General features: G+C 41.4%; 1 protein-coding gene and 1 pseudogene across 2 annotated transcripts; both read left to right on the forward strand.

The window, feature by feature from the left end:
- The first annotated feature begins 17,809 nt into the window (after nt 1-17,809).
- Nucleotides 17,810-23,898, forward strand: LOC148335891 (uncharacterized; annotated as a pseudogene).
- A 4,879-nt stretch (nt 23,899-28,777) lies between these two features.
- LOC148335892 (major histocompatibility complex class I-related protein 1-like) lies at nt 28,778-51,954 on the forward strand. 2 transcript variants are annotated; one of them, XM_088297957.1, is made up of 7 exons: nt 28,778-28,945; nt 34,754-35,020; nt 41,946-42,224; nt 44,925-45,227; nt 47,605-47,796; nt 47,861-47,935; nt 49,428-51,954. In XM_088297957.1, the coding sequence occupies exons 1-6, from the start codon at nt 28,894-28,896 to the stop codon at nt 47,893-47,895; spliced, it is 1,128 nt and encodes a 375-aa protein (XP_088154083.1). In that variant the 5' UTR covers nt 28,778-28,893; the 3' UTR covers nt 47,896-47,935; nt 49,428-51,954. The 2 variants fall into 2 exon arrangements, with proteins under 2 accessions (XP_088154083.1, XP_088154084.1); XM_088297958.1 differs by lacking the exon at nt 28,778-28,945 and adding an exon at nt 31,885-32,066.
- The last annotated feature ends 20,135 nt before the right edge of the window (nt 51,955-72,089 follow it).

Raw genomic sequence — 72,089 nt, forward strand, 5'->3', positions numbered from 1 at the left:
CACTTCAAATTTCCCCATTGTGGGACTAATAAAGGACATCTTTATCTTTATCTTTATTTATACATACACATATATATATATATATATATATATATAGACATATATATATATATATATATATATATATATATATATATATATATATATACACATATATATATATATATACACATCCATCCATTTTCAGCAGCTCATCCGGGGTCGGGTCGCGGGGGCAGCAGCTTCAGCAGGGGAATCCAGACTTCCCTCTCCCCAGGCGTTTCCAGTCCAGACATAGTCTCTTCAGCGTGTCCTGGGTCGTCCTCAGGGCCTCCTGCCGGTGGGATATGCCCGGAACACCTCACCAGGGAGGCGTCCAGGAGCCATCGTAATCAGATGCCCGAGCCACCTGAGCTGGCTCCTCTCAACGTGGAGGAGAAACGGCTCGACACTGAGTCCCTCCCGGATGGCTTCTCACCCTATCTCTAAGGGAGAGCCCGGACACCCTGCGGAGGAAACTCATTTCGGCCGCTTGTATCCGAGATCTTGTTATTTCGGTCACGACCCACAGCTCGCGACCATAGATGAGGGTAGGAACGTAGATCGACCGGTAAATCGAGAGCTTCACCTTTTGGCTCAGCTCCCTCTTCACCACGACAGACTGATACAGCGTCCGCATCACAGCGGACGCTGCACCGATCCGCCTGTCGATCTCTCGCTCCATCCTCCCCACACTCGTGAACAAGACCCTAAGATACTTAAACACTTCCACTTGGGGCAGGATATCTTCCCCGACCTGGAGAGGGCACTCCACTCTTTTCCAACTGAGAACCATGGTATCAGATTTGGAGGTGCTGATTTTCATCCCAACTGCTTCACACTCGGCTGCGAACCGCTCCAGTGAGAGTTGGAGATCACGGCTTGTAGAAGCCATCAGTACCACATCATCTGCAAAAAGCAGAGATGCGATATTGAGGCCACAGAGCCGGATGCCCTCACTGCCTCGACTGTGCCTCGAAATTCTGTCCATAAAAGTTATGAACAGAATTGGTGACAAAGGGCAGCCCTAGTGGAGTCCAACCCTCACTGAAAACGAATCCGACTTACCGCCGGCAAAGCGGACCAAACACTGACATCTGTGGTACAGAGACCGAATGGCCCGTATTAGTGGGCTTGGTACCCTGTAATCCCAAAGCACACTGCACAGAATTCCCAGAGGGACACGAACGCCTTCTCCAAGTCCACAAAACACATGTCGACTGGTTGGGCAAACTCTCATGCACCCTCAAGGACCCTGTAGAGAGTGTAGAGCTGGTCCACTGTTCCGCGGCCAGGACGAAAACCATACTGCTCCTTCTGGATCTGAGATTCGACCTCCCGACGGACCCTCCTCTCCAGTACCCCTGAGTAGACCTTACCAGGGAGGCTGAGGAGTATAATTCCTCTGTAGTTGGAATACACCCTCCGGTCCCCCTTCTTAAAGAGGGGGACCACCACCCCGGTCTGCCAATCCAGAGGCACTGTCCCCAATGTCCATGCGATGTTGTAGAAGCATGTCAACCATGACAGCCCCACAACATCCAGAGCCTTTAGGAACTCTGGGCGGATCTCATCCATCCCCGTGGCCTTGTTAACCACCTCGGCTACTTCAGCCCCAGAGATAGGTGAGTCCACCTCTGAGTCCCCAGGCTCTGCATCCTCAAAGGAAGGCGTGTCAGTGGAATTGAGGAGGTCTTCACAACGTCCCGAGTCGAGGTCAGCAGCACCCCATCACTACTATAAACAGTGTCAATGGTGCACTGCTTCCCCCTCCTGAGACGCCGGATGGTGGACCAGAATTTCTTCGAAGCCATTTTCCGCGTGGCCAGTCGGTACCTGTCAGCTGCCTCCGGAGTCCCACAGGCCAGAAAAGTTCGATAGGACTCCTTCTTCAGCCTGACAGCATCCCTTACCGCCAGTGTCCACCAGCGGGTTCGGGGGTTGCCGCCACGACAGGCACCGACCACCTTACGTCCACAGCTTCGATCGGCTGCTTCAACAATGGAGGCACGAAACATGGTCCACTCAGACTCAATGTCCCCCGCCTTCCCCGGTACGTAGGCAAAGTTCTGCCAAGCGTTCCCAGCAGATCCTCACAATACGTTTGGACCTGCCGGGTCGGATCAGCATCTTCCCCCACCATCGGAGCCAACTCACCACCAGGTGGTGATCAGTTGACAGCTTCGCCCCTCTCTTCACCCGAGTGTCCAAAACATGCAGCTGCAAATCCAATGACAGGACTACAAATTCGATCATCGAACTGCGGCCTAGGGTGTCCTGGTGCCAAGTGCACATATGGACACCCTTATGTTTGAACATGTGTTCGTTATGGACAATACATGACGAGCACAGAAGTCAAGTAACAGAACACCGCTCGGGTTCAGATTGTGTTTATTTTTTTTAATTTTGTGTTCTACACCATATGGAAAGCGCTTTGTTACTGCTCCATCTGTTGCAAAATGCACAGTAAAAATAAAATTGTATTGTTTTGTATTGTATTGAATAATACTCTTTAATTAATGCAAACTTACTTTTGTATTATTTTATTTTATATTTTATTTTAAATTATAATATGAATTGTATTTTAAATCAAAGACTGTTTTAATAGCTTTCTTTGATCCTTGAATACCATCTAAATCAGGGGTGATCACACTTTTTCAGCATGCGAGCTACTTATAAAATAACCAAGGCAAAATGATCTACCGACTATAAAAATGCAAATGTACGTATATATATATATATATATATATATATATTGTTGGAATTTATCTTTAAATCAATGTTAGAATTTAATTTTAAACCAATGTAAACTCAAATTAATAATCTGACTCCAATTTGTGACTTTACCCAACTCTCACTCATCCAACAATATGCGCGCTCGTTCTGCAATAGAAAGGTATCAGGAAGCCGGCATTTTCACACACGAGTGGATTTATTCCTAACACACAAATCTACAACTTGAGTTTGGGTCCCTCTCAATACAGCTCTCTTTGTCTTCGCTGTTCAGCATTAATTTATAGACACAATATGCAAATGACACAGAGACAAAGGCATCCTGGCATGATTCTATTGGCTATGTGTATGCTGCAGTTAACTTTAGCTTGCTTCTCTTGGTCTTTCTTCAAGTGGTGGCCCCTCCTGCTTGTGGCTGAAGGGTCCAGTTTCTTGTGCATCCCTTCCCCCTCGAGGTATCTGTCTGCGCCAGGCACCGACCTAAAACCTCCCAAACCTCACATTCTTTCACTTTCTTTTTCCAACTTCACCAGCCACCCACACAGCATTCCACAGAATAACAGTGACACAAGATGCAGGACATCGAATAAAACTAGCCAGGTTTAAACTCTTCCACTCCTTTAATATATATATATAGAGAGAGAGAGAGAGAGAGGATTTTTTTGTACAATGTATGTAGATGTAGCCAATCTCGGTGGCGGCTTTCGCTTTTCAAGTAAGTTGTCTGAAAAATGACTGCTGTCCCGACAACAGGCTAATTAATTCCTTCACCTTTCTCTTCCTCAGCTTGCTTTTTGGCGGAAAGTCTGTATCATATTTTCCATGAACAGTCCGAAAATCCCGCTCCACATTTCCCTTCTTTGGTATTGCGATGGTAGACTGGCAGATGAGGCAAACGCACTTCAAAAATGTCATCGTGAAAAACAACTCCTCCTCCCATTCTGTATTAAAGTGATACATTTTGAACCTCATCAGTTGTATGCCTCAACGTCATTGAGTGTTTCGGCCATTTTCTCACAAGACACCCTGTGCCGAGGTTGGCCTACCACAGGCTGATCAGACCTGGGTCTGTGTCACACAGTGGCACCACCTAGTCCGTTGGCAGCCCATGTTGCGTCCCTGTGTGCCCACTTCCTTAAGGAGATTTGTGGTGGACCTGGCTATTCTCCACTGGCCACACCTAGGTCTGGGCAAAGGTTTGTCACCGCAATTTCAGGTGGAATAGTGAGCCTCCGGCTGAGGTCCACCTGCATTTCTCTATCCTGGGCTACGGTCAGTGGGCCTGACTCTGGGGGGACCGGCTTGGTCCGCGGTTTCTCCCCTTCCCGAAGGAAGGGTGTTTTCTTTGGGAAGATAGTCTGGGGATTTAAAGGACTAGCATTGGTGGTTACCCTCTTGTTCTCAATTTTGGCAGCCAAACACTTTAGCACCTGCTTCTACTAGCACAGGCTGGTTCTTCTACATACCAGAGATATAAATTGGTTGGAGGGAGAAGAATACGTGGCCCGAATGATGAAGTTTAGCCTATTAGGCTCCATGCTCCACATCTCGTTCCACGTTATCTTCCTGCTTTACACGCTCTCACACCTCATCCAGCTGCCTTGCTGTGATTGGGAGACAGCTTTGGCACACCTGGCTGCTTCTTCAATGATGTCGCACCTCTTCCACCACCCTATGCTGCCGTTCGGTTGGAGTAGCCTTTTGCCATGTAGGTGTTGCTGCTTCCAAGACAAGGCCACCTCTGCCCAGTTGGACATGTCCCACTTCATGAATGAGCTTCCATTAAATGTTAGGCAAGCCCTTCTGTCCATTTTTAAAACCTGTTTGAAGACACATTTTTAATCTTTAGCTTTCGACACAACATGAGACTGTCACTGTTCTGCTATTATCCTGGTATCTATTGTAAATGTGTTTATGTGTTTTAATTTATGTTCTAATTACCAGCTAATTTATATGACGGCATATGGTAAGCACTTTGTTATAGCTCCATCTGATGTGAAATGCGCTATATAAATAAAATTGTATGGTATTGTATTGTATATCCTGCATAGAAACTTTGTCCGTGAACAAGACCATTCGCTCTTTCCCAAACACGAAACCCTGTATGTCCAGCCTGGGCCGTTGACTCCTCAGGGCCCGAGACACAGCCTTCAGGTCAGGTGACAGAGCTCTGGACAGTGTGGCATGTGCTGACCTGAAACAAGGCATTAATCAAGCTAAAGTAGATCACAAGAAAAAGTTAGAGTCCCACCTTGCCAGCAACAGAATACGGTAGGGGTGGCAGGCTCTACAGAGCATCACCAACTACCGAGGCGGTAGCATAACACCAGTAGACCTGAGTGTGTTGCTGGCGGAGAAGCTAAACTGCTTCTTTGGTTGTTTTGACTCAACCAACCTCCACACCCCGCACTCCATGCCTTCTATCCTTCTATCACTCGTCCATTGAGAGCCTGCTGACTTACTGTGTCTCCACCTGGTACAGAAGCTGTACTGAGGCAGACAGAGTGAAGCCTTTCTGAAGGCGCTGCAGGTACATCAATACAAAAACAAACAGGCGTAAAACAGTTTCTTTACGAGACACATTTCCATGCTGAACTCTCACACACAACTACATTTGCCTTGTAGAACTGCAACATATGGCACCCAGTGCACTTTTTCAACACCCTTTTTTTACTTTTTATTTATCTTGTTTTCATTATTTATATTTGCACTGGAGAGGGGAGCTCTCCAATCTTGTTAATGTAATATATAATGTATAATGACAATAAAGTGCATTCTGATTCTAGTCTAAAGCTGCTTGAGATTTTCTGTTGAGCATTGTATATATAATAATATCAGAAAATAGTATTTTTTAAGTGCTTTAGGGCAACCGCAGATATCATTAATATATTGTATAAACAATTTGGGACCAAGCACAGACCCTTGGGAACCCCGTGAGTTATCTTCAGCAGGTTTGATTTTACATTCTTTAACTGCACATGTGATTTCTTTCATCTAGGTAACTTTTTATCCATGTATATGCCACTACCCCTATACCATTTTCTCTAATTTTTCCATTAATATATTATGATCTATGGTGTCAAAAGCTTTTTTTAAGACAATGAAAATCCCAACAGTAAATTATTTTTCATCTAGTAGCAATGTCTTCCGCAAGTTCCATTACTGCCATAGAGGTGGATCTTTTTTCTCTGAAACCACATTGATTGTCGTTTAAAAGATTATGCTTCTTGATTAAGTTGTCGAGTCTGCTTGAAAATGTTTTTTCTAGAATTTTTGTACACTGTGGCAGCAGTGATATTGGTCTGTAGTCTGTGAGTAGATGTTTATCTCCAGTTTTCAGAATATTTTTTGCCGTTTTCAATTTTAATGGTAAGATCCCAGTTTTGAAGGGAGAGGTCACAAATGCATGTGAATGGTTACACTATGTGTTCTATAATATTTTTTTTAATTAAAATCATATCAGTGTTAAAACAGTCGATTTTTTTGTTTTAATTGTTTTTACAACATATAATATTTCTATATAATTTACAGCACTAAAAATGGGAATTATTATTAACACATTTATTTAGTTCATATTTATTTATTGGATCAGGAATATCTTTTGCAAGCTCACTACTGATTTGAATAAATAAAAAATGAATTTTTTTAGTTCTGTTTTTTTTTTATCAATCACAATATTTTTATCTGCAATCAACTATTCAATATAGTTTATTTTTTGGAAGTTGGAATTTATTATATAATTTAATATTCTCCATGTTTCCTGTGTGTATTTCCTATTTTGTTCTAATAGTACGTGGTAATATTCCTGCTAGGCGGCACGGTGGACGACTGGTTAGCAACTGGTTAGCACAATGGCCTCACAGTGCAGAAGTCGTGGGCTCGATTCAGGCTAAGGCCTTCCTGTGTGGAGTTTGCATCTTCTCCTTGTGCCTGTGTGGGTTTTCTCTGGGTACTCCGGTTTCCTCCCACATACCAAAAACATGCATGGTAGGTTGATTGAACACTTAAAATTGTCCCTAGGTGTGATTGTGAATGCAAATGGTTGTTTGTTTTTGTGTGCCCTGCGATTGGCTGGCAACCAGTCCAGAGGGTACCCCACCTACTGCCGGAAGACAAAAGAGAGAGGCTCCAGCACCCCAGCCACTCTTGTGAGGAGAAGCGTAAATGATAAAGGATGGATAGGTGAATATTCCCTGTTGTTTGTTCTTATAATATTTGCAAGTTTATTTTTGGATATGTTGTAATTTAGTTCAGCTTCACTAGGTCTTAATTTAAAAAATAAAAAAAATTATACAACAGATTTTTCTTTTTACATGCATTTTCTATCCCAGGTGTCTTCCATGGTTTATTTGGGCCTTGACTCTTCCTAGTCCTACTTCTTAATGTGCAATGTTTATCATCCAGTGAAATTATAGTTGACAAAAATGATTAATGTGCAAGAGTAGGATCTTCATCTGAGTAAATCACTGACCATTTTTTTTCTAGATCCTTCTGAGGACTGGCAATGATGGTATCAGGCTCGCTTGTAGCGAGGTGAAGGAGGAGGACCCAAAACGCAGGGAAGCCAGGCAAGGGTAACTTAAAAGGAATTTAATGAGTGAACTTAAGAGGGCAAACTAGGTGCTGGGAGAAACAAACAGACGTGACAAAGTGCAAAATAACGAAAAAGGAACTAAACGCGACTAGGCTGAACAAAACTGACAAGGAAACAGGGACAGTGACAAATCTCTATGAGCGAGAGCGTGACCGAGAACGCTATCAGGAAGCGACCGTGACATTCAGGCAAAGGAAGCAATGTCCCGACAACAAGCCGTCGGTCCTGAGCGCTTAAGTAGTGCGGGTGATTATCAATCAATGTAAGACAGCTGCGTGGCTGAATGAGGAACCGGTGTGTGGCTGGTGGGCGCGTCTCTCCAGCCATGATGACACGAGAAGGGGACAAGCGCTGGAGGAAACGCCCCCACTCAGCTGGGACAACAAAACAAAGACATGACATGACCGAAACGGGACAAACAAAAACCTGACATGACCAAATGGGTCATGACAGATGGAGTGTAGAGTTCTTGTTCTTATATATAGGTTTGTTTTTCTTTTTTTATCAATTTGATCACTAATACCATTTATTAGAAGTCCACTTACTATTTATTTGTAAATATATTGTTTTTTCATGTGGCTGTATCTGTTGTTATTCTACTAGGCTTTGTAATCACAGGTAAAAGACAATTACTGTGTATTATATTAATAAAGTCTTTTCTTTTTTTGTTAGGTTTATGGGTTTCATAAATCAACATTAAAATCCCCACAACATATTCTTATTTTTGTATTACTTGAATGACTGCGTACATCCGCTACTTTCTCATTGAAAATGTCAAGAGAAGATTTGCGTTCTGTTCTGTAATATTTTTTTGACGCGTATTTCAACTGTTAAACATTCCATGAGACTATCCACTAAGTATGTTAGTCCTTCAATCTTCGTGCATATCAAAGTTCTGTCCACATAGGTTGCGACCACACCTCCTTTCCTGTTTGTCCAATATGATTTTGTGAAAATTGATAATTTTGCCCACAAAGCACAATTAACTAATTTGTCACAGTACTTTCTGATTTCGAGGAGACTAACCAGTTTGTTCTCTTTGCAAAGCCACAATAATATCGTTCCTTGTGGCCAGGCAGAATAAAAAAAAAAAAAATTTTAAATGAAACTTTTTGTTTGAAGCTGTTTGAAAACATGTTAGGACTCCAACTGCATAAGATTCCTGCGGAGGTGACATTTAGTGTGTTCTATTCACTTCAGAATGGCTCAATTACCTAATTAATTACAGCCTGGCAACATAAGAAGGAATACTGCTCAGCAAAAACCACCTAAGAGAAACCACCAATTGTAATTCTGTAAAACCAAAAGAAAACTCAATTAAATGCCCCACCTCAACAAAGACCCCACCTAAACGGTTGCCGGACAAGTGATTTAAACTCTCCATTAACGACTGTGAGGCAACAGAGGAGAGACGGACGGGAGCAGGACTGACACCAACGCAAGACCTGAGAGAGCGCTAACTTGAGTGTGCGTGTAGTGGTGAGTACTTTCTCCATCTTTTCAGGAATCAGAACATTCATGTTACACATATTTCCACAGTGGCAGATCCACAGTTCTCAAAATTTTTAGAAAAACTATTTTCAAATAGACTTGATAACTTTATCCAAAAACATATGCTTTTAAATGGACATTAATATGGCTTCAGAGAAAAATGTACCACTTCAATGGCAGTAATGGAACTTGTGGGAGTAATAGCCACAAGCACAGACAGCAAAGAGTTTACTGGGGGTCATTTTCATCTATCTTAAAAAAGCTTTTGATACTATATATCATAGTATATTACTAATTAATTTAATGAGATATGGCATAAGAGGTGTAGCATATGAATGGATGAAAAGTGTTTTACAAAACACATAAGTATGTGCAGTTTAAAAATACAAAATCCAATCAACTACAGATTACTCATGGGGTTCCTCAGGGGTCTGTGCTAGGCCCCAAAATCTTCATATTGTATATAAATTATATTTGTTGTATCTCAAAAACACTAAAAAGTCACTTATTTGCAGACGACACAACTTTCTATTGTTCTGGAAAAAAAAATAAAACAGCTTCTGACTATTGTGGAAAATGATCATATTAAAAAATGGTTTGACAAACAAATTCTCCCTCAATTTAAACAAAACAAATTGTTTTTGGCACTAGACAAATCAAGGTAAATTCAACAGAAATAGAAAGAGTGTATGAGAATAAATTCCTTGGAGTAGTAATTGATCCCAAATTATCCTGGAAGTCACATATAGATAATGTAAAAAATAAAATGTCAATAGTTATAGGGATCTTATATAAAACCAAGGATGTACTACATAAAACGTCTCTATTCACATTATATTGTTCATTATTATTACCATACCTGACTTATTGTGTGGAAATCTGGGGAAATGCCCCATAAAACCAACACTCTATCTCTTTTCAAGCTGCAAAAAAATCAATCAGAATTATTAATCAATCAAAATGTAATGAACCTACAAATCCATTATTTATCAAATTAAACACCATGAAATTGTATTATCTTGTTGAATTTAAAATAGCGCAAATAATGTACAAAGTACATCACATGATCTGCCGCAATACTCAGAAACTGTTTGTGATAAGAGATAGTTGCTTCTACTTAAGAGGCACAAGTTTGTATAAAAAAATCCAAACCAAGAACAAACATTAAGCAAAGGTGTGATTCTGTAAACGGTGTTTTTCTGTGGAATGATTTTGAAACGGACCTGAAAAGGTGTGAATCACTTGTTGTGTTCAAAAACATGTTCAAAAGTAAAGTACAAAATAACTATCTAAATAAAATATAAGTAAGTAAATTGCCTAAATCGTGAAATGTGTGTTATGCATAACACTGAGTGTAATGTAAATATTATATATTATTAGATTTTATATGGACGATATATTGTATTCATTTAAATTACGTAAAATGCACTGAGAACAGGGGGTAGGACTAGATAAGTTTTCTACTTCTTCCTTCTCCCTAATGAACATGTAGACTGTGCTTATGATGGCATTCCTTTTTCTTTTTTCCGTTTAAATCTTTTATTTACGACTGTATTAATTTCTGTTGTTTGTATGCGTTATGGTTGGCCTTACGGCCAGAGAAGGGATCACCACGCAGAGGCAAGTGTTTGAGAGCAGTGACACTGGCTTTATTCAAATAACAACACAAGACATCGTCGCAAGAGTAAAAACTAGTTTGCACTAACAAGGACGAGTGGACGAGAACCAATGGAACAAAAGGGCTATTTACAAAAACTAAACAGAAAGTGTCCAACAGCACTGAAACAAAACACTAGTGATGGGTCCAACGACACCGAGGCGTCGATGCGCGCGCCGAGTTTCCAGGGCAAACCCCGTGTCGGTGCGCGTACTGCTTTGAGAAAGTCACGTGACCACTCCCAGAATCGTGTCGACACAGCGGTCGCGCGCCAAACTGTGTTCATAAGGAAGCGCATCTGTCAACAGGATGGACGCTCAAAACAAGCATTATTGGCGCGTTACTTTGCGTTAAAGATCCGCAAGATGGAAGACGTCACTGTTGATGCGCACTCAGAGGTGCAGCGCTACATGTCAGCAGGTCACGTTGCACGTACGGAAGACCCGCTCTTATACTCGAAGTCCATGGAGGCAACGTTCTATTTATATTAGCCACACAGGCGTTGTGCTCACCGGCCTCTTCAGTGCCTTGTGAGAGGATCTTCTCAAAGGCGGGGGAAATTGCCTCAAAAAAAGAAATAGACTGAATAACAAAACGCTGGAGAAACTAATTTTTTGGAATAAAAATCTTTAATTACAATGAGTCCATTGTCATTCACAACACTTTTACTTGGGCATTCAGACAGATGTTCTCTTAATTTATCAACTGCGTCTCGAATATCAAAGATTTTTTTTATGATGTATGTATGTAAAAATAATGTGAAATGTGAAAATAATGTGAAAGCAAATGCCTAATCAGAATCAGAAATCCCTTTGTCATTGTACTCAAGTGTGCAACGAGATTAGAGAGCTCCCCTCTCCAGTGCAATACAACAATAATTCAGTTAAATATATAAATTAGATAAGGGAATAATTAGTGCGATGGAAAGTAATACGAAATAGGATATATAAAAACACATCACGTCGCTAATCAATGGAATTGGATAAAATTAGTTTGACAGATAAGTGTCAGATGACCCTGTCAAATGTTTCCTGCAAGTCCACCAGGTGTCAGTATTCAGCAACACAGTGTCAACACAGTGTCAATACATTGTGTCACTGTGTCGAAACGATACAGGATGCCTCATCTACCCATCACTACAAAACACACTTTAAGTACTCTTGGTCTGCTAACTAGACTTGTACCACAAACACAAAAACACAGTAGAACTTAGTTTAACTAACCTTAAATACTACCGGCGAGAAGACAAATTGACACAACTCGAGAGACTGCGGGATTTGGCAAGTAGCAAGCAGCAGGACCACATGCAAGGAAATACTCCGGCAGTATTGTTTGTTTGAGGCTGAACCTAAATACTACAGCCTGCTGATTAGCAACAGGTGGATCGGACTGATTGGAATTGCTTCCCTTCTGTGACTCCGCCCACTACTCCACCAGGATGGACTGTGGACGGAGAGAACATATTAGCAATATAACACAGGGCATGACAGTATGTTCAATAAAAAAAATCATCTAATCAGATCAATCAAATATTTGGTGTACAGTATATGTATTCGTACACGGGTCAAAATAGACATTGCGTCTTGCACGTTGGCAAGCTTGTCCAATGTCCTAAGTTGTAAAGCAGGTACGTGCAGTTCGAGCAGGTAGCTGATGCAGATCCTCCTCTACCCTGGATGCAAAGAGAAAGAAACAACAACAATGATCCATCCATTATCTGAGCCGCTTCTCCTCACAAGGGTCACGAGCGGGCTAGAGCCTATCCCATCCGTCGGGTAGTAGGCGGGGTACACCCTGAACTGGTTGCGAGCCAATCACAGGGCACACAATGAACAACCATCCATGCTCACACCCTTACCTAGGGAAAATTTAGAGTGTTCAATAAACCTACAACTCATGTCTTTGTAATGTGGGAGGAAACCAAAGTACCCGGAGAATATTCCACAGGGATAACATGAAAACTCCACACAAGAAAGCCGAAGCCGGAATCGAACGCTGTACCATTTTACTGTGAGGAGGACGTGCTAACCAGTCGATCACATTGCCAAAACATAATCATTACATAAAATAATTATTCCATGTTAGTTTCTTGTCCATATTTTTCACACAAATGTCAATTATTTCATCATTAAAATAGCTGAATTTTGGTATTTGCTTTTCAAACACAAGGGCAAGAAGGGAAGCGCCACTGCGGCAGTCATGGCTCCCTTTGTGCCAGAAGCGATCACGCACACTTAATTGATGCAGACATTACTCTCAAAAAAAGCAGGAACATCTCTAGGATATTTTAGACTACGAGCGCTAAAGGAAGCTCTCTTATTAGATTATAATTTTAAAATTGTATATATTTTGAATTCTTTGCAAGAGCTCAATCAAAGGCATGGAAAAATACGCACATCTTATTTTTACTGGACTTGAAAGCATTCACACTTTGGGCTGATTTCTTGTGCTTAAAAAATAACCTAAAAAATCCTTTTACTGTTCATTTCTTAAGCCCAAATGGCTAACATAGTACATCAAACAATAAGGTAAACTTGTTCTTGACCCAAGTGTTCCATTAATGACTATCATAATGTCTTTGGGTGAATGCAAAGAATTCTCTCTCCCAATGACAAACATTGCCATGGTTACAGGCTCCAATTTATCGCAAAATGCAAATGTAAAAATATTAGCCTCAAATCTTTGTTTTGCTTGATGTTCGTGGATGACATCACAAATGAGCAATTGGCGACTGAACAAAAATTTTGATTTCCTAGAAAGTTGTGGTTTTAGTACAAGCGTTCTAGCCAATGACGACAATATGAGGAATGGCAGAAAGTAATCAGCCTCTTCCCAAGGACAGTCCAGGTGCCTCATGGCACGGCATGGAACCTGGGCCCCAAAAAACTGACAATGTCAAGCAGCCAGGTCGCCCATCATGTTCACCTGATGGACTTTCTCTTGCTGCAGATTTACCATTACTTTACACTGTCTTTCAGAATATCAGCCACAATGATCATTCTTAAGGTGTTCACTATTGCCCTTGTGGTGATTGGTAAGTCATCAAACTCTCAAATACCAAGTAAAAAAGAGGAAGTGAAAGATCACAATGTCACAATTTTTTCAACTCTTTCACAGGAAGCTGTTTTTCTGAAAGGTTAAAGAGACAAGCATTTTCATCACCTAGTCCTCAAGGCCTACCTACACCACTTAAAGATCCATATTACCAACATCAGCCTGGGCCACCACCACAATATCCATATTACCAACATCAGCCATGGCCACAACTACAATATCCATATTACCAACATCAGCCTTGGCCTCCGCTACAATATCCATATTACCAACATCAACCTTGGCCACAACTACAATATCCATATTACCAACATCAGCCTTGGCCACTTGGGCCACCACCTTATGGGCCACCACATTATAAGCCATATAGGGCAGCGCAACAATCAGAAGCTGAAACAGATTCTGACCCATCGCGTAACCCATCTGGAACAACACCAGATGATTCCTTGACAACACAAATCGGTCCAGATTAAAACAATCCATCTGAAACAGCACCCTGTCATCTTGGACCCCCACCCAGACCATCTGTTACACCAGATAAAAACAATCAACCTGGAACATTACCTTTCAAACATGGACTATCATCTATGGCCCACCAGAACCTCAGCTAACACCAGTTACTCCAGATGAAAACGAACCACCTGGAATACCACCTAGGTTACTTGGGCATGTTGCCCCACACCATAGAAAGTGAGCTTTTTTTATTCCAAAAGAAAACTTGTTATTCAGCATTCAGTCCTAGTCTTGATGATTATTGTGTGGTCATTGATGTGTGAATGAATTCCCATCCTTCCACTTTTATTCAATTCTAAAAATAAAGATGATTTTTCTTCTTGACGACTTCGTTGCTTAAATGTGACCGCTACTCATGTTCATAGACACAATAATGTTTCCTGGGTTCACCATCAAATCGCAAAAACCTGCTGCCTTGTAAAATTAATAATAATCACACCATTCATATGTACATCTTCCACTTATCCAACTCAGCTCTATTTATAGAGCACTTTAAAACAACCATGGTTCCAAACGAAGTGTCACGTGAGGAGCGGGATTCAGACCCAGAAGCAGACAGGAGAAAAAAGTGGCAACATAAAAGTCTCGATATACCAGCCAGAACACATGGACGATAGCTGACATCCTCACACGAAGAAAGCTTTACATATGACAATGTGTCACTGAGTAACTATCTTAAATACTCTAAATCATTAAGCCTATATGACATAAAAGGACCATAGCAATTGATACATTCAGATATGTCACAACAGTACCGCCCCCAAGGGGCACCAGGAAAGAAAAGAAAAAAAGGCAAACCATGTCAAAATCCAAAACACTAAATAAACATAAGTCCAAAACAAGAATAATTGAAGTAACTCAAAAAACACTAGGAAACCATCTTGACTTGGACTAAGTCAGCAAACAAATAACCAGTAGACTTGACATGACAATGAGCCAACAAAAACTATAAGAAAACAAGAAACTACAGTGAACCCCCGCTACTTCGCGGTTCACCTTTCGCGGGTTCAGTGCTTCGCGGGTCTAAAAAATATTCGGGGGCATTGTAGTTTCGCCGAGCGGCACGACGGGGCGCTGGAGCGGTTAGACGGCCGGCGTGCGCCGAAGAAGAGCGTGGGCGAAGAAGAGAGTGGACGAAGAAGAGCACGTTCCCCCCGGCACTATCGGGGGCGACGTTTCGCGCGGTTCGGACCGTACCAGAGCTCCGGCCGGCGTGCGTGGCAGTTAAGCCGAAGAGGAACAACTTCCGCCCGGGCACTCGCGCGGCGACATTTCGTTTCGTTCGGGACCTTCCGAGAGCTCCGGAGGAGACCGGCTGGCGTGCGTGGTAGTTAAGCCGAAGAGGAACAACTTCCGCCCGGGCACTCGCGCGGCGACATTTCGTTTCGTTCGGGACCGTTTGAGAGCTCCGGAGGAGACCGGCCGGCGTACGTGGCAGTCAAGCCGAAGAGGAACAACTTCCGCCCCGGCATGAGCGGAGCGCGAGGCTGTCAGTTGTGAATGAATAAATAAATAAATGAAAAATGCCACCTTTCATTTCACAGGGCACACCGGACGGCGTACCAGCAGGTAAAAGTCGACGTAATTAAATAAATACAAAAGGAGTAATTGAATAAATACAAAAATAATGGCTGGGGAATAAAAAAATAATAAGTTTTAATAATATTTTTTTTTTGTTATAACATGAATTTCACTCTCTCTCTACCCGTATATATATATATACAGTGGAACCTCGGTTCTCGACCATAATCCGTTCCTGAACCCTGTTCGAAAAGCGAATTGTTCGAACACCGAAACCATTCCTTTGCTGCTTGCACTGACTTTCTTTGGAGGCATGATTAGGGGCTAAAACACTTCGTACACCTATATAAAACGCGAGAGCAAAACGCAGCACGTCCGCACGCGACAACAGTTGGTCACAAAGAGAGCAAGAGAGCGATCTACACCCGTACACCGCTAAGCATCCCACCCTCGCGTGCGCACTCACGCGTCATACCGGCGTTCGAACTCCGAGGTTTGTTCGAACTGCAAAGCAAGAATTTCTCTATTTTTTTGGTCGGACTCCGATTTGTTCGAACACAGAGTCGTTCGAGAACCGAGGTTCCACTGTATATATATATATATATATATATATATATATATTATATATATATTATATATATATTATATATATATATAATATATATATTATATATATATATATATTATATATATATTATATATATTTATATATATATATATATATATATATTTTTTTTTTTTTAAGCATTTTTGAAGGTGTGTCACTACTTCGCACCTATATATATATTTATATATATATATATATAAATATATATATGTATATATATATATATATAAAGGTGCGAAGTATATATAAGTATTTTATTTATTTGTTTTTTTTTTTTTTTTTTGAAGGTGCGCCGCTACTTCGCGGATTTTCAGTTTTCGCGGGTGGTCTCGGTCCCCATTAACCGCGATAACCGGGGGTTCACTGTAAATACAAACGGACTAGAAAACAAGGAACAACCGAACAAGACACGTCTACACGGGTATGATTGGTAGTGATGGGAAAATGAAGCTTCAAATTTCCTTAATGAACCAGTTGTTGTATTTCCGAGTCCTGCAGATGGCACTGTTGGTTTAAATAAAGGGTTTGAAAAATGGCAAGTATGGATGCTTTCACCCCAATATTGAACAGAGAGTGCCATCGACTGGAGTCCAAAACAAGTACAACTGGTTCATGAAGCTTGTTTGATGCTTCATTTACCCATCACTAATGATTGGGTCGCAAAAGGTTTCGTGAGAACTTCTCTAACTTTGCGTGCCACCGTCTGACGCAACAAAAATCTTTAAACGCAGGATCTGTGGTGTACTAATAACTCAAAACAAAAATACGAACAAAACGTGGTTCTTTTGATTGTACTGAACTTAAATGATCTGTGATTCTTTCTTGAGTTTAACGTTGGTCCGTCAGAAAAACCATGTCACCACCAACCGACCCTCTGAATTTATATGCGGCACGTCACATGACTACTACATGCATCATTAGTGATTGAGCACTATTTCCCACGTATTACCAAACAAAATTTTCAAATTTCATGACGTTACACATTGTGCATCTCAAAATACTTTTTTTTAAATTAAAGCATTAACTTTGAGATTAATCTAAAAAAAAAACTCAGTTCAATATTTCAACTCAGTAACTCAGTTTTATTTACTACAATTTGCATACTTTGCAAAGCCAAATTCAAATAACGTATCATATTATCTGTACATCATCAGGACATCATTTCAGAACAAAACACCTTGCTCAATTTACCACTGGGCCTTGCAAAGTGTATTTTAAATCAAAGACTGTTCTAATATCTTTCTTTGATCGTTGAATATGATCTAAATTGAGTCATCTAACAATTCTCAAAACGTATATGGTACATTTAGTTGTAAGCACCAACCAACACTCCAGCAGTGTTGGTTTGCAAAGCCCAGAGGTAACCTAAGCAGGGTGTTTTGTTCTGAGATGATGTGCTTGAGATGTAAAGCTAATATGGTACAGTGTTTGAATTTGGCTTTGCAAGATACGCAAATTAATTTTTTAAGTAAATAAAAATGAAGTGGAAATGTTTAGTGCATTTTAAGTGTAACCAAAAACTATACTCTATGCCGAGTTGCACTATTACTACGAAACTCCCTATAAAAAATAAAAGAAATACTAGCAAACATATTTCCCTTTTTTGGTCACTGAAGTGAAATATGGTTTATTAATGTTGTTTTACCACATAAATGCTGCATAATAACCATTTTATACCTATATGCACGCGTTAGTAGATGTCTGTGTTTATGTGTTATGAGAATTTGCGCAGGCTGTGTCTATATGTTGTGAGAATTTGCACAGGCTGCATCTATGTGTTATGAGAATTTGCACAGGCTACATCTATGTGTTATGAGAATTTGCACAGGTTGTATCTACATGTTATGAGAACGGGAATAATTGGAAAGAATTCGTACAGGGCCTAAGCACCAGGAATGTCTGACTCATGTGAAAAGGTACAGTCGATAACGAAAAGGGAGTGAGGATTGGCAGAGGCCAAAGTTGTGCGAAGGGCCATGCGAACCATCAAAGCGCACTCGAACGGGAGGGGTTGGGATGAAATATTGGCTATAAGAATGTGACGGAGGCAAAACGAAAGTAGAGTCGGCTGAGGGTTTTACGCGCGGACGCCCAGCATCGTATTTTTTGCTCGCATTACTGAGGACGCCGGGGCTCTCCGTCCTTCCAGCACACGGTAATGAGATTTATGTCTTGCATGTAATCTATGAGCTGAAATACAATTGTTGCTTGCTTGCTTGCTTGTACACTTTATACTGTGGGTTAAATAAAATGTGCCGCTTGTTTAACGCAGTGAAGTGTTTGTTGTCCATGTAAGTCGCCGACGATCCGCGATCCTGAAGTTAATAATAAGTCATAGCAATTGATCATGAGTTGTGACTATTATATTATTTGATACTGTAATTGATTGTAAGCAGTGTCTACTCAAGGGCTCACGCTTGTCTGATTGGACATAACAGACAGCTTAACCCATTGTAGCCTGACGATTGGGCATCAGTCTCGCTACTAGTCACTCTTATTGATGCTGTAATTGATCATAAGCAGTATCAGAATTGTTTCAAAACATTTTTGGCGTTGTCGGCAGGATCTCGGGAAAACTGCGACTTGGACATGGCTTGTTGTTTGAGTAAGAGTAAAACTTTGGATGAACCCGAGGGGGGTTTTGCTGACTGCGTCTCGGGAGTGCCGGGGTGGGACAGTCGTGCTGACTGCGTCTCGGGAGTGCCGGGGTGGGACAGTCGTGCTGACTGCGTCTCGGGAGTGCCGGGGTGGGACAGTCGTGAGTTTAGAGGACCCGAAGGGGGGTTTGCTGACTGCGTCTCGGGAGTGCCGGGGTGGGACAGTCGTGCTGACTGCGTCTCGGGAGTGCCGGGGTGGGACAGTCGTGCTGACTGCGTCTCGGGAGTGCCGGGGTGGGACAGTCGTGAGTTTAGAGGACCCGAAGGGGGGTTTGTTGACTGCGTCTCGGGAGTACCGGGGTGGGACAGTCGTGCTGACTGCGTCTCGGGAGTGCCGGGGTGGGACAGTCGTGCTGACTGCGTCTCGGGAGTGCCGGGGTGGGACAGTCGTGCTGACTGCGTCTCGGGAGTGCCGGGGTGGGACAGTCGTGAGTTTAGAGGACCCGAAGGGGGGTTTGTTGACTGCGTCTCGGGAGTGCCGGGGTGGGACAGTCGTGCTGACTGCGTCTCGGGAGTGCCGGGGTGGGACAGTCGTGCTGACTGCGTCTCGGGAGTGCCGGGGTGGGACAGTCGTGAGTTTAGAGGACCCGAAGGGGGGTTTGTTGACTGCGTCTCGGGAGTGCCGGGGTGGGACAGTCATGAGTTTAGAGAAATTGGGAAATTGTTGACGCGGAATGGGGGACGCCCTGGTCCGTGGGTTAACATGCCAGTGGGGGCCAGCCCGACGTCAGTTAAGGATTTACTGACTCAGGTGGTGGTCTGTAAAAGAGCGCCTTTGGGGGGTGTGCGGAAGATGATGTGGATTTGTGCAGAAGCATGGCGGGAGAAGAATAAGGCGTTAGACGCTGCTCTCCTCGCTGGTGCGCGTAAAGATCAAGAAATTCTAATGCAGAACAATAAGATCGAAGAACTAGAGAAGGAAATATCTAGATTAAATTCTGTGTTGGAAAAAACAATTGTGCATATTTCCAAGAAAGCACGAGCTAACCAGCGGAAAACTGATCGCCGCGTTGAAACGCAACAAATACGGGCGTTTACGAGAGATCTTGCGGGCGAATGGGAGCCGGAGGGCTGGGAAGGAGATATATGGGGGGATGGTGACGTTGAAGTAACAGCCCCTGCCACCGGGCAGTCCCTCTATCCAAAATTATCACATTTGCAAATAAAACCGATAGCACGCAGGCGTGAAGAGCAAAATGTGGTATTGCCTATTGTGGATGTCGAGCGGGATGCTAATGGGGTTGTCGTAGTGGACGCTGAAGGAAACCCCATTGTGCGGAGACAGGAGTTTCCTCAACCCGCACCGCGAGTAACTGTAACTAAGGAAGATTATTCACAGGACGAAATCACACAAATTTCCACCAAATATAAACAGCGTGGTGGGGAGCCCACTGACTCATGGATCAGACGTCTGTACGAGGAAGGTGCAGATGCAATTGGGCTGGATCAGGGGGACAGACGCGCTATGTGGAGAGCGTTAATAGACGTGGGAGTCCCTCATTCGGAGATTGATGGACAATCAAACGAGTTTTTGATGGCCAGGTGCAGACAAAGAGGACTTAAAGTTAATTGTTTGCGCTTTGAAGAACGATCCGGTCATTCTGAACTTGCAGAATTGGCAGGAATGCTTAAAGATATGATGAAACCAGCTGTGCCCTCTGCCCCTCCCGTGGAGGGGAACAGAGAGGAATGTTTGGAAAGCAGCAGTGAGGATGAAAGGTATGTTGCAGCCGTTCGAAAAGGAAAGAAAGAGAGAGGAAAAAACAAAGGCACGAGGTCTCAAGTCTTTGATCTCTTAGGATAGGATGAAGGTCAAGCCTTTGTTGCCAGCCAGTCAAAATTGTCAGAACGATGGAGTGTCGGTGATATTCGACCCCATGTAAAGCTAGCAATTTATTGGAATAATTCGGTTCAATGTGTTTTGGCACTGGTTGACACAGGGGCGGAGGCCTCGTTGATTCAAGGAAATCCCAACAAAATGAAGGGCACCCTAGTCCCGGTACAAAGAATAGGGGGGCAAATTATAAATGGAAAGGCAGTAACTTTGCCTTTGAAAATTGGACACATGCCAATTCGGAAATATGAAGTGGTGGTTACACCCATCGCAGAATGGATAATTGGAATGGACATACTGGCTGGAATGACCTTGCACCTGAAAGGGCAGTAAAATCGCCCAGTTGGTAATAAAACCGTGCAATATGACAACAGTTCAGGAAATTCCTAAACCAGTGATAAGATCTGGACGAGGCTCAGGGGGCTTTGGCTCAACCGACAGGGCCGGAGCTAAGGTTTGGGTAAAACAAAACTCAGGGCCCCCCCGGGCTGCTGAGATAATTGCACAAGGAGACGACGCTACAGTGAGCGTCTTATTTGAAGGAGAAGAAAAATGTGTTATTTACGTGAAAACTAATCTGTGCCTTTCAATTGTAGGAACTAACTGTGTTCATTACAGCCGGTGTGAATGACGTGGTGGGAGTTGCTTGTGGGACGGGCCGGCAACGGATCAAGACGCCATGGCCGTCATCGAAGTCCGGCACGGTGGTGGTGTCGGCTGCTTGGTCATCCTCTTCCTTGACCTTGGTGCCATGGTCCAACTCTCCTGGGAGCAAACGACCGGACGCCTTCTGTACCCCCGAATGCAGGGCCCGCTGTCATGGAATCTGACCGGCAGTGAGAGGGTCAAGGGGGTCAACGTGACCCAGGATGGAGTGACGTGTCCGGGGGGCGGGCTGTGTGCGGTGGCCAACCTCACCGCTGATGCAGTATTCTGGAGTCCTGGAAAAGAATCAACCCAATGGCTGTTTCGTAACGGAACTAGAATCTGGATCAAGTCCAGGGTGGAGCTGTGCGCAGTGAAACCAGGTACGATGGAAGGAGATGTCAAGAGCTTTTGGTTCAGAGCAGAGTGTGATCCGACCCGTCAAGGAAAGAACTGGACCAAATGACTCATCCCAGAGAAGGGGAGAGGCGTTAGTAAAGCGACCCCCCCCCCCCACACACACATTACAAACACCCAGCTGGTACCTATAATTGATACATGTACACCCTTGGCACAATCAGCAATAACTACGAAAATGTATTGTATTTCCTGTTTTTCCCACGTGTGTTCGAAAGAAGAGAGAGTGTTAACACGACACCTTATTGGGGGGAACCGGAACGTTATTGGGGGTATCTAACACCATTGATAATGAAGTGACACGCTATAAATTAGCTGGGACCGGACAGGGAACTCATGATGCCCTACTAAAAGTAGGAATGTGGCTTCCTAATTCAACAGTGGGACAAAACGAAAATGCTAAACTGTGGCAAAATGTATTTAAATGGGAATTAAATATGTGGAACGCCACTAGTGAAGTGTTAACCAATGTAACTAAACAGCTAAACTGGACCACATGTAGCATACAAAACCTACATGCGCAGACGCAAAAAGAGCGTTTCGTACGAGTAATGACTACAGGAAATTACCAGGAGTGGCGTAGTGTCTGGAATATATCCTCTGAGTTGTGGTGAACCCAAACACAAACCAGACCTTTAATACCGATCTTTGCGAAAACACTGATAAAGGACTAGCTTGTAAATTGCATCATGAATTTGTTAATCCTTGCTTAACCAACGTAAACTTCACCTTGTGCGATTGGTCGAGGGAACCTAGTAGGGACATTTTGTGGCAGGTGGGGCCGCATACCTCAGTGGGGAAACGGGACGTATTGGTTGACAAATTACACAGTTGCTAGCCGGTTTACGGCTGTACAATGGGTAGTGCTACGCACACCATGGCAAATCTCTTTGGAGCGTTTCAAATGCGCATTGGAACGATCCACTGAGGTAAAGAAATTGATAAAGTCACATGCGTCCAATGTTTCCCAACTGATGGTATCGACATTGCATGCTGCTAAAATCATTCAGCAACAGTCTGCTCATCATTGGTGGGACATATTTTCAGGCTTGTCACAAACTGCTAGGGCAACGTTGCTTCCACCAATGATTTTGGTTTTAATAGCTATCGCTTTGACTACGCTATGCAATATTGGAATTTGTGTTTATGTTCGACGAATTCGATTAGAAGTAGAAAAAGAAATATATCATTGCATGGAACCATGAGAATAAAAATTGAAACTGTCAATTCTTGGTATAACCGTTATGTGTGTGAACTAACTTTAAATTTAGAAGAAGAAGGGCATATCTTTGAATATGTCCGCCGGATTGGAAATGAATATACCAGGCGAGAAATCCATTGTACCACGCACATAGACATGTTGACTCATGTGGTGGTAAATGTTTTACAGGATCATTGGTTTTGCTTTGCTCACTCATATAATGTACCATGGTTTCAGTGGATATTGGATAATTGGGAACAACACGTTAACGGGTTAATAAATTTGTGGAACCTGTTTGCATCAATTGGTGGTAAAACACCAGGAGTGGAATGAAGTGAAATATGGTTTATTAATGTTGTTTTACCACATAAATGCTGCATAATAACCATTTTATACCTATATGCACGCGTTAGTAGATGTCTGTGTTTATGTGTTATGAGAATTTGCGCAGGCTGTGTCTATATCTTGTGAGAATTTGCACAGGCTGCATCTATGTGTTATGAGAATTTGCACAGGCTACATCTATGTGTTATGAGAATTTGCACAGGTTGTATCTACATGTTATGAGAACGGGAATAATTGGAAAGAATTCGTACAGGGCCTAAGCACCAGGAATGTCTGACTCATGTGAAAAGGTACAGTCGATAACGAAAAGGGAGTGAGGATTGGCAGAGGCCAAAGTTGTGCGAAGGGCCATGCGAACCATCAAAGCGCACTCGAACGGGAGGGGTTGGGATGAAATATTGGCTATAAGAATGTGACGGAGGCAAAACGAAAGTAGAGTCGGCTGAGGGTTTTACGCGCGGACGCCCAGCATCGTATTTTTTGCTCGCATTACTGAGGACGCCGGGGCTCTCCGTCCTTCCTTCTATGAGCTGAAATACAATTGTTGCTTGCTTGCTTGCTTGTACACTTTATACTGTGGGTTAAATAAAATGTGCCGCTTGTTTAACGCAGTGAAGTGTTTGTTGTCCATGTAAGTCGCCGACGATCCGCGATCCTGAAGTTAATAATAAGTCATAGCAATTGATCATGAGTTGTGACTATTATATTATTTGATACTGTAATTGATTGTAAGCAGTGTCTACTCAAGGGCTCACGCTTGTCTGATTGGACATAACAGACAGCTTAACCCATTGTAGCCTGACGATTGGGCATCAGTCTCGCTACTAGTCACTCTTATTGATGCTGTAATTGATCATAAGCAGTATCAGAATTGTTTCAAAACAGTCACCAATCCGATTTTTTAATAAAAGTAGGTATAGAAGAGATTGCACTCATATGAATAAAATTAGAAAAATGTACTGTGCTAAAGAAAACTAAAATAAACACTTGAATAGATTTTTTATTTTGTTTTTATTTAACCGTAATACAAAACATTTTGTTTTGCTTCTTTAGTATGCATCATACACATTCTAAATATCTGTCTGGAAAAAAAACTTAAATATTAAGAGGAACTATACATCTAAAGTTAGTCTAGTTATTTCCATTTTTTATTACAACGGCTACTCTGGGCTGACGTCAACCCACCCACACACCTTCTAGCACACTCCTCTCGTTTTTCAAGAGACGTGATGCATTCATAAAATAATTTCGCTCAGCAAAACACAACTGTTACCACAACAACACGCATTACCCGTATTGTTACAATATTTTTAGCACTGTAAATTTGTAAACTCTTACGACCTAGGTAGGTGATGTTTTATTGTTGGGTGTTGACATTGTGGCAAATGCGTAATGTTGTCTTACTTTGAGTGGTAAGATTTCTCAGTTCATAAACGCAACATTGGTTGTGTGGTCTTGAGTTCGCACTTGTGCTCTTGCTGTTTTATTGTCAATCACGCGTATGGGGCCATTATTGTTGCAAAACCATTTACACATTTATTTCAATCCACAAATACTTCAAATTAATCCATATCCGTAACTACAGCCACAAACGTGTTCCACAATTATACTAAGGTTTGACTGAAGTCACAAATGTCACATTTGAAATGTGTAATGAGAATCTACAAATGTGTAAATTGATTTGTATAGCCAAACACATGGTTAAACATATACAGACATCTGTAAGTGTGATCTGTAAACCCTGGACTTCTTGATTGGCTGTATTCTTACACATAACTTGTGCTACAGTCCTGCCGTGGACGACTCACAAATGCATGGGGCAATTTGCAGACGCGTGTCTGGAGACTACACATTCAGACCACAAGGGGACGCTAGTATTCTGCCAGCCCAGTACAACTAATATTCCCAATTTGGCTGCAATCCCGTTGACCCGTGTTATGTTTATGTGCTTTGAGACAAAGAACATGGATGCTATCAACCCATGGGCAAGTCCCATTTATTTAACTTTCTTAAAATTGGAATGCATGCCAGAATACATAGGAAATAACAAAATAACACAAATAATCACTGTAGCAATGGAGAAAATGGATGAAGCTTCCCTCCACCTGCTATTTGACACATGAGCAATGCTTCCCTTTATTGTATTGAGTAAACACTAACTGTCATTTCGTTTGATGTTCAGTTATTTTCATTTTATTCTTGCATTTATTCCAATACCATCTGACTTTTCATCTAAAGGGCCCCCAAAGGGTTTCTTTAAACAAGGAAACCATATTCGAACGTATACATTTACATCTTTTTTTTAAACTTTAAACTAGTTTTATAAACAATCCAATCCAAAAGGAACTTACATAATTATTGTGTTTGAAAGATTTTGATGAGTCTTGACTAGTCTTTAATACTAAAATAACCGTGATTATTTTTATTTTTACGTAATCGAGCAGCCCTACCGCAGGGTTTGTTAAAAGTGCAAAACTTTAATGATAGTTTGTCCAGTTTAACCTGCCAGGAGGTATCCTTTCTCTCCAAAATAGTGAAGACTGATTTTCCTGCACGTTTGCTGCTTACATCCTCAGGTTTGGGAATGGAGTAGTGCTGGTGTTCAATTGCTTGATTGAAGTCACAAGGGTCCAACACACTTTCAGTGTACCGTTATTTTTCTGAGTAGCAACAAGACTGTTCAATCAATCTGTTTGCTCATTGACAGGAATTATCAGAGCTCTGTCCTGCAAGTCCATGAGTGACTTCCTCAAGGAATCCATAACGGAGAGGGTCTGCATCTGTGAATGTCAGGTGTGACATTTAGATCTATGTGTATGTAGCAAACGGGCGGCACAATGGTCACAGTGAGAGACAGCAGCGGTCGTGGGTTCGATCCCAGCTCCGGCCTTCCTGTGTGGACTTTGGATGTTCTCCCAGTGCCTGAGTGGGTTTCCTCCGGGTGCTGCGGTTTCCACCCACATTCCAAAAACATGCATGGCAGGTCGATTGAACACTCAAAATTGCCCCTTAGTATGGCTGCTTGTCTCTTAGTGCCCTGCAATTGGCTGGCAACCAGTTCAGGGTGTCCCCCGCCTACTGCCCGAAGATAGCTGGGATAGGCTCCAGCACCCCCGCGACCCTAGTGAGGAGAAGCGGTGCAGAAGATGGATGGATGGATGTATGTAGCGAACACCAGGATACTCACCTAAACCTGTGAATACCTCTGCAACTATCTTGACAAGCTCCTCTTTGGCACTAAGCACTGCTAATTGAGCTGAGAGCGCATCAACTCTCTTTACCAGCTGCAGTTCCTTTCTAGATTGTCCACCCAAAAGTGTTTTGTCTGCTTGGCTTGACACAAGAAACTCATGTATTATATCTAATTTCAGTGTAAAATATACAGTAAAGTGTAAATGCAATGCTTTAACTACATTATGAGCCTTCAAAAACAAATCATTTTATCTTGTTACATACTTTTGGCGGTCTGATCCCCGGCTACAGAAACTGGCTCTTGGGACATTTATTGGCTCCTCCCTGGCAGGGAAAGCTGGTGTGACAGTTAGAGGTCACTTCCACACATAGCCTGCGCTCTGATACCAGTCCTCTCCAGAGGATTTGGACTCTCTTCCACGCTGGAGTTGCCCATGGTGAGAAGCGCGGAGCAGCTGTGAGCATATTACAGTGATGTGGACTCTGCATTGGGCCATTATGGTAAAGAAGGAAGGAGCTGAGCTGAAAGACATAGCTCACAATTTACCGGTCTATTTACGTTCCTATTGTCATCTCTGGCCACAAGTGTTGGGTCGTGACCAAAATAACAAGATCCCGGATATGAGTTTCCTCTGCAGGGTGGCCGGGCTCTCCCTCCGAAATAGCATTGCAGTACGGTAGTTTTACATCCATGGGTCACAAAACCATCTGCATGTATGCGGGCACCGCCCAAAGCTATAAGCAGAGTCTTTGTGGGGCTGTATTTTTTCCAGTAACTTTTGGTACATGTGGGAAGCTCATTTGCATCTACGCAAGTGTCAAGCTTCAAAGTGATAAGCACACCTTTTATTCTAAGAATTCCTTTCCGGTTGTTATTCTCATATTCATCCTCACACACCATGCTAATGTACAACATGTCCATTACAGCCTCTATGTTGTTCATATTCTTCGTTTTCTTGTAAGCATTGGCTCTCTTTGTGTTAGTTTGGCACACCTTTGAAAAGTGATTATCTTTTTTCCACACTTATGACATGTTGCTCCAAAAGCAGCTCATTGTAGAGCCATCTGTTTGTTGCCACACTTTGTACAGATGATTTGCTTGTTGTTGGTTTTGTTTCTGCTTTGCACTGGTCGTGCGTGTCCAGGTGCTTTTCCCAACGCTCCAACTCAAGTATCTTGGACGACAGGTGCCACTTGTATTGCCTGGATTTGCGACCTGGGCACCTTTGCTGACCTCCACATTTCAATGGCCTTGTTCAGAGTGAGCTATTGCCAGTGGCAGGAAGGGGTACCCCTTCTCACGCATGTGCAGAAGGTCTGGAGTAGGTGCCGTCTCCGTCGGCTTTTACGGTGTGTTCTTCGGTCCGACGTCGGATTAGTGTTTAGAGGCCTTTACTTGCGCCGTCGTCCATGTCACGGCAGCCAAACTTCTGACACCATGTTGTAGCTCTCTGCCTCATGTTGTGTTGGCAGCATTGTGTGGTATAATAAGACCGCAACATGACAGCGTGCGTTCGGTGCTCTCTTTTATGCAGCTCATACTCGTGACCGCAGCTGGGCAGTCCGTCCCAAGGGCAGAACCGCCTGGCCCTGCGGCCCAGCCGGCAGGCCATTTTTTGGGCAGGGCGTGGCAGGTGACAATTAAAAAAAAAGGGTTGGGGTGGAACGGGGTCAGGGCCTACAATTTTTATGAATAAGGCCGGAGGCTTGAGGCCGGAGGGGGACCGAGGGTCGTGCATTTCACACGGAGGCCTTGAGTACTTAGTCCGATTTGAATAAATCCCCCTCATATTGCCATAATTTATGACACTGCAGCTGGAGAAATAATATACAGAAAGACTTACACACTCGAGTGCTGGATGACCTAGCTTCTCTTGAAAGATCCGTCTAGAAAATGGCCTCACAAGTGTATCTGCAGTTAAATCCACACGTTTCCCTCTTTCAGTCATTGTGGTTGAAAAAAAGCAAGAGTATATTTTAGATTTTCAAACGGTCGCCAGTTACGATTTACCAGTGTGTTGATTCCGCATAGCTCGTATTGGGATAACTGCCTGGCAACACGAGCTAGCTGAATTCTGATTGGATAAAAACTCAAACATAAAAAAAAATAATACTCGGATATAATATGACATAAATGTAAAAAATATGATCATGATTCTTTTTTTATTTTGTTAGGCCAGCAGAGAAGGCGTTGGCGGTTCACCGCTGATTCCTCATATGTTATTTATTTATGAACGCGTACCGCATGGTACCTGGTTTGTTCTAATAATGTTGCCGTACTATAGTTGTAAACCTGCGCATGCGCTCTCGCGTGGTACCGTTGTCAGTTTGTCTATACACGTTTGTATCTTCAATAGGTTTATTGAGTCGATGGAATTTACTTAATCACTTTAGCCGTGTTGTGATCTCGCAACATGAACAAATTGGCTTTATTCATTCTCACATGGAGTCACGTCGCTTCCGCCGGTAAGGTCATGAACCCATCCCAAAAAGTGTTGTTTGTTAGATCCGTTATAACCCCACACTGGGCACACATGGACTGTGCAAGGTTTTTCAGTCGTGAAATGAGCAAACTGGGCGTAACATTACCCCACAAACGCAACCACCCGTTAATATTCAGTTTTTTTTTCTTCTTTCGATTTGTCGGGTTAGGGCTCGCCACACCGTGTCATCCTTTTTCACCTAAATCCCGGGATAGGCAATTTAAAGGGACACTTCACTTGTTTCACTCTGTTCTGTTTCTCATACAGAGTGGACGATTAAAGCATTGACTTGCTTACTTCACTTTTATTAACTTCTTAACTTTTGCAGTACAGTACGTTACTTCAGTCAGTTGACATAGGGAAAACGTCACTTACTCCTTCTCTCGTCCGTCACTGTAATCGGCCCCTAAGCAACATAACATAACTAACAATAATATTGTTACATCACTGACGTTAACATTGGCACTTGTATCATAGTGTAGTTTAAGAGTGAGAGTAGCTTAAGAGTGGTTAATGTGCTCTGATATCTGTTTGTTATGACTGGTTTGTGGTGACGCCGGAGGTGTGCGGGGAAAAAAATGTGTTGTACTGTGTTGGACTGTTGAATAAACGGCCGGTGTCGTGCCAAAGTACTTACCCCTGCCAAAATCTGTATCCCCTGTCGCGGGAGCGCGCACGCATAGACTGAAGGCGGCGCGATGTTACTACGTTTGTTTTCATTGAAAGGCACGAAGAATGTATGATTTTGTGTGTTTGATTTGCTGTAATTTAAACCAGGGTTTCCATAAAAGTGGTAGTCTTCGTCGGTGTGGGTTTCAGCACACCATTCGCTACAATTTAACACGTAAAGTAAGCGTTTGACTCCTCCGAAATCGGGGGGAAATTCCCTGTATTTGCATTAGTTAGACCAAAGAAATTTTGCAATCAATGAAGCTACCATAAGGGAATTTCAGTGATCAAAACACGATGGAAAGGGGAGAGGATGAGTGATTCCAGCGAGATCAAATTAAGTGGCAAAATACAAATAGGTGGTATCCTGTTAGAGAACACGTAATTGTATTCCAATTGACTGATTTGTTTATTTTTTTATAACCACTGATAGCCGCGACAAGAGTAGCAAAAGAATAAAAAAATAAATAAAGTCACTCGCGTTCTGCGTCGGACTCGAGGTGCATTCACTGACCACTTAGGCAGTAGGATAGTTACCAGGGGGGACTGATTCTGGCAGCACCTCCCAGAATAGGTACCCCCCTCTAATCACAAAAATATTGACCCCAACCATCAAGTGACTTATTCTGTGTACTTATTGGATCATTTTGAGTATGTGTGGCAAGTTTGAGCAGGATCGCTCTTTTCTAAGGAAAGTTACCAGGGGGGACCTATTCTGGCAGCCCCTGCCACAATAAGTACCCCACGTCTAATCACCTGCTTTGATAAATGCAGTAATCAAATTAATGCATATGCAAACAGTCACAAACACACATTTACATATTTATTTAAGTGCTAATACTATAACAAATAAATTTCACAAAGGAATAATACTGTATCATAGAACTTTACTTACTGTAATAGTGCAGTCCTTATGTAATATTTATGCTGTCCTCAGTAAATTTTGTCAGTTGTTTTATAATTGGAATTCTATTTCTATGTGTAATTTTGTTTATTGTTTGATCCTCAGTCGGTTTGTGCGATTCATGTATCATGTACTGCCCTCCTGGTAAAATAAACTAGAGGGTGATTTAATTAAATAAAGTAAAGTAAATTTAATAGAATAGCCTCCAGGATGCCTGCGACCCTAGTGAGGAGAGGCATATCAGATGGTCATCCAACAGCTTCCGACACGTCACAGCCTGAGCAACCCTCCCATCCAGTCTGCCTGTTGTACTTTTGAAGGAAATCGAGGAGTGCTTTCTTCATTTGCAACTGGCAAATCTGGCCAGTTTACAACACTTAACTGGCTGAAGTTCTTCAGTCCAAGTGTGTCCACACACTCAATTCGGTCCAGGTGTCGCAGTAATGATATTAAGCCTACATGCAAAGAAAGTCAAAAAGCCACAAAGTAACTGAGGATCAAACAATAAACAAAATTACACATAGAAATAGAATTCCAATTATAAAACAACTGACAAAATTTACTGAGGACAGCATAAATATTACATAAGGACTGCACTATTACAGTAAGTAAAGTTCTATGATACAGTATTATTCCTTTGTGAAATTTATTTGTTATAGTATTAGCACTTAAATAAATATGTAAATGTGTGTTTGTGACTGTTTGCATATGCATTAATTTGATTACTGCATTTATCAAAGCAGGTGATTAGACGTGGGGTACTTATTGTGGCAGGGGCTGCCAGGATAGGTCCCCCCTGGTAACTTTGCTTAGAAAAGAGCGATCCTGCTCAAACTTGCCACACATACTCAAAATGATCCAATAAGTACACAGAATAAGTCACTTGATGGTTGGGGTCAATATTTTTGTGATTAGAGGGGGGTACCTATTCTGGGAGGTGCTGCCAGAATCAGTCCCCCCTGGTAACTATCCTACTGCCTAAGTGGTCAGTGAATGCACCTCGAGTCCGACGCAGAACGCGAGTGACTTTATTTATTTTTTTATTCTTTTGCTACTCTTGTCGCGGCTATCAGTGGTTATAAAAAAATAAACAAATCAGTCAATTGGAATACAATTACGTGTTCTCTAACAGGATACCACCTATTTGTATTTTGCCACTTAATTTGATCTCGCTGGAATCACTCATCCTCTCCCCTTTCCATCGTGTTTTGATCACTGAAATTCCCTTATGGTAGCTTCATTGATTGCAAAATTTCTTTGGTCTAACTAATGCAAATACAGGGAATTTCCCCCCGATTTCGGAGGAGTCAAACGCTTACTTTACGTGTTAAATTGTAGCGAATGGTGTGCTGAAACCCACACCGACGAAGACTACCACTTTTATGGAAACCCTGGTTTAAATTACAGCAAATCAAACACACAAAATCATACATTCTTCGTGCCTTTCAATGAAAACAAACGTAGTAACATCGCGCCGCCTTCAGTCTATGCGTGCGCGCTCCCGCGACAGGGGATACAGATTTTGGCAGGGGTAAGTACTTTGGCACGACACCGGCGCTCCCAAGTCGGTCCTAAGTTGTTATTATTGTTGTCGAGATCATAGAAATCCCTTAACCTGGACGTTACAATAGGTTTGCATCTGAAAATGACACCAGTAATAAAATGCCCCCCCCCCAAAACGACAAGCAAGGTAATCTTTTTTTGAATTGTCAGTTCTGTTTTCTAAAACGGCGACCGATCGCCACCAAGATGCAAATTAACATTTACAACTCTTGTTCACTTCAACCTGTGAAAGTATAAAAGCTTTCTGCGCAGTAGTTTGGATTTATTGACATTAAACATGACCTCATGTGATTGCCTCCGCAAAATAAAAAATACAGTGTGCTGATCTCTTCTCCACTTACACAGGCTGAAGCAGACGAGAGCAAAAATGTGCACTCGAACCCCAACTGGTTATATTTCGGACATTATCTCCTGGAAGGTTGATTTCCATGGCTGGCATTCCAAGGCTGGCATTCTCCTGCAATCTTGTCTGTGTGTAATTGTGTGTGTGCGTCGATCTCAAATTGTCATGTCTTTTACAATGTGTTTTTGCAATGGCGTCCTTGTGACCCCTACAGTGACCATTTCCTTGTGTTTGTATCGCTACGGTCTATGTGGTCAATGTGCTTTATCATATTTGTTGTGTTTCGAGCAGTGCTCCTCAAATAGTGGGGTGAGGCCACCTGGGGAAGCGTAGTTGACAGTGCCACTCTCTTTGCCCATTGTGCGCAGCTAGTATTATCGTGTACGGTGTAGGTTTGTTTTGCGAAAATGCTATTATTTATAGTTCTGGCGTAGAGTGAGTGGTGGGAGGGGGTGCAAATTGGTTTCTTCTTGCTAGGCAGGAACGTAACTGCAAATAATTGAGAAGAAAGAAGTAGTAAGCGGTACGCTGGACGACTGGGTAGCACGATGGCCTCACAGTGAGACACAGCAGAGGTCGCGTGTTTGATTCCAGCTCCGGCCTTCCTGTGTGGAGTTTGCATGTTCTCCCCGTCCGTGCCTGCGTGGGTTTTTTCCGGGTACTCCGGTTTCCTCCCACATTCCAAGAACATGCATGGCAGGTTAATTGGACACTCTAAATTGCCCCCAGGTATGAGTGTGAATGCGGATGGATGTTTGTCTTTGTGTGCCCTGCGATTGGCTGGAAACCAGTTCAGGGTGTACCCCGCCTACTGCCTGAAGACAGCTGGGATAGGCTCCAGCACCCCGTGCGACCCTTGTGAGGGGAAGCGGTACAGATAATGGATGGATGGTCTAGACAAGAGTATGTGTGCGCTGGAAATGTGAGTGTAGGTCATGAAAATACTATGTTGTGCGTTGCGAATGTGGACTGTACGAATGAAAATTCTACAGAGTTCAACACATTTAAACTAGGTAGCATATGATAATACTATAATAATCAGTTAACACAATAACTACAATCTCAGTCATTACTGTGCACAGTACTTCTAGTTTTATTTGATCAACGTATGAACCTGCTAATATTGATGATTGACATTCTGTTATGTAAATGCTAAAGCTAATACTATTAACATAATCCAGTCCTTCAAAATGATGAACCTCCAAGAGACATTTTCCATAATTTTTTTATTTATTTTTCTCCACCTAAAAAGTGCCCAGGGCACCAGGACAACCTAGGCCGCAGTTCGATGATCGACTTTGTAGTTGTGTCATCGGCTTTATGGCCGCACGTTTTGGACACTCAGGTGAAGAGAGGAGCAGAGCTGTTAACTGATCACCACCTGGTGGTGAGTTGGCTCCGATGGTGGGGAAAGATGCCGTTGCGACCCACCCGACCCAAACGTATTATGAGAATCTCCTGCCAGGAAGAATTTCAACTCCCACCTCCGGTAGAACTTTGCCCACGTACCAGTTGATGTGGGGGACATTGAGTCTGAGTGGACCATGTCTAGTGCCTTCATTGTTGAGGCAGCCGATCAAAGCTGTGGACGTCAGGTGGTCGGTGCCTGTCGTGGCGGCAACCCTCGTACCCGCTGGTGGACACCGGCAATATACAAATCGTCCCACCCCTAATATCAATCTGCTTTAAGGATGAACCAGAGTAGTTTTAAGGATTTTAAATTATCAGGTGCAATGCTAGCTTAAAAAAAAAAACAGGCTTGGTGCAACTGAATCTTAGCGCTGCTTTCTATACAGGAGATCACCACATTTTATTAAATAGACTTAGTTACTGCTTTTAACTAGTTTTATTGCTATCTCACGGACATTTGTGTTTGTGCAATTATGGATACATGTTCCTCTAAATCCCCATGAAATCAAATTGGGGGTTCCCCAAGGTAAAATTTTAGGCCCAATAATTTTTCATCTTAATATGCTTCCCTTCGGAGACGTCATCAGTAGAGACAACTTCCACAGCTACACTGATTACGCTCAATTGTACATAGCCATGTTTCTTGATGTCCTTTTAAATTGTACTTGAGATTTTAGGTCATGGATGACAGAGAATCTCCTACTAATATTGCGTTTTATCATCTTAAGAATAGTCCCCCCCTGTTTTTGACACAGGCTAACACGGAGATGCTGATGCTTGATGTCTTTCCACGTTTAGTAGTAGCAGTTCTGCAATAGAGAACACGTCTCATGCTCATCAATTAGTTGTCAAAAAATTTATGAATTTTTGCAACGCTAACAAATGCTTTTTATTCTTTGTAGCCCTCCACTCTCTGTGGCACGTGTACACGGTGATGCACAATATCCCACGTCTTCCGTCCATGATGGCGGTTGTGGTGGTGGACGGCGTGGTGACTGAATATTATGACAGCCGCACCAAGGTGGCCGTGGCCAAACAGTCCTGGATGGATGCCTTCCTCCTTCAGGAACCTGAATACTGGAAAAAGCAGACAGACTTCTGGCAAGGACAGGAACACTTTGGGAACATCAACATGGGAATACTTAGGGATAGATTCAATCAATCACACGGTAGGTGAACCCTCTGTCCCCGCCTCCCTAAAGCTGTATCTCACTGAGCGACTAAGTTTTACGTGTCAGCGTGTGAGCACCTGGAGAATGTTGATTTTTCGTTTGTTCAAGTTCGCGAACCTTCGGGAACGTCTTTGCCAGCAATTTTTGATGTCGCAAAGAAATTTGGAACATGTTCAAAATTTGATGGTGACAGGAAAAAATGTTTACAACCATTAAAACGTTTGTTGATGTTTGGCGAACGTCTTTGCAACTGACTAACAGGCACTTCCTTTAGTATTCTAGGTTAAATGTGAAATCTAACCGATGAAGCTGTCTTGGGGGACAATCGGAAATATGCTCGGATCGCGCACTGGTTCACTCTGACCATTCAGAAATTCAGCGCGTTGAATTAATTTTCCATTTGCAAATTCGGAGTTCACTAAAACAACACTCGGCGCTCTGAGTGGTTGACACTGTGCACCAGTGCGTCAAGTGCCACAGATGGGAGTTTCAGCACAAGCTCCTGATTGGTTTCCAACAAGCGCTCTTAAATTCCTGCGAGCGGAGCGCACTCTACTTCTCCGAGCACACACACACAGGCCCGGGCACTCGAGTGCATTTCTGAATGCGCCCAAAGGTAGTTATGCAAGTTGATAAATGAAGCTTGCTGAGGAAGCTAACCAATGAACATAGCTATGGATGCTAAGCAAAAAGCTGAATAATAAAGCTTGCTGATCAAATGCACTAAAACCCCTATTCCAATAAGGGGCTAATGTTTGAGAATTTTTGCCAAGGTAGGAATATCACATTCTTGTCAGGATTTGTTCAGTCGCAAACGTTACCCAAATATTCTTAGATGTTCGCAGACATTCACCAGAAATTCGCCTCTGCTTTTCATGCGAGAAGAAACAAAACAATACAATGTATGTCTGGAGAACGTTTGGTGAGTGTTTGCCCTAAGGCTGTCACAAACAAATCTTTTCAGAATCGATTATCCTTGTAATTGGACCTCTCCGAAAGCGTGCACACAATCACCAGTTTAGTTTATTTACCGTATTTTCGCACCCAAAAGACGCGCCGAGTCAAAGGGCGCAGTACCAGTGGAGGGTGCTATTTCTGTATTTGTTACATAGATAGAACGCGCCGTCTCATTGGGCGCTAACAGAACCGAGCAACCGAGCAGTCTCGCTGGCTGCTCAGTCGCGCTAGCGTGTTTTTAAAATGGCAGCGGGAGTTCAGTGGTACTTTATTTTAGCTTTTAACAACGTGCTGAAGTTGTCCTCATCCAAAAATGCACCAAGTCCTTGTCTTCTGTATCCAAGATAAACAGCTGGACACTTCGCCATTAAACACGAGAGTCATTATCAGTCTGCCTCGCCATCTCGCTGCGTCGCCGTCTCGCTGCGTTGCCGTCTCGCTGCGACGGAGCCCCTCAGATGGGATGCCGACACAATGCCGGTGTGAGCAAGTCACTAATCAACAAACGATGTGCGGTCACGGTGTTACATCAAAACTAAAACTATCACCCCAAATCAACTGAATAGCATAAGAGTGTAGGCCTAGCAAAATTCCGCCTCCCAGCCTACCATACAATACTTTAGTTTACATGCATGCACACTAAAACAGAAGATAGCATGGCTAGCGTGGCTAGCTGTTTTGAAAAAGGCAACAGGAGCAAAACTGAGTTTGGTTGTATTTTATTTAACAAGGTACTCACATTAATATTGATCAGTCATCCACAAATCCTTCAAAATCATCGTCTTCCGTATCAGATACAAATAGTTGGGCAAATTCTCCCTCAAACACGCCAGGTTCCCTCTCGTCATTGTCCGATTCTGTGTCGCTGCTGAGCGGCTCCCCGGATGTAATGCCGGCTTTCGCAAAAGCTCTTACAATAGAGCTAGCAGACACGTTCGTCCAAGCAGCTACAATCCACTCGCAAATTGTGGCATAACTTGCTCTTCTCTGTCTCCCAGCCTTTGTGAAGCTGTGTTCGCCCTCCGCCATCCATCGCCCCCACGCAGCACGCAACTTCACTTTGAACGCTCTGTTTATACTAATGTCGAGTGGTTGGAGTTCCTTTGTCAAGCCTCCCGGGATGATGGCAAGCTCTGAGTTCATATGCGTGACTTGACTTTTCACAGCGGGTGTCAGATGGGCACGCATGGAGTCACAGACCAACAGCGACGGTGACGCGTGGAAAAAACCACCGGGTCTCTTTACGTACACCTCACTCAGCCACTCTCTCATTTTGTCCTCGTCCATCCAGCCCTTTTGATTGGCCTTGATGATAACGCCGTGTTTTGAAACAATTCTGATACTGCTTATGATCAATTACAGCATCAATAAGAGTGACTAGTAGCGAGACTGATACCCAATCGCCAGGCTACAATGGGTTAAGTTGTCTGTTATATCCAATCAGACAAGCGTGAGCCCTTGAGTAGACACTGCTTATAATCAATTACAGTATCAAATAATATAATAGTCACAACTCATGATCAATTGCTATGACTTATTATTAACTTCAGGATCGCGGATCGTCGGCGACTTACATGGACAACAAACACTTCACTGCGTTAAACAAGCGGCACATTTTATTTAACCCACAGTATAAAGTGTACAAGCAAGCAAGCAACAATTGTATTTCAGCTCATAGATTACATGCAATACATAAATCTCATTACCGTGTGCTGGAAGGACGGAGAGCCCCGGCGTCCTCAGTAATGCGAGCAAAAAATACGATGCTGGGCGTCCGCGCGTAGAACCCTCAGCTGACTCCACTTACGTTTTGCCTTCGTCACATTCTTATAGCCAATATCGCACCCCATCCCCTCCCGTTCGAGTGCGCTTTGATGGTTCGCATGGCCCTTCGCACAACTTTGGCCTCTGCCAATCCTCACTCCCTTTTCGTTATCGACTGTACCTTTTCACATGAGTCAGACATTCCTGGTGCTTAGGCCCTGTACGAATTCTTTCCAATTATTCCCGTTCTCATAACACGTAGATACAACCTGTGCAAATTCTCATAACACATAGATGTAGCCTGTGCAAATTCTCATAACACATAGACACAGACATCTACTAACGCGTGTATATAGGTATAAAATGGTTATTATGCAGCATTTATGTGGTAAAACAACATTAATAAACCATATTTCACTTCACGCCGGCAGGAAACTTCTCTTTAGGCAGCGTCTTCCGCTTAAAAATCACAATAGGTGGCAATTTTTGTCCGTTAGCATGGCAAGCTAGCACAACAGTAAAAGCCGACTTCTCGTGCCCCGTTGTGCGGATTGCTACCGTGCTGAGCCCCTTCTTCTCCACAGTGCGGTTCACCGGGATGTCGAAAGTCAGCGGCACCTCGTCCATGTTGGTGATGTGGCTGGGCTGGATACGTTTGTCGGCAATCTTGTCGCTGCAGTAAGAGCGGAAGGCGACCATCTTCTCCTTGTAATCCTCTGGGAGTTGCTGCGCGACGGTCGTCTTTGCCCGGATGGATAGATGGCGCCGTTTCATAAAACGAAAACACCAAGACGCCCCTCCTTGGAAGTGTTCGATGTTCAATTCGCCAGCAAACATTACTGCCCTCTGTCGAATGGTGATTGTAGATACGCTTCTCCCAGCTGTTCTCTGAGAAGCAATCCATTGCTCGAGCTGGTCTTCCAACACGGGCCATCTTGCCTTGCATCCACGAAAACTCAGCTTGTAGCTTAAACTGTGCTTCGTAGGAATGTCTCTTCAGTGATGCCATTTTTACTGATCAATTGCCTAAGCAACGTGTTGCACCTGGTATATATAGGGGCATCGGGCTGCTTTGCACTGGGGGCGTGCCTTTGTGTTGTGTTGTCTCCCCTCTCACGTCCGCCTGTTGTCCACACCCATCGATTCCCCTCTCACGCCCCCCTGCTGTCGTTAGCCACGCCCGCCTTCTCTCTCTATATAAGCGGTGTGCAGGCAGTTAATGTTCGCCGTCAGCCCAGCGGCGCACTTGGTGCACACAGTGGGCGCTCCACCTCAAAAGGCGCCCTGGCTTTTTTGGACGGCTTTCAGGACTTTAAAGTGCGCCTTATGGGTGCGAAAATACGGTATTTATTTATATATTTTTTTGGGGGGGGTAAACTGTTTGACAACGATAATCATGCATCTTCAAATAACAAATATGCATGTTAACACTATTCTCAGTGAAACGTAAACAAACTTTTAATATTACACAAGCCAGTGGTGTATTGCACTCTCTCTTGCCACTTGACCATTTAAGATACACTTATAGCCCACAGGTGATGTGTTAAATGTCTTATTTAAATGAAGTAAAGACCCAAATCAGCCCATTTTTCACTAACAAGCTCTTTTTATGTTTTCAATCAGGAAACTGAAATTAGTTATTTTCCTTTTTAATGTATACATTTTGGAGAAATTGGGTAATAAGTGACGACTTGAAAAACGCCTGCTTTTAATGAGCAATATGGCCACGGCCCCCTCCGCTCTCTCCATGTTTCGCTCTGAGTCACTGAAGGGATTGATTACAAACTCGCCAGTGGAAAAGTCATTGTACTTTGATTGCTTATAGTCCAAAAATAATCACTTGGCGCCAAAATTAATGAGGACATGCCTACCTATGACCATTACAACATATCTAAAGGATTCACCTCTCCATGACTGATTTATATGAGAATGTGGAAATGTGGACGTGAGCAGAAGTACATAGATGAGACTGGTAGGATACACACACCCGCACATTACTTCTTTGCTGATCACGGTGAGGACGCACCCGTAGGGATATTTACAGAAATTGAAGTGGGAATGAGGAGACGTGCTCATTTATTTGGATAAAGATTGGCTCCAGTTTTTCAACCTACAACACACCGTCCAATTCGAAATGAGAGCTGGACTGATACATTCCAATGCGGCCACACTCGGTTGTAGAGTCGGCCTCCTCGCTGTAACCTTTTGTTGGCTGCCTGATGCACTGGCGCACCATGTCCTCAGTTGGAGTGCATGCACCAGCACTTTTTGGTGCATACTTAAAATCTGAACGGCAACGCACTGAGTATCTCAACGGTCAGAGTGATCCATTGCATGCTTGGCGCGTATTTCTGAACACACCCTATTTATGGCATGCCAAAACCTAAAACATCAAGGATGTATGGTCTGGATTGAGAGCAAAAGTTTTGGCATTGGCAAAAATTCAGCCTCATGAAAATCGTTTGAGAATTGAGCAGTCTATGGCTTATTGTCAATGCACATCTTTGCCTTCAATGGGAACGTCGTTGCCAGCAGCTAGCATTTAGCTGGACTTGCATTAACATCTCGCATCATTGCACTCCACTCAGCGCAGTGGCAAACCTTCGATCACTGCAAAGAGTTTCACAGTGGGTGGGGGTCAGTGTCTGGGGTCTGCACTTGTAGCAGACATTCAAGCTATGTACATCTTCATGTGAGTGCCACTCAGTGTTCAGAGTTCCAAACTTGCTAAATAACTAACTATAACTAAAATAACTTGTCTTAAATATTTCTTGAAGCAATCTTCTTTGTTTCCTTTTAAAACATATTATTATACTAATACATCATGAAATTAATAATCAAAGTATTAATTTCATACTTGAGTGTTAACCCACCAGGATTGGGAACAGTAATATGTCACTCCTTTGAACCCAAATGAAATTCCTTTCTGATTTACCCTGTGATGTGTGATATGGAGTATTTTCATTGCATTTGGTAATTTGGTTTCATTCTAATTGGAATACAAGTATCCACTTATGACTCATGATTACATTTGTGTTTAATTTGTATAGGACATTTGCAAAAAGTTGCTTTTACTTGGGGGAAAATCATGATCCACATTTTCATACTTGTTGCGGACCAAAATAGGAACGTAATCATAGTTTTTTTGGGGCATTTTCTGTCAATTTGACGCAATGTCTTGATTATGAATTATGGAGGGTTAGAAATTTTAGTCTAAATTTAAACTTTTTACACCAAACGCATGTGATCAGTATTGGTTTCAGCCAATCTCACTAATGGATGCTCAATATCGGTATTAACAGCTTGAAACCCTGATCGGCACACCCCTATCAATTTGAGTTAATTCGTCTGTTTAGCATAATAGTTGTGGTTGTTATAACAATTTTATTAAAGCAACAGCTTCATAAAAACAAGTTACACGTAGTTTAAAACAAGTTTTCCCGTCTGAGACTATGTCTGGTAGGACACTGGAATTTTCAAGTGCATAAACGACATACGACGTCATTACACATAGCATTACACGTATCATGTGCAATACCGGATGCAGTGATCATTGACTTTTCTGGGAGGCTATTGTGGAACCCGTTTTACTGGTGCTAAAGGTAATTGAAACTTTTTAAAGACCCTACTGTGGGACGTCTTTATATACAAATATCCCATGTTAGAATGTGCAAAGTCGCGTTTAATAAAGCAATGCTCCCAATATGTCTACTTATTAATTTTCATGGCTAAATTTACGGCTTTAAATCAGGTGTGTTTTATAGTCCAGACTAAAACAAACACTCCAATATACGATGGATATTCAACCTAAAATAATCATGGAATGACAAAAACCGAGCTATAAAATCTGAACTCCGGAATTGTTTATGCTCCAGCTGGTATATGCCCATTTTCTAACGTCACCATCGAGGAAAATAAAACTTCAGCAAAAGGTGCATTAGCGGTCCCTTGATTTAAGGTAGACTGTGGATATCTCCTTAATGTTGATCCTTGCACAATTAAAGCAATCCTTAATATGGTGGCATGAGAAGAACTTGTGCGTTTCAATGTTTTGGGAAGCCAGAAGCTAGGTACTGTACATGTTGAGAAGCGCCTGAAAAAATTATAAAGCTGAACTCAAAAAGCCATCTGGTGAAACTAAGAATAACGCTAATCATGGAAGTTCTGAGCTAATGCTGCATCCCAACGCCTGGTTTGCCAGGCGTCCACGTGTTCCAGGTGCTGCACGGCTGCGAGTACGACGATGAGAGTGGCTCGAAGTTGGGCTTCAACCATCACAGCTACGACGGCGAGGACACACTGGTTTTGGACATGGAGCATCAGCGGTGGATCTGGCTCCAGCCTCAGTTGGAGCTCACTGGCCGCAAGTGGAACCAAAACAAGGGCTGGCTGGAGTTCATGCAGCACCGCCTGCTTGTTGAATGTCATCAGCGCCTCAATAACACGCTGGAATTTGGGAAGCGTGTCCTGCAGAAAATACGTGAGTCCTTTGTACAGCAAATTAGTGGATGTTATCCTTCTAGGTTAAAAAAAAAATCAGAAAATAGATGAATGTGTTTTGTGTAGAGCTGGACGAGATGACTGAAAAGTTTATCACAATGTAAGCATTTTATATAAGTCATGCTACCCAGCAAATACATAAGCTTTGTGTTCAACTATACAAGCTGAAATTTCACATGGAGTGAGTACTAAACTAAGACATTATTTCAGTATGCATACTTATTATTTTTCTTTGGTGGTTTAGCCAGGATTCGAAGTTAACTTTAAAAACTGTTTGCCCATAGGGCAAGTGCCACTAAAATTTGCCTTGCCCGAGTGGCCAAATTACTTGCCCAACTTGGGCAAGTGACAATTTTTTTTCTCTTGCCCGAAGATTAAATTACCTTGCCCTGAGTGATTTTATTTATGACAAAATGTCTAATTACAAATTGCATGAATTTTTTGTTCGGACAGTTCCTGCCTAGATAGAATTAAAAATATGTTACAATCATAAGGGTTGCTTATATAAAAATGTATCATGTATTAACACATTAATTAGGTGTCTGCTGACCCAGGATTATGTTATTCCTTCATGAGTTCTATGTTGCAGACGTTGCAGGCATTAAGAAACAGTCAATGAAGCATATGTCCGTAAGGAGCTGGCAGCTGGCAGGTAGAACTGGTCCTGTGAAAGCTAGACTAAGAATAAAATGTTTATGGTTGTAAAATGTGTGCCACAAATGTAAATAAACATATAATCTGATAAGCGTAAATTAATCTTGTTTTCATCATCAACCATGAAACCCTGCTCACAACAGCATGTATCATCTTGTGCAGTTATTGAAAATGTTAATTGTAGTTTTAATAATTAACAAATCTGCATGTTAAATTGGGAAAATGATATTACAGCAATCCAGATTATCAATTTTAAATCCAGGAGAGCCTATTAATTGAGTAATCACATGAGTAAATTATGAGTGTGGGTAATTTGTGTATTCCTTTAAGACCAGTGCCTGTGGTGCTGCCTCCATAAGTTTCATAGCATAAACAGAACACAGTCACTGACACTATGTCAGGTCACATCATGGAGCTAATGAATTAACAGCCAATAATCAAATATTACTCCCTTCCTTACTCACAACTGAATTGTCTACTTAAAAATATTCGAGCTATTTTAGTCATGTCAGAGGAATCCGAAATGTTCGGATTTGAACGAACTCGTCGCCACTTGTAAACATGCGCAGAAAGATGCGCAGAAGGTAAGAAAACTTCCGGCTGTCAATTTTCGGCCGAAATATCGTAAGTTTTTGTTGTGTTTTTCAAACTTCAAATGAGGATGCAACTACAGCGAGTTCCAATACTGCGGGGTTTATTGACGTTCACTTTAACTCGACATTCACTGAACTAACTGATACCCGTAGCGCCCGCCCATTGCCCCTGATAAGGCCAATGGACCATACCACAACATAAGGGGGTGTCTGGGTTAAACCATCACCATACAGTGACTACAAACAGATCACACCACAGTTTTCGTTGAAATTAAAGATATTTGGCTGCTTTAAAAAATGCTTGCCCGGTCGGGTAAGTTGCCCATAATTTTACCTTGCCTGTGGCCAAATTTCACTTGCTCCGGGCAATCGGGAAGCGGTTAACTGCGAACCCTGTTTAGCAAGAGTTTTTTCTTGGATTCCACAGGCTGGAATACACTGATCTTAGAATTAGTCTTATTAATAAAAGTTCAAATGACTAAATATGTGATCTTATAATTACTCTCCTTAATGAGGCTCAAATCATCAAGTCTTTTATGATATCATTCAAGGACGATGAACACACACTTTCAGTCACACATCTTTTGGATTATAAACACCACCACACAGGATTTTTACTTAAACGACCAAGGTGTGCTTTAATTGGAGACTTTCATCTTTATTTTGAGGGAATTTAAGATTTACCCAAATCATGTATTGCTGTCGGAATTAACAAAGGTGAGAATAAATCACAAATGTGCAAGTTGCAAGTAAGTCTCAAGTTGTAACCCTCAAGTCACAAGAAAGCCCAAAGTTACTGTGGAAAAATAATCAAGACAAAGCAAGACAAAAACAGTGGAAAGAAAATTATGGCTTTGAAGACTGTTCAAAGTACTGGACCCGTTTTCATGGTGACGTTCTTATTAGCTTTTATGTTCACGTTTACTGCACATTTAATTAGAATTGAACCCTGTTCAAAAACCTTAGTTGGCTATAAAATGTTTTTTTTTTCAATTTTAGGGTTTTATATACATTTTAGATATGTTGAAAATGTGTAAATGTGTCTAAAATCAATGTAAAAAAATAATTGTGATAAAATTGTGGTTGTGATTTTATTTGCAAAAAATTGTGATGATATTTTGCCATTATCGCCCACCCCTACTTTGAACATATCACGACTTGCAAAATATTATTTTATGTTTTGTGATTAATGTGTGGTTAATAGCTTTGTTGCACCCCCTACAAATTTGTAACCTAACAGATCCAGTTGACAAGATCTGCCAAAATTTGGATTAAAATTTTTAAATGCCACAAACCAGTGAAATCTTGTTGAAGACCCCCGCACACACTACGCGAGTGTTGAGTGGAGTTTTGCCACATTGCTCGGTGTGCCCTTATGTTACAGCTTCGATGCAAAACCAAATCAATGACTTGATTATGTCTAACCTCCTCAGAGCGGCCCCTGGTGTCTCTGCTACAGACACGTCCGTCGGCGCCGGTCACGTGTCACGCCACGGGATTCTACCCTGACAAAGTGGACATGTTCTGGACGCGCGACAGCGAGCAACTTCATGAGGATGTTGTGCACGGCGAGCTACTCCGCAACCATGATGGAACCTTCCAACTCAGCGTCCGCCTGGATGTGGTCGCCGTGCCGACCACCGACTGGCACCGGTACGCTTGCGTCTTCAGGCTCTCAGGACTACCTGAGAAGATCATCACCACGCTGGACCCTGCTACGATCAAAACAAATTATGGTAAGAGGAAATGACCAAACACAGACAACCCCTAAGTCACAATGTTTGCAGTGCTAGCCCGGGGGCTCTTTGAAGTCATTTTCCAGCCACAACAGACAGCATTGCTGGATAAAATATCAGCCACCTAAATTGGGTGGATTAAACGCTTAATTCTTTTTACACAAATGTAATATCATCCAGAATACCGTGTTTGGAATCTTGGAGGCATATTTCACAGACAATTCTAATTTGAGTTCCCCTTTAATAGAATTTTAGAGTTAAAACGATTTTCAACACTTTGAAGTGGTTGATGTTGGGTAAACAGAGCTGCGAAATGTTGCGTTGTCCGTATTTTGTTATGGAATCAACCTTTCTGATTTCCGCTGTTTGTATTGGGAATGCTTGATGCATGCTATTTTGCGCTGCACCAGCTTCCTGAGAGCTAAGTCTGACCAGCCGACGTGGCTAAACTTGATGCGGAGCTTCAAGTCCCTCCAGTGTCAACACAGTACAAGTCCGTTATAGTCACCCCTGCAGCAAATAAGATTTACTTCTTACTAGATCATTATAAAGAATCAAGGACTGACACAAAAAGATTTGCTTCACTCCAGTGTTGTTTTTGGCAGGCATTTTATATTTAGTCTTAGTCATTTGGACGAAAATGCTTATTAGTTTTCGTCAGATTTAGTTATTCTTTTTTGTGATGGTTTTAGTCGAGTTTTAATTGACAAAAACTAAAAAAACGTTTTAGTCGGCGGACACGCCCAAAAAACATTCGTCTAGTTTTTGTAAATTTATTAGACCAAAACTCAAAAAGGTTTTAGTCCATTTTACTTAAAAGTAGGCATACAAGGTTTCCACCCAATAGCAAATACTTTCTGATGGACTGTTAAGGATTATGCATCGCAAACAGATAAAATTGGCAACAGTGGAATCATGCTCATTTCTCCAAAATAAGCAGAGAACCAAAACTTACATTTCAACTTTCATAGGAGTTATTTGCGCCCTCTTACGGGTAGCAGTCAAGAGGCGAGCAACAGCATTTTGACCAACTGGAGATGCTTGATGGAAGATTGGCTGACTCCCTGTCCAGTTAAAGACCCAAGCTCGAGATTGTTGGCTTTAGAGATAGAGCAAGGGGGCATAGTCAGCAGTATGAGAGATACAAGGGCCACTGGGACCAAACACCATGACTCGTGTTTTCTTTTCTTTGATCTTCAAGAAATCTAGCGCCATCCAGGTCTGGATTTCCTCCAGACTGAAATCACCAGAAGTAACCTTGTGAAACACCATACGACAATAGAATGGAATGAAATGTGCACTGGTCAAATTATACCGGGAACACCAGGGGAGCCAGGTTAGCTTGCTAACATAAGTTTCGTTAGTGTACAAACCATACAGTATACGGCAGCAAGTTTCATTGCTCAAATACTCTACATACACACACTCGTACGAGCTTCACACTATGGGCACATACTTCTACCGTCGGTATTCAATGTTTTGTGGTGACTTTCCAGTTTATCTGGGAGAAATATTTACCTTTAATTGGCCGCTCCTCTTGTCCAGGTGGCGAATTAGGCTGCTCCAGCTTGCGCTGCCTCTAAACACCAGCATCATGCGCTGTACAATACAGCGTCAGTGTAATTAAGTGTTTTTTAGCACCCTTAATTGGGAATTTAATATTATTTCAGGACGTGCTTTTGTTGTAGCCAAAGTCAGTAGCCAAAGGTTTTGTCGACAAATGGCCCCAAACAAGCCCTTACGCCATGACTCGCTGCTGGGTGCAACTTCAGAATAAAAGTGTACCTTTGGCATTGGTTTTCAATTTATTATTCCATAAGGTTAAGTTGAAGTTCGACTTCTTACAGAATTGGCGGCGTATTACTCTCATGCATAACATGAACAATTGTTGCTGTCCTGTGCATGTAAATAAGCAAGTACACGAGGCAGAAAAACATTTTTTTGTATTTTTTTTTTTTTTTTATAATGAGAGGTACCCGAATCACATGAGGATTTTTTTCATCCCAGTACAGCAATAATTGTGCCACAGTAATGTTCTTGACAAAATGTAAATATATTGAAATGTATACAATAGTTTGCAGTTCTGTGTGAAAATACCACACAAAGTGGGCACAGACTAATAATTCTGACCCCTGAAAAATTTAGAATTGATCATATTTGGACATACGGGTTTTTCCGCCAACAGTGATGACATACTTCCGGATGTACATGCATCAGAATGCGAATATGAGAAGATGGAGAAGAATGCAATTAAAAGAAAGAAAATTTATGTCGCTTTCTAACCATTGATATCGGCTGGCCGCACCCAGTTCTAAGTCAATATACCATTGTTGAGGGGCGCTTACTTACTTACGTAACTCTATACTTGATTTTTCAGTGAAGCCTGTGAATCACACCAGCATCATCGTGGCCGCCATCGTGGTCGTTGCTGCCATGGTGCTGTCGACGGCCGTCGGCATTTTTATTTACAGGAAAAGACAACGGGAGCGTTTTAACGGGACGTCACTGCAGCAACAGGCAGATCCGCCCAGCTGCGTGTATACTGACGCAGAGGCAGACGTCCTGCCTGGTGAGTGAGTGCGATCGTCAATCCTCAGTAAGGTGGGTGGTTAATAACAGCTTGATTTTTGCAGGTGGTAACAAGGATGTCCAGCAGAGGGAAACATAGCAAAGTACCCCTTGGAATACGTGTGATCACGTAATACCAGGTTAGTTGATGCCACCAATTCCTGAAATTATTATATAAATTTTATTTCAAATGCTGTCTCTTTATTGATCTACAGATAAAACCTGAAGTTTACATATTCTATTTAAAGAAGCACATGCTTGCTTTTGCATAAATAACCACTTACCACTTGGCTGGGCAATATAAGATAAGATAAATGCAGCGCCTTTTATAATTATTGGCACCCTTAGTTATGATACCTTTTTTAGCTTCAAGTAAATTATTTTATTTTGCAAATATAACAGGTCTAAAATAAAAACAAAACAGATGAAAATCAAACCATTAATTCAAGTGCATTTCTTCATTGGGGGGGAAAAAAAATCCCACATTAATAAATCATTATTTTACATCAAATCACTTGTACCACAGTTATTAGCAGCTGATGTTATTACTTTGTGCACCCACTTTTGCCATAATATTCTCCTGTAATGTTTTACGAGATGGGAGAATACAGAAAGAGGAGTCTTTGATCCTTCCTCTTTGCACAAGCTTTCTGTATAATCCAGTGGTTTCGAAGGGGCTGACAGGCACACAACCCTTCACCATGCAGTGGTGTTTTTAGCTGTTGGCGTGTCCATCAAACATGCGCCTCCCGTTTGGTAGCACAGACCGCCGGCTGACCACTGAGCTTAATCTGGGCCGCATTGGGGCTTATGGATAAAAATACTGAGAGTAATTGAACACCAAATACATCATGCTCGAATGTAAGAATCAAATTTGTGATTACCAACAGTTCTTTTCAAATGTAAAAAACAGGGCGGGAAAAAAAAAAATTAAAAAAGCAAAATAGAATCAGTCTCTTCTTAAACTGTAATCAGATTCCAGTGTAACAACTGACAAACAATTAATTTTCAACATTGAAGTTGACAATGCCATCATGTTTGAACAAGAATAAAATTAATCATTTTCTCTTGAGTGTCTTTCTAATTGTAACACAAAAATGGACAGTTTAAGGGGTTCGGATTTGAAGGGGTGCTTTGCTCTGCGATCACGAACCATTAGCGTCTACATAGGTCACTCACACATAGTTGACAGCAGGAGGCGGTGTTTCACTTCTCAGAGGCGCTCAACATTATCTCAAGAATTTTCCAACCGACATGCTGCCATATTTACGTTTGTTACATCCATAATTCATCTTTCCAAATATTGCTGAATTTTTTTGTCATTCTTGTTATGGAATTTCAGATCGCTTTAATAATTTTGAAACAAGATTTGCAACAAGATCATTAATTAATTATTAATTAATAAATGTACAAAGTGTAAATATTGTACTTTTTTATTTGCACCAAAACAATGGGAATGTTTTTTAATTGTCATTATTTGTAGATTATCAGGCCAAAAGTATTCTCGTCCGTGGGACCCATTTGAGATCAAATTGGGTTGCATGTGGCCCCAGGCTCACATTCCTTTTTTATTAATTCTTTAAACATTCTTACTTGGTGATGTGCTAACATTCTTCCATCAATTATGACTAGGTGCCTTGTCTCAACATAGTTTGGGAAATGCTGATCATCACTGTGGAGGACAGCTCTGGACCGCCATGAGGAAGAACACCCTCAATCATATGAGACTCATGTTGAAGATGACAAGAATCACAATGATAATCGGGAAAATGAAGACAGCGGTGTCAATGATTATATTATGTGACTCCTAAACATGATGATTAGCGCATCCAAGGAAATTTGATGGTCATCCTTCATTCACAACAATGACAAGTAAACATACCAGTTGCCTGTCAATCAAATGACTTCTGTAGAATACAGCATACGTAACATTGCAACATGCGAAAGCTTGCTTGTATTCTGACCCAGAATCTTGTTGCTGCGAGGCAGCCATGCTAACCACCCTGAACACTGCTCTAACAAGACTGCTAATATTACAGCATTTTTTTGTCATGAAAAGGTATGCTTGAGAACATTTTGTTGTCACACTTGAAAAAGTTCAATACCCTATTTTCCATAGGACGCACCGCATTAGAGGCCACAGTCTCAGTTGTGAGTGCCTTTTCTGTATTAAACACTCACAAAGGGCGCACAATATTATAGGGCGCAGATACATCAAGACATGCCTCAGCGCTAAAACAATGGCATGTTTCGAGAAAGACAGCTTCACAAAGGTGAAATTGAGTTAGTCACATGTCATTAACAGTCCCGACAGTGCTAGGGCAGCTTTTGTGATAACTCAAACAGCAGTGGGTCAGACACATTGTCAGTACATCATCACACAATTTTGGGGGAGGGATGTCACTAGTCACCACACTCCTTACAGCAGGTGTGGGCAAACTATGGCCCCGGGGGCCACATGCATTAAACGTTTTAACCCGGCCCGCCAAATTTGAAAAAGATTAAATGAATAAACCTTGTTAATGTTTTATGTTCTAAATACTCTGGTGTGTCAAACACAGATGTTGTTTTGTAATGCTTTTGGCCATTTTCATGTAAAATTGAATGTATTTTTTTTCTCTGATAAGGTGAGTTTACCAAAACACTCTATCCATCTGCCCCTAGTCCGAACCCTCTGTCATATTTTAGAAGCCGTTGTGGCCCACCTATCAAAAAGTTTGCCCACCCCAGCCATACAGTCATGGTTTTAATTCAAAACTATCACCCAACATCAACTGAACAGCATACTAGAAAGCAATGAATAAACCAACACAAGGAACAAAGAAATACAATTAACACAAAGCATGTATCGCTCATGCCATTCATATGCCAAAAAGAAATAAAACACAAAACCTGTATCAAGTGATGCAAAGCATTCTGGGAGTCCTTCAGCCTTTGCCAATCAGAAGGCTGGTTAGAAAATAATCAACCTCTGTCCACGTCTGTCTTCGTCCTTTTCATGTATGCATGCATTACATCTGTCCGCCCCAACTCCAAAAAACAAAAAGTTCTTCCAGTCGCTCTCGCTCACTTTGAGTTTAACGGCCAGTACACGCAACAGCATTATAAGATTGATTCTACTCCGGCTGCAAATACTTGAATTCTACACTCGTGATATTTGACCCGTTAAGAGTCGATTAAAGGGGCAAATGAAAACCCACTTCCATCGGTGCTTAGTCCGTCCATTTTAAAAATACAAACTTCTTGTCTTCCGTTCCCCTCCCAAAAAGACCGTTCTGTTTATCATGAAGTTAACTTAAATTTAAAGTAAAATGACAAAATATAAATGTCCAACTTCAAATGTCCTGTTAAAACGTGGAACTTAACTCTCTCAAAAACACGAAATATCACATTTAAATTTATCACTTTAAAGCATGAAACTTAAGCTAAAATTAATCACATTACACAATGAAAAATGATGCTATGATGTGGAGCTTATTAGGGTATAACGTGAAATTCACCACAGCACATATCTCTCTCGTTGCACAATAAAAAACGTTTTTAATTTCCTGGTATGGCAGCAATAAGCTTTTGTAAGTGTGTGAGTGGTTAAACCTATATATTATGTATATATTGATTATTAAAATTAATTTTCTGCCATTGACAAGTATACTGTATATGTATACTATCTAATCCGTTTTTTTCAATGGCGATGAGTGATACAACTTATACTACTACTCTGTGAATTTCAAACTCAGAAACAACTTTACTTTTGCACAAGCACCAGCAGGTGACGTATATGCCCCATTTTAAATATGACGGCAGCACTGTTTGTTGAGTCCACTAGGAGAAACCGCTGCATTTTGTACAACGTGCCTTCTTTTTCTACTGCTGATTAGAAAGAAATGAAAAAAGGCAGAATCATACTTCTTTCTGGTGAAAGTATATTTGCTATGCTTTTATTTGGTTGTATTGTGTATATACTGCGTAATCATTGATCACAATATTCTGGTGGTCTTGAAAATGTCAAAATGCTCTAAAATGACTAAGAATGTTGTCATATTGCCATTACACATGAAGACATGGTCATGTGGCCATGTAGAAAACTGTAACTAATGTGTCTTTAATGTGTGTCACACGCTCAAAATAAATAATAATAATACACGGAAATGAGACTTGATGGAAGTTGAAATGTCTTGTACTATTTATATTCACATTATCTGTATCATTAATCATTCATCCATTATCCAAGCCGCTTCTCTTCTTTATATAAAGTTCAAATAAGCCTGAGTTGGTTAAGCAAAAAAAAGGGCAACGTTTAACATAGCCATCTATATTTGACCATCCAATAAAGGAATTAATGGTGTTAATGGAGAGCAACCCTTAACTTGCACCAAAGTACTGAAATACAATTACGGAGTTGAGGAGGCAATATTGGTCAACAGTTTATGGGGAAAATTACATGCTTATGTTATTATTTCCGATAAAATGTTCATACAATTCATTATAATTTTAGTGGCAGTGTAACTCTCCTGATCCTACGTTCATGGTAATATTGGAAGTACGTAGGTACCTTTCTCCATAGTGGTAAAATGACAATAGATGTTATTTACTAAAAATGCCACGTTTGCTTTGGTAATTGTGTCCCCTGTTGTTTCATTTGAAGGTTGCATTGAGCGGCAGGAAGTGGCTCCTGTTGAGTAGGAGTTGCTTCAGTTGGTTTTGTGGAAAGAGACGAAAGCGTGAGGTGCACGTGGCAAGCGCTTAGATTTTTTTTCCAATTATTCCTAAGTCCCTTTTTGTAAGGGGAAACGGTATGTCACCATGACTAGTGGGTTTTGTGTTGTTGAGATGCATGTGGATATGTTGTACATTGTGTAATTGTATATTTCTATCATAGTTTTCACCCAGAAATGTGTTCAGCGGCGATGGACATGTGGAGAATGAAAGCTGTTGCTGTTGACAATGGTCGACTCGTCAAGTCTTTCTAAATTTGAAAATCTTTAGGAGCATTTATAGCAGGCATCATTGCGAAGCGCCACTACGAAACAAAGCGCCGCCCTTTTTTGCAAAGTTATCCGCTGAAGTTTGAGGTGAGCGCACGTAAAAACATCGAACTTCGAGTGCAGTATAACAGATTTTTACATTTTCGTTTACAGCCCAGCGGCATGCAAACGAATGTTCACTAAAAGTATCATGGATTTTGGGGAAACATAAAAAAACATTCAGTGATGGGAAAGTTGTGAAGGAGTGCTTAAATACGTTTGCACAAACATTATTTAAAGGAAAACACAAACGCCAGATGTGTGAAATAATCTACCAAATCCCTGACTCCGTTCCAACCCAGAATTAAGTCACTGGCAGGGCAGTCACAAACTCATTTTTCCCATTAAGAGCAGTTAAAAAAATATTCAAAAGAAAAGGTGGTGTCGAAGCTCATTTTGAATTCGTTTTTCATGAGGACAGCCATTTTTATTGATTGTGTACTGAACATGTTGACCTGTTTTACTTGGATAATTCGGCTTTCCGTTTTTTTAGGCTGATAACTCTTTTATTTAAGAAAAAAAGGTAAAAGGTGTTAATTCAATGCTTAGCACTTGATACATTTCTGCAGGAGATATTTTACAGTTTTTTCTGGAAGTGGCACCCTTAAGTTCCTGGAGCCACATTTTCTTGAATGTGAAATAAACACCTTATATTTGTTTGACTGGCAAAGGTGTTTAATCGGAAGATTGCTAAATATTTAGTATATAAGTGCGCTCTGTTGAAAATGACTAAATATTGAAACTATATAAAAATGTGAACATAGGCTAGACATTAAGGGAAGTTGGACTTTGGTTCAGACCTTTTAATTGGAAGAAATCTTAGTCGTGGACCTCTGTGACTTTTAATTGAATACCTCTGATTTATAGGCTTCCTCTTGATTTTTGGCTGCTATCAGTGCAAAAGGGGAGAAGTTTAATCTCACTTCACCTCAACACTGTACACAACCTTTGGAGCATCCTCCAGCAAAGAGCTGGAGGCAATTGACTTCCAAACTGCAGCTTCAAGAGATGTTCTATTGTCCTGCAAATAAATTCAAGCAGACAATTACAAAAACTCACCTGCTCAATGGATACAAGACTTAAAAGTTCTTAGGAATTATGAGGTCCAATGTTCAAACGGAACTTGACCTGTTTTGGTGTTTTGGATTGAAATGGCTTTTGATTGCAGCAAATACAACTCCCCAATGCTGCAAATTCAAAAGATTACTATTTTCATTTTTTTACCACCTATTACCAAAAACAAGCTATACATATCTTCAAAAACTCTGTGCATGATAATATGGAACTTTGCATTTGAACAAAAAGTATTTTGGGCAGAAATGGTTATATCATTGGGTGTTTTGTTTAAAAATGTTCTAATTATTCATTTGATGAAATTATGCTGTGTGCCCTTTGTGTGAACTATTTATAGTAGTCAGTGAAAACATAATTAGCATACTAGTTTGGAATGTGGTGTATTTCTGGATCGGACACCAATCATGACACCTTGGAACAGGGTCTGATCCCCATGCTGCACGCACCCCTCCAAGCTGTCGTTTCACTGCAAGAATTTCAAGCAGCGTCCGCAGTAGATCCTACACTGATCAAGCTCCGCACCTACAATCGGGATGGCTGGCGTACAAAGGTGTCGAAGAAACTTGCACCATTCCACCCCGTTGAAGTTGAGCTTTCTTGTTGGAACGATGTCTGTGTGGCTCAGGGGCTTTGTACTCCAGTCCCATACTCCTCTAGGCCCCGCATCCTAGGGCACCTGGATATTGTGAGAGTGAAGCAAGGGGGCTGTCTGGTAGCCAGGCATTGACAGTGATGTAGAAGCCATGGTCAAGGGTTGTTCAGCATGCCTCACAAGTAGCAAAACTGGCCAAACCCCTCCTCCTCCTCTGCAGCACCTGGCATGGCCGACCAGCCCATGGACTCATATTCAGGTTGACATTTGCGGTGAACTCCATGCCATGCCTCAACACCAGCGATTCCTCTGGTGGCGAATGACCAACACTCAAAGTGGTCTGAGGTTCTGCCTGCCGGTTCAGTCACGACCAGAGTCGACCTAGACTTTTTGTCCTTTCCTTTTGCACGTTGGGCGGTGCCTGAGGCTATCACGACAGATAACGGGCCTCAGTTCATCTCAGCAGAATTTGCAGCTTTCACAGGGGTGAGCAGGATAAAGCATATCAGGACCGCCGTGTATAACCCCCCCAGGCCAACGATGGTGTAGACAGGTTCAACCAAACTCTAAAAAATGGACTAGGATCACACTTGGCAGATGGCCTTCCCTTCTTTTCTGCACTACTGGGCACTTTGTTGCATTAAAGAGCAATGCCAGATGCCACAACTGGAGCATCCCTAGTTCTCCTCATGCTGGGACGCGATTTGCAGCTTTGCCTTGACGGCCTTCATCCTCTAATTTGGGCCACTGCACCATCGGCACCCTTTCCGGCCAGCAGGGTGGCTGGTAAGCAACAGCATATGAAGCTGATGAAAAGCGCGGGGTGAGGCGATCCACGCTTGTATCCACTGCTCACACAAATTGAGCTCATTCTGGACGGTGCCAATCCAAATTAACACCCGACTAGGACCGGCCACCTTCCGTCTAGCCGACGGGTCACATTGGTATGCCAGCCGCCTCAGGAAAGTGGCCTCACCGACACCCTTGAATGGTGGGGCCGTAGCAGATCAAGACTTCGTAGACAAAGACTATGATCCTCATGCATGTCCTGTAACATTAATAAAACGTCTACAAGAACACGGTGAACCTGCTGTGCCCGAGCAACCAAAGCCCCATCCAGCTCGTGTCCACCTTAGGCCTTGTTATTTGGACGATTAAGTTACTGACTTTTAATATTAACATTAGCCAATGCTTAGCGTATTGTGTAGCAGAATAACAATACTATACAACTTCATTTGTATAGCACACAAGGCTATGCGGGTAAACTAACAGCCTACCTGCTTTGCTGAGCTCATGATGGGCTTTGTTCTAGCCCTTGTTTTGTGTTTATTGTTGTTTGAGAAGTTTTCCAGATTCCATTAAGAGAAAGGGTAAATGTAACATATGGCCGTAAACCATAACAGATGTGTAGCAATGTTACAGCAGTGTCACAAAGTAGGAGTTGAGTGAATGTGTACACCTGTTATGGCAGTTGGAATAAAGACTGTTGGAGAAACAAGTCATCGTACTCACATTCACAGACAACACGGAGCCCACCCACCTAGATGCTTGAGTCACAGACTTCTAAAAATCCATTTTTTTTATCATTGTGGCACTCATGAGTCTGTGAGTGACACCTGCACTTTTTTAAAAATAGTTGCAAACAATTCCATCCACTCACAGGATACTCCCAGCCAGCAGCGTTGTATGCTTCCAAAACCTTTGTCGTTACTCACTCTCAGGGTTATTGTTTTTGTTTTTAATTAATTAATTTATTTATTAATTATTATTATTTTTTTTTGTCTTGGTGGATTGCTGAGAAGTAAGGACGGCTATTTTTTTTTTTTTTTTATGAATAAGGAATGCAAGGTACCCAGGTCGTGAACGGACCCGCAAAATCAGATAAAGTGCCCATCTCTGACACGAACTAAGTAAAAGGTGGCCGCGTATGCATGCATCATTCTTTATCATGCCAAATAAAATTTACACAAATCCAAAACAATGCAAATCACAGATAGAATCAATCAGGAACAAGTCTAAAACTGATTGCAAATGCTCCCAATTATTCAATGTGTGCTCCGAAGAAATGTATTCAGCCGCACAGTGTGAGTACATGTATTAATGCCCCCGGTTTGAAACATAGTTGAAAGTCGACGTCTTTCTCACTACTTTAGCCAGTCTCCTGTTTCTCGCTCTCCTTTTGAAATGAGAGTGTGCCATCTCATGTTTAAATTAGCCACAGCTGCAATATGATTGGCTGGCTCCTGCCTCCTGATTGGACACGTCCAGAACGTCACAGACTTGAATGGATGGTCAAGTGTGTAAAGACATTTTTGGAAGAATGTAATTTTAGGGTTTGCTGGAAAAAATGTAAAAAAATCCAAAATGTATCTGATTAATCTAATTTGAATAATGGCCAAGTGTCATATCCATAAAGTTCATGAGAAGGAATCCCTGCTTTTCTGTTTTTATCAACAAGTTCAATTATTATATTTCTACAATAAGGTATTCTTTGAAACAGCAAGCAATTACAACTATTTCTGCTTGTGTTGAATCTGTTTTCTTTTCGTAGATATTCTTTGTATATATTTAATCGTTTTATTTTCGATGCCCTCTTTTTTGTGTTATTTCACCCCCTGGCGTTATATTGTAGTCTTAAATGTTTAAATGTTTTTTGCTGATTTTTGTAATAAACTTATGTTAAAAAAGTTATTTTCAAATAAGTGTTTAAAGACATGGGGACGTGCTCCTTCTGTTCTGTGGATGCCCAAACAGTGACCCATTGTTCAAAGATTTTGGTCTGATACATGTAATTTTATTGCTAACAACATTGATGAAGATGTTCAGCTGTTTTGGAAGGATGTTCTGCATGGAGTCTATGACTTTAAAAGAAATAAGGCAAAATCCAATGAATACTTCATCATCAATCTTATCATTTTTCTTTCTTAATTTTATATTCACAAATGTAAATTAATGCACAAAGTAATTAATTTGATTGCTTTCCACTGTGAAATCAAGCAGTACATCAAACCTATAAAGTTTTCTCATCACCAAAAGGCTATAAAACCTTGAATATCTGTAAACATCTTGATATTTTTTGTAAACTTATTTTTTTTATATAACTTTTACTTTTTTTGTTTCATTGTTTTGTTTTTTATTTGATTAATATTAAAGAATTATGTTTTATATATTCATTGCACTGTTACTGCAGGTTGTAAGATTTTTTGTAGGATGTGCAAATGTTAAATAAAGTTAAAAAAAAAAAGTGTTTAGCTAGATAAAAAAATTAAGCAGACTACCTGACTATTTTATGCGGGTAAATGAAAACAGAGAGGAGGAGAATGGTGGTGGTGACGTAGGGTAACCATTTTCGCCGCACTTGTCTTCTACCTTGTGAGCTTCCGGTTTCAAATGAGGAAGTGACTACTGCCCTTGACAATTTGGAAGGGTATTACTAAACGCATGCGCAGAAGGTACGTAGTAATGGCGTCGTGGTCGGCATGTTGCATCGTGTATGTCAGTTTTTCAGCCCAATGTTCCAACAATGTTAGGGCCTATGGCGTCAGTCGCCCACATTAGCCGATGTATAAGTGGTTTGTGGAGGCCTTTATGCGCACCACTACCTTTAATTGCAGGATTCCTTTGCCCTTCCGTCCCGTCTCAAAGACATCACATCAAATACACACTTATGACAAGGCAAATAAAAATAAACTTTTAACTCAATACAACACCAGCATCATGTGTGACTTCACTGTATCTATTTTTTGAAACATAATTACAATTTATTCCATACGTGCGCAGTGTGCAATGGAGGTGGAGGGAGCGGAGAAGACGCATTCGAGATAGACGAATTGCGCTTGTCTTTGTATCTACAAAGTTGCAAAGCGTACGACTGTTGATAATTGACTTTAATTTAACATAAACATCAAGTGGGCATTTGTGGTTATATTAATAATTAGATAATAATAATTAGATCCATGTCGGAACATTGGCTATTACGTTTGAACACAAATACTAAAAACAGAAAAAACACTCCAGCACACTCCCGTTAACCTGTGTTCAGGATAAGCGGTGTGGATGATGACAATTACATAGTATGTCTGTAACCAGTAAAGAAAATTCTAAAAACAATGTGATTTTCAATTTTTCATTCTAAAGCGAAAATAGATATCGCACCAGACACAAATCGGAATACGGCTCAATATTTGTTTTAGTTTCCCGGTAGTTGTCACTGACAGCAATTCTACTACTGACCAGGAGATGGCGACAGCGTGGCACCTTTGGACGATATGGTGACCTGTAATGTCATGCTCTATTTCTATCATTGACTTCCACAAACGAAGTACATGTGGAGAAAATTGTTGGTATCCTGTTGAAGAAATAAAGAAAATAATAAAATAAGAAGAGTAGATAAAAAAAACTTTACTGAAAATTAACTAATGAAAATCTGTAATTGCATTGCTCTAACTTGAACAACTTAATTTCATTTAAACAGATAAATGCACCGCATGACCTGCAGACCTGCAGACCTGCAAGTGTTCTGTCTTGAAGGTCCCGAGCTGTAGATCGTGGGAGTTAGCACCACAGAGGGCCAAATCTTGCATGGACTGTCAGACAAAGAGTCAAAGACAAGGCAATTTATTACCACTGGCGGTTTGCTTAATATTCAATGTATTCTGGCGAATGAAAATTTCCTGAAAAAGCAGATGCTGCAACAACAGATTGTGGGAAATGTCACATCAGTTTATCCCAGCTAAATAAAAATGCAGACTATACTCCGGATTGATCTCCAGTCAGTTACACATTTACAATGATTGAATAGGTACAATAGCACATTTGAAATTGAAAAAGCTGCATGAAAGTCAGCTCTTAACCGCTGCACTAATACTGGCTGCAAAAGCATATAATTTAGAATTTGAAGTGATTCAATATCATTCTCTCTTTGAGAAACAATTTTGTTTAAAAGATGCAACAGAAATTAATGAATTTCTCTGATAACTCTATATGCATTTGTGTAGCTTTTAACCCCATAACCACAAAATAATGGCTGCATTAGTGCATTAGCTTTGGTTTGTTATTGACTTTTGTGGCAAGACTTAGAGTCTTACATGGTGACTCCAGAATGCTGCTGTGGTGTGTGAGTGTGTGTGAGTGTGTGTGAAGAGCTATGGGTCGATGAATAACTCTCTGGCTTTTGTGGCAAAGGGACATAAGTAAATTGGGGAGGCATTAGAGAAGAGATACAATTTAACCAGGATTGAAAACAATAATGGGTTTGTGGTTTGCTTCCATTAACATGGGTGAATGATGACAAGTAATTTATAATGATCATGTGGAAATTTGTAAATGCTTGGCTGAGTATATACTTTATAGGTTGACTAAAGTTTAATAGGTTGACTAAAGTTACCAAATGCCATAATGGTGCATTGTATCGAAGCAAGTAACAGCTTGGATAAAATGCTGAATGATAATGACTTCAAACATTATCCAATTATCCGGGATTGGTTTACGCTTCCCTCTGCATTTTGGTCTAATTACCCATAAACAATCAATATGAATTAGAGAAAAACTGATAGATATCAGATTTGAAAGTCAGCAAGATATTAAACACATCCATGATGTATGCAGTGTGCCTCAGTGTTTTTTTTTTGTTTGTTTTGTTTGTAGTCCATTGTATTTCTACCTGGTTCAAATTGACCTATATATATATATTTTTTTTTTCAATTAGTTTTTAATCTCTTATGCTTATTACGATTCCATCTTGTGCATATTCAATTAATTCTCTGCTGTATATACATTAGTTGCACTCAGTGTTGGGAAAGTTACTTCCAGATTGTAATATATTATGTTACTAGTTACTGGCACGTGAAAATAATACATTTCTTTACATTATTACTGTAGATTAATGAGTTTCTCAAGTTTAAGTTTTTTTTTATTGTTGATTAATTAATTTAATAATTTCTGCACTTTAAAAGAAAAAAATTCTACCACACTGTAGCTGGTAAAGTTAACTTGTAATAAGGTTATTTAAGATTCCAATACGCTGTGTAACAGTAGCTGCGTCGTTGGGGGGGGGCATCTAACATTGTTCATAATATAGGTAATAATCCCATTTAATAATGTAGAGACCCGTGACTATTTATCTGAAGTGCCTAATGTGTGTGGCTAATGTATGTTCAAACACATTTTTATGGCTAAATTTAGCTATCGTGGCTTGTAATTAAGTGTCTTTTATTGTCTAGAAATTAAGGTAAGTGGATCTGAATATGAAGCTAATGAGATTTAAATAATGTTTTTGAAATATAAAACCGCTGCCATTTTTTTCACTTTTTCTAATGAAATGCAAGGACAAAGGCGCTTTAAAAGAATGAAGACAGATGGGGTTAAAAAGAGTGCGACCAAATCCTGTGGAGTGCGACCAACTGACAAAGTCAGTTTCCCAGAGCTGCTTAAGAGCAGATAGGTGCAATCAGGTAGGTCAACTGCAGCTGATGGTGTCTCCAACAGCCAAACCTGCAGGACACTCACCCCCCCCCCCCCCCCCCCCCACACACACACACACACACGCAGGTGTGAGTTCGGGTGAGTATTATCTTTGACGATATTGAGAGCTCTGCTGAGGCACCGGGTGGTGTAGATGTCCGACAGGGAGGGGAGAAGGCAGCCTATAATCCTCTGCGCCGTTTTGACTGTCCTCTGGAGCCTCACTCGGTCTGCCTCAGTGCAGCTGCTGTACCAGGTGGAGACATAGTAGGTCAGCAGGGTCTCGATGGACGAGTGGTAGAAGGCCAGCAGGAGCTTCTTGTCCAGGTTGAATTTCCTGAGGACCCTCAGGAAGTGCAGACGCTTTTGGACCTTCTTTACCACTGCTGTGGTGTTGTGTGTCCAGGAGAGGTCATCGGAGATCTGTACTCCCAGGAACTTGAATGTGTGGACCCTCTCCACACATTCACCTCTGATGTAGAGGGGGGGTGGCACAGTCTTGTTCCTCCAAAGTCGATGACGATCTCCTTTGTTTTTGCAATGTTGAGTTGCAGTCTATTGTCCTCACACCAAGCCGTTAGTCTCTGGACCTCCTCCCTGTAGGCTGCCTCGGGGTATTTTATGTATTTTATCAGGGCTGCAGCTATCCAATATTTTGGTATTCCTACTGAAAATTCTATTGAATAATTGGCTCGTCGGATAATCATTTTTTGCCTGGTGAAAGATACAGAAATTTCACCAAAACTAGACATAGCAGCACAATTTTCCTCTCTAAAACATTTGCGAGAATTTGGATAAATCTCTCTCCTTAGATTTTGGTCTATGAGCCGAAGTGATGTCAGAACCACAATACCGAGTTTGTGGCCCAAACAATACACTAGAGCAGGGGTGCTCATTAAGTCGATCGCGATCTACCGGTCGATCGCGGAGGTGGTACTGGTCGATCGCGGCGTGACATTAAAAAAATATCATCCTAGCATCAATGCCGTCACTTGATTAATATACAAGGCAGAGCCATTCAGATGACAACTGAATGTTGCCATTCTGGTGACCAATCAAATCAAACAACGGCTCTAAGTGCAGCAGAATTTACGATGTCAGCCTATCATCCATCCCCGTTACTTGATTGACATACAGGACAACCAGTCAGATAACAACTGAACTTTGACCTTTAGGTCACCGCTCATGCGTAAACAACGACGCTAAGTGCTAAGCTAGTCGGCGAATTGTGTCACATTTTAAGCCCTCGCTAAAGTTTATGGTCACTAAAATGAGTGAAGGAGCTGGACCAAGTAAAAAGGCAAAAACATATCACTTCCATACGGAATGGGAGGTGGACTTTTTTTTCACAATGTCATTTTCGAAGTGCGTTTGCCTCATATGCCATTCTATCATCGCAGTTCCAAAGAAGGGAAATGTGGAGCGGCATTTTCGGACTGTTCATGAAAGATACGAAAACGACTTCCCGCCGAAAAGCGAGCTGAGAAAGATAAAGGTGAATGAACTAAAATCCCAGTTGACAAGACAGCAGTCATTTTTCACACAACATACTTCAAAAGCGAAGGCAGCCACCGAAGCATCGTTCCGGGTGTGTCACGCCATTGTTAAAAACAAGAAGTCCTTCCAAGACGGAGAGATGGTAAAAGAGGCATTCGTTGAAGCAGCTGACTCATTGTTCCGGGACTTTAAAAATAAGGCAGAGATATTATCTTCAATCAAATCTCTGCAGTTGTCAAGACATACAGTTACACGTCGCTGTGATGCCATGGCCGAGGATTTAACCCAGCAAATGTGGACGGACATCAGAAATTGTGAATTTTTCTCACTGCAGTTGGACGAATCTACGGATGTGAGTGACACAGCCCAGATGTGCGTTTTCATTCGCATGGTGTTAAGTGATATCACTGCAAAAGAGGAGCTATTAACAGTACTTCCCATGAAAGAACAGACGCGAGGAGAGGACATATTTCAGACGTTTAAAAACTTTATCGAGAAAACTGAGCTCCCAATGTACAAATTGGTGTCTATCACCACAGATGGAGCACCTGCAATGGTTGGGCGTGTGAATGGATTTATTGCCAAGTGCAGGCAGGATGATGCGTTCCCAGACTTCTTGAATTACCATTGCATTATCCACCAACAAGCGCTATGCGCTAAAATGCTGAACATGAAAGAGATCATGGATGTGGCAACGAAGATCGCATGTTCTATTCGAGCCAGATCTCTTCAAAGACGGTTATTCCGTGCACATCTGGAGAAGGCTGACTGCGACCACTCTGAGTTGTTGCTACATACTGACGTGAGATGGCTTAGTCGTGGGAAATTTCTCAAAAGATTTCGAGAGCTCTGTCCGGAGATTAAGGAGTTTTTCCGTGTATCTGGACATGCAGAATACAAGCAGCTAAATGACGGCCAGTGGCTGTTAGACTTGGCATTTTTAACCGATCTGACAAACTTGTTGAATGACCTTAATCTTGAGCTGCAAGGAAAAGACAAAACAGTGACCAATATGATCAGCTCAGTTAACGCTTTCAAACGAAAGATGCAACATTTCTCCACAAAGCTGCAGCGCCATGATTTGGCAAATTTCCAGAACCTGGCGTCAGAGTTGGAGACGCAAGGGAAGGCCTGTCAGCAACTTGACAGTGCACGCTACACGGAGCAGATCACCGGTTGTCTGTCAGAATTTAACAAACGCTTTCAAGACTTTTCTTTGCTTGAGCCAGTTGCTACATTCATGTGCTATCCTTTTCAGGAAGATGTTGAGGTTGATTCACTCGCATCAAACATTGCATCACTGTTTCACTTGAACTCTTCTGGAGTGGAAGATGAGATTTTGACTCTACAAACCGACATTGAACTGAAGTCGAGAGCTCATGGACAGTTCTGGAACTTACTCACGGAGGAAAAGTACCCTAACATGAGGATATGTGCTATCTCTTTGACTGCATTATTCGGCTCCACTTATTTATGTGAGTCAGCCTTTTCTTACATGAAGATCATTAAGTCCAAATACCGTTCCACCATGACTGATGAACATTTGGAAGTGTGTTTGAGGCTGGCTATCAGCAGCTACTGTCCGCACTATGCATCCCTGGCTGATTCAATTCAGTGCAAGTCATCAAAGTAAACTCAGTTAATTTAAAAAAATGTTAATAGCTAATTATGTGTGTCTTGCAATATTGGCTCATTTGGTTATGTAAGGTACATCAACATACATTGTACGTACAAATAATCCTTAATACATTTGAAAATAAATAGATGTTTTGCATTTTTGTAGTGGGTAGATCATTTTGACTCTGTCATTTTGAAAGTAGCTCGCATGCTGAAAAAGTGTGAGCACCCCTGCACTAGAGTATGCCTGCTTTATTAAAAATTGATCATCAGAAGCGGCAACTGTCAGCCTGTCCGCATCAAAAAAGCAGTCATTTAGGTCTATTAACTCAAGCTGCTAGCGTGGCTAGCGCTAAACGCTGGATATAGGCACCATACATTACAATGTCAGTGTAAAAACCTCTTGTTTTAGCGCCCTGGATTAGCGCTTATACATTATTTCAAGACAACGTAGTGTTGTCGTCAGCAGCAAGTTTTCTTTTAATCAGACAAAAAAAAAATTCTGGTGGAGTGCAAAAAAACTCTTACCTTGCTGACCTTGCTTACCAGTCTCTTCAGGCTTCGTCAGAGGTGTCACACTTCCGTGTGGCGTGTCCTAAAACAGCTGATCAAAACTGCGCTTCATCCCACCGCGGTTGAAAGATGATGTCCCAGGTGTGAGGGAGCATGTATGCCCCTTCTGTCTATGTTGATGGTCCTGTCTCTACGTCTTCTTCCCATGTGGGGTAATGGCAGCGGGTGAGAGCATGGTATATGGTTTTCGTCCTCCTGTCTGTCTTTACTGTCTGTTATGATGCTGGTCCGATTGCAAAGTGTTCTGACTACTGAGATTGTGTGTGCGGTGGGGTGTTCTAATGTCCAGAGGAGGTACTGGTCAGTGTGTGGGGGTTTTCTGTAAATGGTGATTTTAATACTGCCTACTGAGTTCTGTTTAAGTCCTGGAATGATATGGTCCGGTTCTGTTCTTCTTCATATGTGAATTTTATGTTGCCAGTAGTAGTAGTCCGTAGCAACAGTTTGTAATGGCAATAAACCTAAAAAACCGAGACTGAAAAAAAAAATCCCGACAGGCATTTTTATAACCAAGGTACTTGAATTCCTGCAATTGGCTAGCAACCAGTTCAGCGTGTACTGTACCTATTGGCCGTAGTCGGCTGGGATTGGCTCCAGCACGCCCGCAATCCTCATGAGGATAAACGGCTTAGATAATGGATGGATTGATGTATTGTACTCAAATTACTTGAGGAGTCGTTTCATAAAAACTGGAGGCAAAACCTAACTCAGGAAGCCCAGGAGACAAAAAAGCTTGGTAATTTGAAAAAAAGGTAAATCTTACTGCACCAATGGGTTCCAACCCTGACAGGATACACGACGATTTAACGTACAACAAGGATGGATGCAGAAAATGACTTAATCTCACATCTCTTAATAGGAATGTTGCAAGTGCTTCACTCCTCAAAAAATTGAAAGAATCCTGGAAGTTATCATATTTAGGAGAAGCTCATGTGCATCGAGCTGTGAGGATCGAGCAAGAGGAGGATGAATATAAAGTCTACTGTGTAGTGAGCGTATGAGTGATGGAGATGCATTTATTCCTTCCTTTATATTTTTATTTATGAGTCCAGTCTTGAGATACACATACATTTTATTTTATGTTGTATGAAGTAATCTAATCTATACTTGTGAATAGAACTAATTCTAATTCTGATTTATTTAAAATTGCAGGATTCGCTTAACAATGCACAAATGGAAAACTGTATTTTCAATAAGAGCCATAAGCATGAGAAAAAAGAGGCACACATAAAAGATACAGTTTTTCAATTACTTTAGCCCGAGGAAGAAATTAAACATGAGTAACAAGAAAGATGCAAGAATATAAGGAAAAATAATGATATGTTAGTGCTAATGATTGCACAGTGGGCATCTGGTGTTAAATCAACATAAACATGACATAATTTGAATTCTTTTGATCAATTGAATGATATTCATTTTTATTGATGTTGAAGTGACATCTGAATTTCTGGGGGATACGGATTAAAACCAAACGGAATGGGTGAACAGGGATTATCATTGAACACACAAGCTTCTACGTGGGATTAATTGGGAATGTGGGAGTGAGAAGCATAGACTATCGATCGAAAAGCACATTTACAGTATGCGGCCCACTTCGTGTTGTCCATCCATTTTTTTTCAAACAATTATCCTCATGAGGGTCACGGGCGTTCTGGACCCATCCCGGCACCCCGAACTGGTCGTCAGCCAATTGCAGTATTACAGAGCCACAAAAGCCGGGTAATATCTAAAAATAACTGACAAAGATGTTCCTGCACTATCTATTGTATGGGTAGGATTATGTATTTTAACATCTACCTTTTGTGTAGAGTATGAATGTTGCGCGTATCTTGATGGAGCAAACCACATTAAAAAAAGCCATTACAGCCGAAATTGATACATTTGTCCCTCTGGCTATGTAACTTCCAGGATAAGGACTGAAATAATCAAATTCAACGGATTTAAAGATATTTAGTTAAAAATAAAGAGAAAGCTAATGACGACTCCATTTTTATCTTACTAATCTACTCTGTGATCAGGCTTTATGAACACAAGTGAAAGGTAACGTTGTTTGGCACCAGCTCTGGTACCAATATACCCTGTGTCTGACACAAATGGTTTCTGTTTTCCCCTTTGTTCTCAAAAGTCATCCTGAAACAACATACCAAGCATAGATACATGAAACTTATAAAAACAAAGAGGAACATTTTACCGATAAACCAACTTTTATTTCTTCAATTTAAATGTACACATTTCACATCAATATGGCTTCATGGTATGTTGCCATATTATATAAAGCAATTAGATATATTTAAAAATGACAAATAACAATAAAAAACGAGGTGCCAAAAACATCTTGCTTAATTGAGCTCAGCTTTGCACCACAATTGCAAGAAAAAAAGAGTATTTTATTACTTCTGGAATGGTCTTATTTGCAATAAACAGTAGCTTTCATTGGCTGGAGGGATCACATCCAGGTTGGGGCTGTGGGGGAAGTTGGCGGCAGTCAGGTGTCAGTCGGTGCCATGTGTATCAGTGTATAATCTGGTGAAGACAGACATTAATTCAGTATTTCAGGCTGACCCACGTGGCCCCAGTCTGTCCCTCGTCGGCGTCAGCCAATCGGTGGGAACAACATCAGCATAAGCAGACATGCAGACAAATAAAAAAAATAAAATAAAATACACACACCCACACACTCACCTACACACCCCTGCTCACACACTCACACACAGTGTGGTGATCGGTGAAATAAAAATAATGTGGGACACGGGATAGCGGTCTGTGGAACAGAAAGGTATACAGTAATCCCTCGTTTATCGCGAGGAATACGTTCCAAAAATAACCGGCGATAGGTGAAATCCGTGAAGTAGTCAGCTTTATAATTTATTATTTTCAATGCATTTGATATGATGCATTGTTGTGGTTTGTTTGCGCGTGAGTGGCACTGCTGCGTTTGTTTTAAGCGTGTTATTTCTTCTTCTGTCTTTTTTTTGTTATTCAACTTCTGGGTTGCTTTACTTTGAGACGTGTGCACATATGTTGACAGAGGAGCGGTAAAAAAGCCATCTATATTAACACACACTAGGTATAGAGCATTCATTTGACTGTTTTGGGAAAGAATTGACATTGTGATTTTTTGTTATTTTACATTGTCCGTAGCTCAGAATCTCGATGTGTATCCCAAGCTAAGGCAAGATAGCTGACTGTCGGAACTGTTAACTAGCGCCCTTGGAGAGCGGAATGAGGTACGGTAGTGTATAAAATGTTAAATATATTACAAATGTAAATTAGTAGTTGGATGGCAAATTGAAATGGTGTCATTTGATTCATTTATATTTCTTTGTTCCTTTGTTTTGAGTTGATATGAGCTGTAAGAGCCAGTTCTTATTGTGCTATATTTTATTTTATGTTAGGAATCCACAAAGATTCATGTTTAGTGCTTATAGGCAAACTATGGGATTTAGAATTTAGAATTTACTGTGTTGTAAATAATGGTGTAGTTAATTTGATAATTCTGATTTGTGATTGACTGCACATGCGCGTGTGTAGTTTTCACGGTGCAGAATGCTGAACATGCTTGTTCAGAGATGAAAGATTATCGACACCCGTTTGAAACTCTCTGCGTCCTTATTCGAAATCCAAGGGGCCACTACACAAAGCACAATACCACTGTAAAAAAAATCTGCGAAGCCGCGATACGTGATGCGCGATATGGCGAGGGATTACTGTACAACACTGTTTTATTTTTGTCTTTATTTGGCTGTGTCAGGTGTGTGGCACCTGCGTTTGACATGCCACCGGTAAGTCAATTCTTGACTACGTTTGGCTGAGCCAGACCAAGTAGGAGGGCCTGAAATACTGATGAGAATTCACAGACGAACTGAGGCACTGACCAACGCTCACTTCTGGTTGGTTGTACCTTTTGCCATCCTCGTGTCGGCGCTGTCAGGTTCTTGTAAATGGAAAATGGGTTGTTACTTGTTTAGCGCTTTTCTACCTTTGGTACTCAAAGCACTTCAGACTATTACCTCATCTACCTACGGGTGACATACCTTCAGGAGCAACTGGGGGTTCAGTATCTTGCTCAAGGAAACTTCGACATGCTGACAGTGGCTAGGGATCAAACCCACAACCTCTCAGTTGGGAAACGACCACTCTTCTACGAGTTAAACTATTTTCAGCGGCGCTGACATGTTTTCACAAGGATTTTCAAGTATCCATTAGCCTTGTGATGCAATGGGCAAACACCTTGTAACTTTAGAACACTGACGTGATAGTTGCTGTAAATGGGCCATTATTCAACAATATTGTACCAAAACCAGACATTTGCAGATAGAATATTCATTTACCACATTAACAATGTACATAGAAGTTTTGGATAATTTTTAGTCATCAGTGTCCTCTGGGGGTAAAAGTATCACTTGGCCTGTGAACAAAAGTAGTTGTGCACTCCTGTAAATGGTTAATAAATTTTTTCCCCGCTGGGATTAAAAAAACTTCTGCTGACTTTACCAGGGCTCCAGAATGTTTTATCCTTGAAATTTAAGTTATTTCGGGTTTTAAATCTACTCCAACATTTGCAACCAAATCTGAAACTGCATTTAAGTGTGGAACATGACTGGCTCTACATAAATGGTGCAGAGTTCTAAATGCATTTCTGGGCCAGATACGTCACTCTACAATTGGCCCAAATCTTGTTTGCCAGAGTCAAGACAGCGGCTTCTTTGCAACTCGCGGACCATGTTCGCTTCACATGCCTTCTACCAGTACTGAATGAATGTCACCGGTGCTAGCTTCATGCCAAATCAGGGCCAATTATCTTTGCAATGTGGGAAATGACCAATAGTATAGATTTTGGAAAAAATTTTACAGCGGATACACAACTGTGTGGGTAATAGGGACTGTGCCCAAGCATGAATACGAAATATCCGCATATAATTAAATTGAATACATGTTGTGTGAATGTTCAGTGAAAAAATATCATAAATATACATAAACCTAAGAAATAAGCGTTCAAAGAAAGGTGGGGGTGGTTCTCCACAAAAAATAATAAAACAAATATTGTAAAAATACAAAAATACTTGAATACCACTTTATAGTAAAATGAAAAACTAACGTGAGCGGGGGTGAGCTGGAACTCACTGTCATTAGTATGTGTGTGTGTATGCGTGTGCGTGGGTGTGGGTGCGTGTGCGGGTGTAGGTGTGTGTGTGTCAAGCAATAGAATATTGTCAATATATCATGAAACCACAACCTTGTCATATGCAGTACATTAAACAAGCCATTAGGATGATGCATAATGCATTGTGGTTGAAGGTAGCCGACATTAAGAAATCATGACATAAAAATCTAATTGATGTCATCTGGGAGAGAGATAGACAGACAAAGGAGACAGACGGATTTGGAAGATATAGCTAGAAACAAATAATTAACAATACAGTGAACCCTCGGTTATCGCGGTTAATGGGGACCGAGACCACCCGCGAAAACTGAAAATCCGCGAAGTAGCGGCGCACCTTCAAAAAAAAAAAAAAAAAGAAAAAAAAATACTTACCTATATATATATATATATATATATATACATATATATATATATATATATATGTGTGCGAAGTAGTGGCGCACCTTAAAAAATGCTTAAAAAAAATAAATTATATATATATATATATACGGGTAGAGAGAGAGAGAGAGAGTGAAATTCATGTTATAACAAAAAAAAAATTATTATTAAAACTTATTATTTTTTTAATCCCCAGCCATTATTTTTGTATTTATTCAATTACCTCTTTTTGTATTTATTTATTTACTTCGACTTTTACCTGCTGGTACGCCGTCCGGTGTGCCCTGTGAAATGAAAGGTGGCATTTTTCATTTATTCATTCATAACTGACAGCCTCGCGCTCCCCTCATGCCCGGGCGGAAGGTGTTCCTCTTCGGCTTAACTACCACGCACGCCGGCCGGTCTCCTCCGGAGCTCTCGCACGAAACGAAATGTCGCCCCGCTAGTGCCCGGGCGGAAGTTGTTCCTCTTCGGCTTAACTGCCACGCACGCCGGCCTCCTCCGGAGCTCTGGTACGGTCCGAACCGCGCGAAACGTCGCCCCAAATCGTGTCCGGGGGAAGTGCTCTTCTTCGTCCACTCTCTTCTTCGTCCACTCTCCTCTTCGGCGCACGCCGGCCGTCTAACCACTCCAGTGCCCCCTCGTGTCGCTCGGCGAAACTACAATGCCCCCGAATATTTTTTAGACCCGCGAAGCACTGAAGCCGCGAAAGGTGAAGCGCGAAGTAGCGAGGGTTCACTGTAAATCGCATTTGACGTAAAAATGAAAAAAAGTTTTCTGCACACTGACCGAAAAGGTGTCCAATCAAAGGTTTGAGAAAATGATTGATTTGAATGACTTGAGTTACTTTTTTTTTCCAATAAAAGCAGATATTATACACAGCACAAGCATGCATGAAAGTAGTTTTCACTAAATTTTCAACTAAATATTTCAGCTTGATAAATGTGACCAAGGCAATGGAAAAAAAAAAAAAAAAACGTGTGCAAAGGCGACAGATAGTGCACCGGACAGCGCCCATGTTCCTGCCAATATGCGGACCATTCTGTACATCTAAAAAAGGGCCCAATTGTATTTATTTCATATGCCTAATTAGTGAAAACAAATAACTCTGCACTGGCATTAGTGTATAGCTTCAGCTCACAGCATAACTAACGAAATGGACCAGCTCCTGCCTCGAGTCACTATAGCCCTGCATGAAACTAAATGTTCAAGAAAAAACGGATGTCTTTTCCAACTAATTTATTCTCTTCTGTTTACAGTGATGCATGTTGCAGAATCAAATGGCCTGCCCCTCCCACCTCACATATATGGCCAAAACTGGTTGTTCCAAGACATGAAAATAAATTCCTTGAGAATTTAAATGTTGCTTTTTTATTGCCACCACAAAATAGGACTGCAAAAATATAGGACTACACTATTATGAAGTAGCATATGTGCTCATTTGTTTTATAAGCCATTTATATCATGTTTGGAATTTTACAGATCCACTGATACACTTACAGTGGTTCGCCTGTAAATATGTATACATAAGGTAAAGGCCCCATCCCTACATGCACACACATGCACACACACTGCATTGTATTCTATATGTATTTCTAAAATTCACAATATGAATTTCTAAAATTCAAATTTTGTATTTCTAAAATTCTGTGAAGCTGTGGCAATAAGTAGAGCGGCGAAATACGAACTAATGCACTATCCAATATATCAGGTATTACACATGATAATCCGGTAATGAAATATATACAGATTAAAATTGCCTGAAGCTCATGGTAATTCTCTTTTCTACATTAATTCATAACATTCACATTTGATATAAAGACACAATTTCAGCCATAAAATATTAATGTAACTAGATAAAAAAGTGGGCATTCAAAATATCTAGCAGTATAACCACATTGAATAATGCGGTG

The sequence above is a fragment of the Idiotropiscis lumnitzeri genome, chromosome 6 (assembly GCF_059441095.1).
Source record: "Idiotropiscis lumnitzeri isolate Australia: NSW breed Sydney's pygmy pipehorse chromosome 6, RoL_Ilum_1.0, whole genome shotgun sequence".
Classification (NCBI taxonomy): domain Eukaryota; kingdom Metazoa; phylum Chordata; class Actinopteri; order Syngnathiformes; family Syngnathidae; genus Idiotropiscis; species Idiotropiscis lumnitzeri.

Excerpts from the sequence above, each read along its gene's own strand:
- LOC148335892 (XM_088297957.1), top strand. The coding sequence starts at position 28,894 with ATGAACAAATTGGCTTTATTCATTCTCACATGGAGTCACGTCGCTTCC. Across the intron at positions 35,021-41,945 it reads TAGATTCAATCAATCACACG|GCGTCCACGTGTTCCAGGTG; the intron begins GTAGGTGAACCC and ends CTGGTTTGCCAG. Across the intron at positions 42,225-44,924 it reads GCGTGTCCTGCAGAAAATAC|AGCGGCCCCTGGTGTCTCTG; the intron begins GTGAGTCCTTTG and ends TAACCTCCTCAG.